We start from the raw sequence: 70,010 nt of genomic DNA on the forward strand, positions 1-70,010 counted from the left end.
CCAGTTTTGAGTGCTATCATCCTCTTGAGAACAAGTGGTATCCTCTGGATCTCCCGTCTTTCCTCGATGGCTCGAGCAAATACTATGGTTTGCCCTTTTGTGACTTCTCATATGTGATTATAGGGAACAAACTATGTGTTTCAAATTCAGCTTCTGCGTTCGCTTTTGATGTTCTGAAGGAAAAATGGGAGCGTTGCGAGTTATTTGCTAGCTTCTATAGTAGTCTTCATCCCATGAAGGGAGATGAAGACTATGAAGATTATGAAATTGGGGACTTAAATGGAGATAAAGATTTTGAAGGGGATCAAGGTATTGGAGGTAAAGATTTAGAAGACGAACATGACAAGGCATTGCGGCCTCTTGGGTTTGAGTTTGACAAACGAGCTTGTCTATTTGATGAAGATATACTGGTAGGTTATGTATTTCTTTACGAAAAATTCATGGCTGCATACCAGATTGTGGATGGTAAAGTTGTGAGAAGGCAGGTGTTGGATAATTTGAAGCTTAATCCCTTTTACCATCATTATCTGCTTAGTTTAGGGAATGGGCATTTTTGTTTCACATATTTCAATGATGATGAGAAAGATGACTTGGATGATGAGGAGAGCTATGTTCCATTCTCACTTGTGCTTTTCAAGCTCCGTTCGGGATGGAGTTGTTCCATTTGCTTGGTTCGAAACTTAACATATCGATGATAATGCATCTGCAAATGGATGGATAGACAGAATGCGTGAATAACATGCTAGAGATCTACCTCCGGCACTATGTAGTGATAAATCAAGCAAATTGGACTAAATTGCTAGATGTTGCCCAATTTCACTTTAACTTGCAAAGAAACGAATGCACCGACAAGAGTGCATTGGAGATCGTGTTAGAATTTCAGCCAACAATTTCGAAGAACATTGTTGGTGGCCATTTGAGTATGAGTCTTCCTGTGTATCGATTTGTCAAGACTGGCAAGAATGAGTGGAAACGGTTAGACTATAATTGAAAAAAGCCTACAGCGAATGAAAAAATAGGTTGATTGATAGCGCATGTTTCACGAATTTAAGGAGAAAAACCAAGTGTTGGCGAATCTCTACCAATATGGACGCATTCATGAGATGCACAAGGGTTTTATGAACCGATATGAGAGACCATTTGCAGTGCTAAAAAAAATGAAAAGTGTAGCTACAAGTTGAAATTGTCCGAAACACTATCTCAATTTCAGTCGATTTTCATGTCAGCCTATCAAATTGTTTTATCAAGAGCTGCACGATCCACTAAAGAATGTGTCAGCGAGAGCACCTGTGGACATGAGGGACGAGTACGACAAAGTTGCTAAGAAAATCATGGTCGATCATACTATTTGACACAAGAATCCTACACCATCAAAATACTTGGTGTGATTTCGTGGACTACAGAAATAGAACATAAATTGGGAGCCAGGCGAAAAATTGTTGCAATTCGAGATGTTCATACAGTCGTGTGATGGTAGTTAAGGCATTGGGGCAATGTCTTGTTCAAATAGGGAAGGATGACACGGATTGCACTCTATTCGCGTGTGACCGTATCCATCCATCCCTAGACTGTTAGTCATGCACAATTGTAAATAATGCGCCAGCAAAAAAGTCAGGATCGTTAAAAGACCAACATCTCAATCACACAAACAAGTAGCAATCCTCCAAGGATGGAGGTTATACCAAATGTTGTTAAATGTATGTCGCAAATCCAAAAGGCAACAAGAATATTCTAGTTTGTTTATGAGTCTTGTGAAATGGTTTATAATTTTATACGTAAGAGCTACTCTGTATAGAAAGTTCTAGAAAGTATTTAGTGTAGAATTTTCAAGAAACTTATATAGCTTTTTCGACTTACAACACTCTTCTTCTTTGCTAACTATGTTTAACTTTCGCACTTTTTTCGCATATCCAGAGGTTAGGCTGAAATAGCAAATCATTCATAAGTTAAGTCTCAAACGATCGCTAGTGTCACACGGCGTGTGACAAGCAGTATAATCTTGAATTTTGAAGTGTTATGAAAAAAATGTAATTGAATCATGGTTACATAATACTAACACTATAATTATGAGACTTATCCAAAAGCAATACTTAGAAAATGATCCAACTTTTTGGTCTTGGTATTTGGTTTGAAAGCAAGGATTTAACGAAATAATTCCCGCAACCCATCCATTTCATTTTTGTGTACATTTTTATCCTAATTTTTTGTATTGTCACAAATATGTGTCAAATTTTCGTATCCCCCAAATTCAATATGTATTTGGAATGCAAATATTGGACCATGTTGAGTATCTTTTTCATGCAACTTATGAAAACAAATTATCATGTCCCTCTATCATCCAAACTATAACATTCGTTAGATTTACCTTGGAATTTACCTGTATGTTAGATTAAGTTTTTCCTAAACCAGACTACTCGAGTCTTTTGTATTACTGTCAAGCTGGTAACATTTTCAAAAACAAGTCAGTAGCACCCATTTGCTGCATTTGCTAAGTTTTATATGTCATCTTTTACTACCATAAACTCTTTTCCTGTAAATTTCTCAAGATTCTTGATGATGCTACTCACTTCCTCTTCACTCTGAAATAAAAGGAACGACACATCCCCGTGATCCTCTTGAAATCTCTAAATTTTACCTTGATACAGATTTCTTTTTTCTTTTGTGCAGTATCATGTATTCAAATAGATCACGTAATCCGGTAACCTTAAAGTAAAAGTTGCGAAAACTACAATAAGATAAAAATTTAACAAAATATTAGAAAAAATCATATATATCCATACCAGAAAAGATCATGTATATCCATACAAAAAATGTTAATTTGTTCTTAATATCAGCCATCCAGAACAAAATACCAAATATAAAATTTAGTTTACTGAATAACCTGTAAATTAACACATAAGAAACTCAATTTAATGGGCATGTGTCCATACACAAATCATCAACCAATACTCAACAAACTAAAAGCATAAAAATTGAACATTCAGTTTGAAACGTTCATTTCGCCTTACTAGTAATTTGTTAGTCAGTTATTAAATCATTCGATTGTAAAGTAATTTTTGAAGAAAATATGCACTAATTCGAGCAAAATGATTTTCGTTCACTTTCTTATGATTATCTGCCTCACTCACTTCTATTCCAACTCTGCTGTTCAATCTCTATTTATCTTTCCTATTTTATAATTTCTTTTCATTTTTTAAAAATTTTTACAGCATGTAGTTCAAGATCTTTTGCATAATATTCTTTTCTACTTTGCTCTTGTTAGTTTTTTCATCACTATCAGTAAATTTTTCTTGGCTATTTTTTTATTTCATTATATATTTTATTAAATAATTAAAGAAATGCACGAGCATATTTGTTGTTATGGACCGTTTGTCTAAGTATGTTATACTCATCCCGACCATGAAAGAATGCATAGAGAAAGTGACGTTCAAACTCTTTATGAACTATGTCGTCAAATACTAGGGTTTACTGGCAACAACTGTTAGTAATCAAGACTTATGATTCACGAACAAGTTTTGGACGGAGTTGTTGCATTTGTTTGGTTCGGGATTTAACATATCGATGACAATGGATCCGTAAGCGGATGGACAGACGGAATGCATGAATAACGTGTTAGAGATCTACCTCTGACACTATGTACCGATAAATCAAACAGATTGAACTAAATTGTTTGATGCTGTTTATTTTTGCTTTAATTTGCAAAGAAACAAAAACACCGGCAAGAGTCTGTTCGAAATCGTATTTGAATTCCAACTGATTATCACAAAGGCCATTATTGGTCGCTATAAGGATACGAGTCCTCCCGTATATCGATTTGCTAAGACTGGCAAGAATAAGTGGAAACAGCTAGGCTATAATTGAAAAAAATCCAACAGCGGATAAAGAAATAAATTGACCGATAGTCCACGTTCTGCAAGTTCAAGAGGAGGGCCAAGTGTTTGTGAACCTCTACTAATACTGACGCATTTGTAAGGTGCACAAGAGTCTTATAAGACGATATGAGGGACCATTCACCATGCTAAAGAAAGTGGAAAGTGTAACTTACAAGGTGTAATTATCCGAAATACTATTCCAACTTCACTCGATCTTTCATGTCAACCTATTCAAACTGTTTTATCAAGATTCGCACGATTGACTAAGGAACATGTTAGCGAGTGCACTTGTGGGTATGAGCAACGAGTACGATGAATTAACTGAGAAAATAATAGTCGATCATACTATCCGACACAAGAATCGTACATATTCAAAGGAATATTTGGTATAATAGCATAGGCTACCGAAATTAGACAAAAGTTGGGAGCCAACCGAAAACTTGTTGCAATTCGAGATGCTCATAGTAGTGTATGATGGTAGTTAAGGCATCAGGACGATGCCTTGTTCAAGTAAGGAAGGATGACACGGATGGACTCTGCCCGCGCATATCCATATCCATCCGTCCTTGACCAATTAATCATGTAATACTGTATATAGTCCGCTAGTAAAAGAATCAAGATCTTTAATAGACCCACACCTCAATCCTGCAAACAAATGGCAAGCCTCCAAAGTAAAAATGTTATACCAAACATTACTAGAAGTATGTTGCAAGTCCAAGAGTCTTGAAGAACATTATAGTTTGTTCAAAAGTCTTGTCAAATGGTTTAGAATTTTATACATAAGAGTTGTCCTGTATAAAAAGTTCTAGAAAGAATTTAGTGTAAAATTTTCTAGAGACTTGTTTAACTTTTTCTACTTACTTAAAAATATGTCATATCCCCTCATTTGTAAACTAACTTTGCAAGTGTGCATAAGTGCAATACAAAAATTTTTTAAATCTCCAACACTTTTTTTTTTGCTCACTATATTTAGCTTTCACACTTTTTCCGCACACCTAGAGGTTAGATTGAATTAGTAAATCATTCAAAAGTTAAGTTTTGAATGATTGCTAGTGTCACGCGGCGTGTTGATTTATAAGAATTTAAATAACTCGTGACAAGCGATATAATCTTGAATTTTGAAGTGTTACGAAAAAATGTAATTGAATCACGATTACATAACACTAGTACAATAATTATGAGACTTACCCAAAAGCAAGATTTAGAAAATGATCAAACTCTTTATTCTTAACATTTGATGTGAAAGCAAGAATATGACGGAATAATTCCAGCAACCCAGCCACATCATTTTTGCATATTTCTTAATCCTAATTTTTTACATTGTTACAAATGTGTGTCAATTTTTTGTCCTCATGTCAAATATATATTTGGGACGTAGATATTGAACCATGTCGAATAATTATGAAAAAGCAAGATTTAGAAAATAGTCCAACTCTTTATTCTTAACATTTGATGTGAAAGCAAGGATATGACATAATAATTTTCGCAACCCAGCCACATCATTTTTGTGTATTTGTTAATCCTAATTTTTTACATTATTACAAATGTGTGCCAATTTTTCGTCCTCATGTCTAATATATATTTAGGACGTAGATATTGAACCATGCAATAAAAAGATTTTTTAAATCTCCAACACTCTTTTTTTTTGCTCACTATGTTTAGCTTTTACTCTTTTTTTGCACACCAAGAGGTTAGATTATTCATAAGTTAAGTTTTAAACAATTGCTAGTGTCGCATGGCGTGTTGATTTATAAGAATTTAAGCAACTCATGACAAGCGGTATAATCTTGAATTTTGAAGTGTTACGAAAAATATAATTGAATCACGGTTACATAACACTAACACAATAATTATGAGAGTTATCCAAAAGCAAGATTTAGAAAATGGTCAAACTCTTTATTCTTAACATTTGATGTGAAAGAAAGGATATGATAGAATAATTCTCGCAACCCAATCACATCATTTTTACGTATTTCTTAATCCTAATTTTTTACATTGTTACAAATGTGTGCCAATTTTTCATCCTCATGTCCAATATATATTTAGGATGTAGATATTGAACCATATAATACAAAGATTTTCTTAACCTCTAACACTCTTTTTCTTTGCTCACTATGTTTAGTTTTCGCACTTTTTTCGCGCACCCAAAGGTTAGGTTAAATTAGTAAATCGTTCATAAGTTACGTCTTGAACGATCGCTAGTGTTGCATGGCGTGTTGGCTTATAGAAATTTAAACAACTCGTGACAAGTGGTATAATCTTGAATTTTGAAATGTTATGAAAAAAATGTAATTGAATCATAGTTACATAACACTAATACAATAATTATGAGACTTACCCAAAAGCATGATTTAGAAAATGGTCCAACTCTTTGTTCTTGACATTTGGTGTGAAAGCAAGGATTTGACAGAATAATTTTCGCAGCCCAGCCACATCATTTTTGCGTACTTCTTGATTCTAATTTTTTCATTGTCACAAACATGTGCCAATTTCTCATGTTCTCCAGGTCTAATATATATTTGAGACGTAGATATTGGACCATGTTAAGTATCCTTTTCATGCAGCTTGTGAAAATCAATTATCATGTCCCCGTAACACATTTTGTGATTAGAAGTCATTTTATAACATCATTAGTATCATCCAAGGTATAACATTCATTAGTTTTACCTCAGAATTTACCTATATGGCAGGTTAAGTCTTTTCCTAGACCAGACTACTTCAGTCTTGTATTGCTGTCAAATTGGTAACGTATTCAACAACAAACCAGTAGCACCCATTTGCCTAGTCTTGTATGACATCTTTTACTAATAAAGATTTTTATCTTTTAAATTTCTCAAAATTCTTGACAATGGTACTTACTTCCTGTTCACTCTGAAACAAAAAGAACGACACATCCCTATGATCTTCTCCAAATCTTTGAATTTTATCCTGATATAGGCTTCCTTTTTCTTTGTGTAGTATCGTGTATTCAGATAGACCACATAATCCGGAAACTTGAAAGTAAAAGTTGTGGACACTGCAGTAAGATAAAAAAATCAACAAAATACCAGATAAGATCATGTATATTTATATAGGAAAAGTTAATTTGTTCTCAATATCAGTCATCATGAATAAAATACCAAATAAAAAACTTGGTTTACTGAATAGCATGCAAATTAACACATAAGCAGCTCAATTTAGTAGATAAGTGTACATACACAAATCATCAACCAAAACTCAACAAAGTAAAAGCATAAAAATTGAGCATTCTGTTTGAAATGTTTATTGTGCCCACTAGTAATTGGTTAGTTAGTTATCAAGTCATTCGATTGTAAAGTAATCTTTGGCGAATATATGCACTAATTCGAGCAAAATGATTTTTGCTCAAAAACTTGCAATTTCTTAACAAATATAGAAAACAATTGAAACAACCAACAAAGTTATCAAAAAGAATGACATCTTGAAAAAAAAAAAATTGGACAAAAAGAACAGCTCCATGTGCACAAAAGAAACAAGCATTCTAGAGACCATTCAATCCTTACTTCTAATTTCGATCCATTGCACCCATGCTCCTTGAATTTACATGAGAAAAAAATCATAAAATTCATGCATGGATAAAGACCTAACACCAAATTCATTGTTTCATCCAATAATAAACAGATATAGTATCAAGCTACCTCTGGCTTGGTTAGGAAAATTCTATACGCTCTATAGTGAGAGTTTTCTTTTCCAAATCAATAAAGTTTCTAGACATTAAGGATAGTTTATTTCGTCTACTAAAAAATTATGATCTCCCTAATATTAATCAAGTTGAATCAGAGCTACAAAATCTCAATCACTGTGTTCCACAAGCAATAGCTCTTATTCTTCTCTTCTGGCTATCAGATAGAAGGGGATAAAGTTCTAAAAATAGACTAATGCCAAAGCTCATAGTTCAACACATAAAAAACAGTACTCAAAAGACCAACACCACATCAAAATCTCAATATCACATCAAAATCTATGCATGAAAACTTTCCTCCACCATTGTCTGGAGAGTTTTTACTTCTCAACTCCAAACAAGAGAAAAAGCAGTGAGGAAATAAAAAAAATATAGCATAAATAAACCACAAAACTGATTAATATAGAAGATGCTATATTGAAGTGGTCGATTTTGCTAAAATATAAACTGTCAGGAGAAATACATCGACAAAAAGGAGTAGAAACAAAACTGATTAATAGAAATCTAGCTTGAAACATTAAATTTTAGTAGATTTATGAAAATGATGAACTTTGCAAGTTTTGGAATGGAGTAGAATATATAATCAACACCTTTTCTCCTGAAACCAACATTTGCTCACTACTACCTTTCTCTCTCCAAAAAAAAAGTGGTAAAGGTAGTAGTTGTTATGCCCCATATCCGGAACGCAATACTGCCACGTCCTAGACAAAGCTAAAGGCATAAAGGCAACAAATTGTCAAAGCAACTATATTCACCTTCATATAAGCTTTTTAAATCCACAATTACAAAATCATTCATAATAGCAACTTTGTCTCTTCCAAAATAAAAGCAAAATCAAATTTTCTACAGTATATACAATATTCAAATCCTATCATAAAGTATCTTATATAAAAGTACAATAGTCATCCTCTAACCAAAAGTCATCTCCATCTCCATTACCACCCCCAAGAGCTATCAAGGTCCACTTCAATGAAGTCATTCTTAACTGCATAATAATAACAATGAGGTGAACAAAACTTCACTCAAAAAGTAGTGCATGTATCTCATTATTGGCCTGAGTATGTTACATACATAGTTTATTTCAAACGTCATTAACTTATACATATAATTTTATAAGAACATGGTCATTACAAACATTTCAATGGCATATCATACATCAGTTGTTAACTTTTATATCATATATCAGTTCAAACCATAAGACAACAATTGATCATGAATATCCAGTTGTTAACTTAACCAGTTAACACGGTTCATAGTGCTAACTACAACACGATTAGCCCGTTTCATATTGCTAACTATAATACGGTTAGCCCGTTTCATATACCAACTACATGTAAGGAACTAGTCCTGCCAAAAGTCACTTATATAAGAACTCAACAAATATAGAATTTCATCTCACAAATGACCATGGCAAGAGTAATAACAAATATGACAAATTATACATGCTCATGCCACTTTAGCAATGAAACAAATAGCAGTCAAAATCATCTTTCAAAGACAAATGATACATGCACCACTTAACTTGATCCAACGGATACACATGCTAGTTCAAATAATCGGAATAATGGCTACCTTCCTCATCTAAACATAATAATAAAATACTCAGTCACAATCTTAAAGATACCAAACTACTCCAAATTATCATAAAAAAGAGTCTAATACTACCTTTAACCACTAATTCCTAACAAAGATTATTTCCTTGTTAAAGTAGAACATAAAGGTTAATTTTAAAGAGTCACTGACCTTCAAAAAGATAGAAACAGGGCAAGATATTTATACATAATTAAAGCTCTCTGAATTTAGTTTCCAACACAATAAACAACACCTAAATCCGAGTTTTCTACAACAAGTTATGGCCAAAACACTGAAGTATGTCTGCACAAAAAATTCAATCCGCCGGAGGAATATAGCCATGAATTTTTAGCACATTTTCAAGGCAAAATCAAGTTCCAAATTCGATAATCATGTTCCATTTCCATCTTAAGTTATCTTACAACCTCTATAGTTGTCAAAATCAACAAATATCAGCTCCCAAAGCTATGTAAATACATAAACAATTTTGAAAATGAAGTGCTAGCTCAACCCTTCATTTTCCTCAACATTTCTCCTTTTATATTAATGATAGCCTTATATCCACATGAAAATAGAGATCAAAACAAACTCTATACACCATTGCCATGGAAGCTAACCAAAGATTTGAACCAAACACAACCCAATCACCACAATCAAAGGAAAACCAAGATCATGTTCAAGGTTTCAAGAAAATACCGGTTAGTTGGCAAAATAGAATTTCCTAACTTCTCACTCCTTACTTGTGCTTGATTTGTCAAGAATCCTCCTTGATTGTAAGGAAAAAAGAGAGATAAGAAAGGGTTTTGTTGGAGAAAGAAGGAAGAAAGGAAATGAAGAAGATGAAGAGATTTTTGGTAAAGTTGAATAGTGAAATCCCACTATCATTTTTATTCTTTCAACTTTCACTTATTCACATATTGGTCACTCAATTTTAGATCTTTTATTTTTCACCACAAAATTGTATTTCTTCACATAAATTTCTCTACAAGACATTTGGGTATCACAGTGGTAGTGTTTACTACTTGTAATGGGTAAAATTTACATTTGATTTTCTTGCAGGCAAAGCAGCTACTTGTTGCCAGGCTGGTACACTAAGCAGTGGAGTGGAGGGCGAGTACAGGGGAGCGTGAGGAAGAGAGCAAAAAGGATGAGCATTAGAGCATGTGATAGTCACTTTGGTTAATTGTAACATATAGTACAAAAGTGAATGGAGTGAGTTCAGGCCATCATTTTTTTATCAGGAACCAACTACTCCTAGAATAATACTTGGATGTAGATTAAAGGCTTGGCATGCATTCTAAAAATCGAGAATGTCTTTAAAAGTTTGCCAGCGGATGCATAGGCACTTGTCTAGATCGGTGGTGGTTTAGTCGCCCCGAATTTTCCTGCCTTGACCCTGTTACCCATACTATACAGTAGGAGTAGGTGTATATTAGAATCTACCATGTCTAACAAAAAAAAATAGAGTGTGCTTCTCTCTATTTTCTCTCGTGAACTTTTGATACTTTAGTTTTTTTTTTCTTTTAACATATCATTCTAATTCAAGCAAATTAATATGACCAATTTGACTTCACCTTTATGATCACGTATCACAATTCCAGGGTATTGTTGGATCTAAAGTAGTCAAAGTTGTGGCGGGAATCTACTGCACTCAGAGAAAATTTAATGATCCTAAAATTTTCCAATTAAGGGTGATATGTCTTTAGTTATCTAGCTTTTGCTTAGTCGAGAGGATGATCTCTCTAGTATAGGCCCTATTATTGATGAGATGCATGCTACTTTGGTTCATTTTTAAAATATATCTATAAATGGGGTTTCTTGGGAATCAAACAAAATTGCATATGTCTTGGCATCTTATGTTAAGTCTTCCAATTCAGTTGAAACCCTATGGACCTCACCTCCTGAGTTTATCAAAGAATTGGTGCTAGACGACTTCCAATAAATCTCTTAATAAAAGTTTCATTTTTCTTATTAAAAAAAAAGACTAATTTGACTAAATTGGTTAAATTGCCAAGTTTACATAAAAATTAGGAGGCTTTAAACTGTAGGACAGTCAAATAGTTTCATTAGAAACAAACCAATACTAATATATTTGCCAAATTTGTAAAATTTCTAAGACATTTTAGTGACAACGTATAATTATCACTAGGGCTATCCATTATTAGATTGACAATTTATTGCTGTTATACTAAAGAAAGTACACAGTTTTACTGACAACATAACCAAGTTGTCAAAGAAAAAGAGACAACAATAGTGATGATATTCACCAAGTCGTCACTAATGTATTCCCCAATAATTCCCAGCCACTCGAATCTTGTTGGCGGGAATGTATTTGTGAGGACAAATCTAAGTTGTCACAAATTAATTAACTCTTGTAAGGCAATTGTGATGACTTTGAAAGTTGTGGTTAAAGACCTCATTCTGTGACCACTTTTCTGTCGTTCCTAAGAAATGTTGCCACTGATGATCAAATTTGTTATAGTGATTAAAGTGACCTAATTTGTGATTAGGGGTGCAACTCAATCACAGTAGCTGGACTCAAGCTCACAAGTAGTTCAGTAAACTACTCGATTCAAACTCGGTCAATACTCATATGTGACTGTAATCCAAGGTGATTCTAGATAGGGTACTTAATAATGGGACAAGGCTAGATGCTTCAATCTTTTTCCATTTTTGTTTTTGACATTGATGTATTCTGATGCAATAGTTGTTGATAATTGGAAGATCTAAATTTAGGAGTTTGTAGTACTTTTAGCTTACGGCAAGAACATTAATGGCAAAACGAGTTCATAATGGTTATCATTAATTAAACTAGGATGCCATACCCAGTTCGAATCATCTCCTTAAAACTATTTTTTTCGATATAATATTCATATTATCATCTTCTTATTAATTTGTATTTTCTTTCTTGAGCTTTTCTAACAGTACATAATGGACATTCAATTAGGCAAACTTGTCGAGAATTTTTTCATACGCCCATTAGCTAAACCCTCTTTTTTCTTCTTTTTTAAGGCAATAAATTTTAAAACTAGTTAATAAAATGATTATCATTAAATAAACTAGTTCACCACATGATTATCATTGACTAAACTAACTTGTGTTAGTAACATGATAAGACTAACTGAACTAGTTGGTAACATGATTATCATTAATTAAACTAGCACGTTATATTTATAAACAGGTAAAACTTCATCTTAAGATGCCTTATGGAGAATTTTTTGAAAGGGAAAAGAAAAAGAACAATGGTAAAAGCAACCAAAAAAGTAATTTGAAACAAAGTCATAATAATACCTTAGGGTCTTGGCTCTACCACAGCCTTCCTCTTCATAATTTTGCGGAGGGAAAGTACAGTTGATTTAGGGAGGAAAACAAATGAAATGGATGGATAAGAGACACTCCAAAAAGCCTAAAATTTTCATCCCAGAAGTGGAAAGAAACAGTCGGATACGAAATAGTGCTTAGTAGAACTTTATCAAGTAGTAAACTGAATAAAAACTTCCCAGACCAAACTACTTTCACTCTTTTTACTCTTAAGATAGCCATCCTATATAATCTTCACCACAATTAGAGAAATATAAGATAACCTCTCTTGGGCCTCTTCAATGGAACAAGAAAACAAGCTTCCTTGATTAAATAAACTAAGAGGACACGCGTAAATTGTAAAAATGTGTTATCCAACTTTCCAACTTCCAAATAAAAGGGCATTGTTTCTTTTCTTTTCTTTTCTTTGTTTGAACTCCCAAACAAAAAATGTACAACCCTTCTCTTCTCTTCTTTTTTCTCCTAACTTACCATTTTTCTTGTTTTCATTTCTCATTAGAACTCCCAAACTAGGCCTAAGTGTTCAAAGATGTTCAGTTGGTCTTAGTAAACTCCATATAAGATCCTTCTAAAAGGAAATTAGATATTGTCTCCTCAAAAATGAAATGTTTTTCTCTCTTGAAAAACAGTGAAATGTTTTGGACTCTGACAATATACAATGTAAATCGTGTTATTGATGCACTAAATGGTCTACAAAATAAATAAAATAAAATTTCACAGACTATTTTGTCTAAAATGCAAATTGAGGTGAGGAATTCAGACTTGACATCAAAAGAGTGATCTAATTTGTGATACACTCAGAAGATCCATGTAACTAGCCCTAATATGTGCCAATACTTAACAAATTTTCACTTTCTAGCACATCTTTTTCAGAAACATTCAATTCCATTCTCGATCCTATTGTCTTTCTTTAGATTGGAGGGATGACAGTTTACTATTACGATACTGAGGTAAACACTAATATTATTAAAAATAGTGCAGTAAAAGAGTGAAACAAAAAGTGGATTATAGGATCTCCACATGAGTGAAAAAATGGGATTTTTTTTTGTCAATTGTTATCATCTACACCTATTTTTATTCTAACCTATTTTAGGGGGTGACCCAACAGGGTTACGGAGAACCGACGGGAACTGAACCACCATCGAATCATACGGTTGTATTACACACCTATATGAATTTAAGAAAAATCACGTTAAGTAGCAACTTTAATGGGAGGATATAGTTGGTTAAAAATGGGATAAGTGGTCATGGGATACTCTATACACACACGTAGTGAAAGCATGGGATATAAATTATAATGGTAGATTGAGAGGACCAGAATATGTGGAGTGGATGAAAGAAAGTGGGATACTGGAACCTGGATTCTGAGCTAAAACCCTGATCTCTGTGTTCATATGTGACGCCCAATGATCAATCCAACGTGATTCAAGATGGGATACTTCCTCAATAATGGGGGAAGGCTAGATGCTTCAATATTTTTCCATTTTTGGTTTTGACATTGATGTATTGTGATGATACAATAGTTGTTGATAATTGGAAGATGTGAATTTAGGAGTTTGTAGTACTTTTAACTCACGGCAAGAACATTAACGGCAAAACTAGTTCCTAATGTTTAATCATTAATTAAACTAAGGATGCCATACCCAGTTTGAATCATCTCTTTTAAAACTAATTTTTTCCGGCTTCTTATTAATTTGTATTTTCTTAGTTGGGATTCAATTAGGCCAATTTGTTGGGCATTTTCTTAGACACCGTCAGGCCCCCCCCCCAACAAAAACAACACATTTTTTTTTCCTTTTTTAAGGTAATAAATGTTAAAACTAGTTAATAAAATGATTATCATTAAAAAAACTAGTTCACAACATGATTATCATTGACTAAACTAGCTTGTGTTAGTAACATGATAAGACTAACTAAACTAGTTGGTAACATGATTATCATTAATTAAACTAGTGTTCAATGCACACCCAATGTGTGTGCAATCAAAAAATACATTGGTCATAAATTTTAAATAAAATTTTTATTGCTGAACTTTAATCTTTTAAATATTTTTCATAAAATAATTTTATATTAGTAGTTATAATATTTAGGAATAGTTGTGTTGAAAACATATACTTAAATAGTTAAAAGTAAAAATAGATGGGTAGTTATCTATAATCAAAGTAAAAAGAGTTTTTATAAGGATAAATTCATAAAATGATAATAAATATTAAACCAATGTTAATAACAAACCTCTTTTCTCAAGTTTTATATATATTATATATATACACTAGCACGTTATATTTGTAAACAAGTAAAACTTCATCTTAAGATGCCTCGTGGAGAATTTTTTCAAAGGGAAAAGATAAAAAAAAGGAAAAAGAACAATGGTAAAAACTACCAAAAAAGTAATTTGAAGCAAAAGTCATAATAATACTCGTTAAACTTGATCTTGACAAAAGTCAAATTTCACCAAACTTGTTTCGTGATTCTTTTACTGTCACCGAAGGCATCGGAGTCTCTGTCTCAACTGTGCTTACACTCGACATGGGGCTGTTGCCGGCTTGGCGGTCCGTGGTATTCAAGAACCGGGGAAGCGGTTTAGGCCTTGCCGCAATAGCTTATGTGGGCGTGGACTATTTCCGCCACCTGTCTCCGCGGTGGCACGAGCGATTGCAGCCAGTTTTGTGGACATTTTTAGCCATTGCAGCTGTTATTCGTGTTCCTTTTTATAAGCACTGGTCATCTGAGCTTCGTTCTGCTCTGCCCTTCATATTTTCTTTGATTTTTATGCTCTCTGCTCTGCTTTTGGAAGCCATCTCTGTTCGGTTTGTCACGGTTGTTCTTGGCAGTGATTGGCACAAGTATGTACTGAACTTCAGAAAGTTTTCTTTTTTGCTGTTTTTGGGGTAAAATTTGCTGGGTTTTTGGTTTTGGTGGTTTGCTTTGAAGTTTGAACTTTTCTGGTTGACTAGTAGTAAAGATTTGTGATGTGGGTTTTGCTTTAACTGTAGTTTTGGTTTTGTAACGGATTAGCTTGCTACATATTACCATAATTAGAAACGAAAAAAATCTGATCTGCATTTATTAGTGTTGGATCTCGTTATTTTAAGCTAAGATCTGTTTGTCTTCAAGTGCAATCTGGCTTGTTTAGTATAGCGGTTAAGTTTATTTTTCCGTTATGTAAAAGATTCCAGTTTGATCTGTTATCTAATTGAGGAAATGCTGGTGGTTTCGAACGGTGGCTCTAGATTTTGCTTTTAGTACTCGTGCATATAGACAAGCAATGCCTGGTTGTTCATATGTATGTTACTTTGTTGATAAAGCTGAAGCTACACTTGTTATTGTTGGCATTTTTTTTCTCCGTCCAAATTTTGATCATTAACCACGAACGAGGTTAATTTTATTCTAATTATGTTTTCTTTATGACAAGCTAGAACTACTTGGGATCTTTTTGCTATCCAGGGGTTTAGCTTGGCAAAAGCATGCAAACAATAAATAAGCTTGTAATAGTTGAAGCATTAACATGAACTAAGCTAAACACAGTATGTAAAAGGGATATGATTAAGAGACCTAGTTTTGGTTATTAATAAATATCTGACTACTTGAAAGGATTGGAGTTAAGTTGAATTCCTTTGTTCTGTTAAATTTCAGTTTGTGTATCATAATACTAAAAGCTTTAGGAAATCTATTTAGGGTTACTAAGGAAAAAATGGCAGCCAAGGGAGCTGAAATCATGAAAAGGAGCTGAAAACAATGTCAATACAGATGATAATACCTTTTGCTGCTATTAGATATTGATCAAATAAGATTCAGTAACCAGAGAGCAATTGATAGAAGCTCCTAAATTTTCTTTCTTCTTGTTTTGGTATCTGATATGCGAAACAACTTAACTTTTATTAATGAGGAGGAATCAGGGGAATTGAGGATGGATTGTCAGTGACCCGTTTTTTCTCGAGTAAGGTTGCTGGACTGCATTTTCTTTCCTGACTTTTAGAATCAGTTTCTGCACGAGTGGTTGTACAACTTGAGGTGCTGCTTGTGTTGTTGGATTGCAATTATTAAATTGTGCTACTTTTCCCACTAATGAGTCTTACTTTCCAAATATAAGAAGGAGGAACAGGAAACTGATTGAGTACAGCTTGCTATATTGAAACTGTTGAAGGAGTTGTATACTTCTAGCATTCCTAGGAAAATATTTGGAATAGATAGGTATTGAATCGTCATGTTCCACAAAAACATTTACTTGCAAAACACAGTTTAATATGCAGCGGCTGTGCAACACCCTGAATTTGATTACTTGCTGTGGCTAGTTTATCCTATATAATTATATTTGTAATGTTGAACAGTTCTGCTCAGGCTCTACCTGATGTTGGCCAGTGGTTTCTGCTTGCATTGAACGAGAAGCTGCCCCAAACAATGGTCAATTTGTTGAGAGCTCGTATAATTGGACTGCACCATTACCTGATGTTGTTTGTCATGCTTGGTTTCTCTGTATTATTCAACTCCATTGAAGCTCCTGGTCTTGGGTTGGGTGCAAGATACATGTTTACCATGGGTGTTGGGCGACTTCTTCGAGCCTTGGCTTTTGTTTCTACAATTTTACCATCACCTCGGCCCTGGTGTGCATCAACTCGCTACCATATACCTGCACACCCTCATCGTTGGGCTCAAAAGTATTATGTTCCATATGCAACTGATTCATATGCTATTCGCCAAGTTATTCATTATGATATTGCCTATGGTATTTGCCACATTTGATGTATCTTATACCTGGCTCATTCTTTAGTTTTTCCTACTTTCATCTGCTCCTCCTGATTTTTCTCCTTCATAACACCTTAAAGCTTTGTCTAATTAATATTTTGTGGAAGGCTTGATCGGTGGGAAGAGGGGCCATGTCAAATTATGTGTTTTAGATGTGAATGTTTGTTTTTTACCTGCTTTTAATTCAGGGTTTAGCATATTGTCCTAAGGGCACCTTTGCTCAATGAACTTCCCAATGAAGGGTTAATCAAATGGCAAATATGGGAACATAATGCCCATTGGTGTGTGCATGTTTCATTATTATTCCCAGTCTGGCATGTTCTGAAGCCACTTATGATGTTGGACCTTTTTTTCCCCGAAAAATTCTTTGATGTTTTACTTTTTTAAGGGAATTAATTGAGAAATGTTGTTCGATCATGTTTTGCAGCTGATCCTGGAGACTATCATGTTGAATTCCATCCTAACTGGGGTTTGATGAGCTTCCTCATTGATTTTCTACGACCTACACCTCCTGATGGTTCTTCTCCATGGTACCATCTACTAAAGAAAGCAGGGGGTGGCTGCAATGACCTCATATACAGTGGCCACATGCTTGTATCTGTACTGACTGCTATGGCATGGACGGTAGGTGTGCATAATGGATTTTATGTTTACCCTTCATTTAGTAGCTTCAGTTACTAGGGACCAGATAAGTTAGTTAATCTGCTATTCATATGCAAGTGCAGGAGGCATATGGTGGCTTAAGCTCCATTTTGATTTGGCTGCTTGTACTGCATAGTGCACAAAGGGAAATTCGCGAGCGCAATCATTACAGTGTTGATTGTGTGTTAGCCATCTACATGGGGATCTTTTTGTGGAAGTTGATAGGCATTTTTTGGCCAACTAAAGATGCATCCAAGAAAAGAAGGCTAATCAAATTGGAAAGAGTTCAGGGTAGACTAACGCAAGCTGCCAAGGACTCTGATATTGATAGAGTGAGAGAAATTCTGAAAGAGGTCGAGTTAAGCAGTCAAGTAAGGCAGAACCCTAAGAGCAGCGCTATGTGGCTGTTTTCTGGTGCAACCATTTTCTGCACGATAACCGTGGTGCTTCTTGCCTTCATGTTGACATCTGACGGGTGATTCCCTACTTAAGTTATATGCTGCCACGAAATTTATGAGTCGATTGCAGTGCTCTTAACTGCATTTTGTTGTATGAAAACACGAGTAGATAGAAACCAAACAAAGATTGTTGTACACTATCAAGATATAGACTGTTAGGTCTGAGGCCACGTTTATAGGCTGGATGTTGTAATATGGACCTTCACCAGTGATGTTCGAATGTATGTGCAAAGTTCCACAGGTAATGTCATTTACTGAACTGAAGTGGCAAACGAGTTCCAGTTTTCATGGCTGTAATGAAACACTGGAAATTTCATTTATATTAAGACCATTTTGATCTTGAATCAAGTCTACCTGCCTTTCAAAGTTTGTTTATATTGTTTTCTTATTTTTTTTTTGGTGCATTTAAGATTTTTTTTTGGCCTATGCCTGAACACGCTAGTGAGCATTGCAGCCATGGCATCGCAAGGGCAGCTTCATTAACTAAAGTAGGAATGTGATCGAGTCAAGCTTTTAAGTATAACCATATTCTAGTTCAAATTGAACTCGATCCCAAATAGGTATGTTAGAGTTTGAATTCGTCGAGTTTACAGTTTTTGAAATCGAGCTTGAGTCTAGCACTCTAGAACTAAAGGAAGAAAATCTAAAGAAAAAGTGCAATAAAAATTGAGGAATTTGATTAGTAAATGGAACTATGGAAAAAGAAAAGAAAATTTAAGGCCTTGTTTGGATTGCGATTTTTCGTCGGAAAATTACGTCGTTTTCCGTGATCACATTTCTCTATTACCTTTTTCCCTCACATACATCAAATCGCTACAGTAATTTTTCCATGAAAAATTATGGAAAATGCAATCCAAACTGCCCTGTTTCTAACTAGATTTATACTCTTGACTGACTTTCAAATGTCCCTAGTGATTTGGACTGATATTTAAATCCTTATTATTATTTTTTTGATGGTCTCAACATAATCATATTTATTGGTTATAGGTAAAACTTCTTTTACCATTTAGCCAATAAAAACATCAAACACTCTATTAACTGAAGTAACTCTAAAATATTCACCACAATAAAAATGGCAAATTTTCTCGACCTACTGAAATCTCCTAATTTCCACTATACTGGACTCTCTTCTCCTCCACCATATACTAGACTCTCTGTGTCTGATGCCCCATTACCTAAATACTAGCACTAGCCGTTCTTTCCTCTTTGACGAAGCGGCGTAGCATTGGGAGAACAATCAGCTTCACTGTTCTTCATAAGCTTTGCTTAAAGGAGAAGGAAAAAAACCAGTAATTTATTTCAAAATTTTAGCCTTTTTTTTTTTTGCTTTTGTTGATTAATTTTCTGTCACACAAATGGTTGCACACATGTTTGATTGAATGCCTGAATGTGTATCAACTGCATACAGATGCTGCTGAAGGGTCAATACATATATGTTGTAGTACCATCCCGGGAGACGAAGCATTTGCTTATAGATTAATGTCAGTTTGATTGCGATGATATGATTCGCTAGATAGTGATAAAATTCATCATGGCACATAATTCTGCTACCACATGTTTGATGTAGGATTGGCAGAGGTGTGGATTGAGGTAGATGGATTCAATGGTGAAAAAGTATCAGCAGAAGTTTAGGAAGGTGAAAGAAGAGATGGGTCGATGGGAAGAGCTTCAATCTCGGTTAATTTCACAGTTCACCAGTGCTTCTGCCATCATCCAGAGATTGCAGGTTTTCCCGCAGCATCCTGTCTAGCCATGTTTGCATGTGTGTCTTTCTTCTTATTGTTTGATTCCTGATGATATTGATGTTGGGTTAGCTTTCTCATTTAGTTACTTCAAGATCCAAAAAACTATGGCGCATTAGAATGTGTTCAGGGCATTCAAGATGCTGTCTTGGCGAAGCAATTGGAGTCACTGCAAACTATTATGCTCTCCATGAATAAGACCTTGTATGGTTTCTTGTTTTACATTTTCTTTCTCCTTAAAAGCTCCTTTTATTGACCTCAATTCATTTTGTAACAAAAGTCGGATAACAAATTTTGGCAAGGGGTCTCTTCCAGTGTTTATGTTTATTTCTGATTCAGCCAAGTTAGGAATAGATATTTTATCTTGTTTCTTAAAGATTGTGTTCAACTGTATGTCGAGACTTCTACTAACCAAACGTTAAAAGGCCATTTGATTGGCCTCCAGATTTCTTTGTTCCCTTAAATTTCATTTCATGGGTGCTGTCGACCTCAAGAACTCATTCTCGACCTCAAGAACTCGTGTTTCAGCAATTGGTTATCCTATGTATGTGTGTGTGTGTGTTTTTGTTTTTTTTTTTCCCTCCTTCAATTGTCCCCTGTATTAGTCTTGATTTGCATGTCACAACACTCCCATATAGGAAGCTGACTTTCTGTTCTTCTTATTTTATCTTTTTGCTTAATCCATCCGCCATTGATGTAGGGAAGATTTTCGTGGTGTTTCTTCATCCCTTGAGAAAGTTGTTCGTGATGGTAGGCAGCTAGTTAAAGGAGGTTCTACTGTTGCAACAGCAAAGCAACTGCAGCAAAGAGTTGGTATCAAACCAAGTCTTGCAGATTGCCTGGAGGGCCTTAGGCTTCTTAGCGAGATGCACCATTCAGAGTATGCGTTAGAGGAACTTTACATAATTCTCATAGCTAACTTTCCTGTATGTTGATGTTAACTCATCAAGATTGGGCTCTGGAAACAGAACTTGTTATTTGTTTCTTTATTTAAAGTTTTCTCAGAAATGCAATCCGAGAGATGTCAAAAGTTGGGTTAATCTGATCATTTGATATGATTTTGTTGCTAATTTATTTTTTATGGTCCCAGGTTTTTCATTCGGTCTTCTTTACTATCTAAGATTCAAAATAAGGTCACCCATGATAGTTTCAAATGAGTGTTAAACTTCACATAATACGAAAATAAATCACTGCCGTTTCTTCTTCACTCTGAATCATTTTGTTTGCACTTTCCTGGGATTATCTGATCTTGTTTACACTAATATTTTCCTTGACTTTTGAAAACATTCGCATTGCAATTTCTCGGAGTTACCTTTAAGATGTGCAGGATATTAGTGACCAGCTTCCTGGAATCCATGTTGTCCTTTTCTCCCTTCATTTTTCACACTCCATTTCCTAGTAACCAGTTGAACATTTTATTTCAGGTACCTTCTTAAGTCATCTGTGATATCGGCACTTGCAAAGGTTTCCTTGACGCCAAGGTATCTCTTGATAGATGTGGGTGCTTCCCCCACCCCAGCCACCTCTGTGTGATTAATTCTTTTGCATAGGCAATCACCCAAGTTAATGTGTATTGTATCTTGTGCAAATTATCTAAACTTGAGAAATAGGCATGACTTGTTTTTGAAAAGTCTGTCAGATTATAATTGGAGGCTAAGGCTGGAGAAGTTGGCCTAGAATATTTAGCATATTTAGGGCTTTCAGATATGTCAATTATTAGAAATAAGTCATGTTCAAGGTCTTTTCAAAAAAAAAAAAAGGGAAAATTTTGCAGTTTATGTTGGTTTAAGGCTTTTTATTAACTTTGAAGGTAATATATGATGGCAGCCTGGAATCATCTTTCACAATTATGATGCATGAGAAGAGTACATTCATTATATAAATATTTGGACTTGATCCTATGATTTAGTTAGTGTTTGATTTTGGTTACCATGATACACTACAAATCTTCTCAAATTGATGTTTTGACAGTAAGTAGAAGGGTGAAGCAGAAAAGTTTAACAGCTCCACCCTTAAAAATACTAAAGTTTAATGCTCCAAATTAGATTAGAAGTTGAGAGTGTCCAGTTTTATTAAATAGTGCAGCTCTTATTTCTTTGTTCATTGCACAGGATGGCTGTGCGTAACATTTTTTGCTGTTCTTTTGGTGTGGTATATTTGTCTTTTTCTTCTCCTTTTCCGCCTTTGCCTCTCTTTCCTTTTGGTGAATTAGTTGTTTACTGTAATTACCTCTGATGCCATCTAATTGAAACATCTTAGTATTCTAATTGTGACTATGCCACGGCTGAATTCTAATTGCAGTGCTAGTGACAATCTAAACGCCCTTCAGCAACTGCTCGTTGACCAACCTAACATCCCTAGAGAGGAGGGTAGGTAGTTAAGAGTTTGATGAACAGAATTAATTGCCATGCTACTATCTGCTTGTGAAAAGCCCTTGCTAAATCCTCCATACGCATCACAATATTGTAGAACTCAACTTTTTTAGAACGTTTCAGAATTTTTAATATCTGTCCTTTACAATGTCAAATACTGTACATCAAAAACTGAATTCTGGCCTTTCGTGCTGCAGTACAAGGGATATTTGATATCATATTTGCTGAAGACATCTCTTGATGTTTTGTCCTCGTATCAATTGAAGTGCATTACAAATCTGTGTTAAGGCAGAAAGAAAGGAGGCACTAGCAATCATTTCACCATCTTTCAGGGATACCGTTTGAGCAAATGCATCCAATAACATGTCATGTCATTCCTCGGTTGGTTATGAAGCAAAAAGCTGTCAAATTCAAGACAGGTTGCTTGTTTGTGGATCATTCCCAAGCACGAGTTCTGTTTCCTGAAGATTATATATCAAAGACTCTAATCTTCAGTGGGTGGATGGTAGTTTGGATGATTTTAAAGTGTAAATGAATCATAGATGGCCTCGAATTGTATGGAGAGCTTGGTTAAGTTGATGTTATCACTATCCTGACGCGACATCATGAAACTATCTGAGACCCAATGTAGAGTTTTAATGTTTTATTGGATGTTATTAAATTCCATTTGGAGGGAGAAACTCAATGCTTGTCAGTGAAATGTCATATTTCGATTGTGGGCTTTATTTTAAATATGAAGTTGTAAGAATGTGTAAAAATTTCCATAATACCACATTTTTTCAGATTGTCATAACAAAGAGTCAGTCATTTTATATATATTTTTTCTTTTTTTGGCGTAACTAAATTGGATAGATAATTTTCACACATGATTCATGAGGCATAATCCTGTGCACCTTTGGAGGCTTGTTTGTGCATCTTTGGAGTCTGGTACAATTTTTATCAAATTTGGTCAATCACACTAAAGAACTCGTGACAGCGTATAGCAAAGTTTAAGGTCTTGTTTAGCAAATTCATTCAGCACTTGAATTTAATGGATTCTAATCTTAATATGTTTAGACGCGTTTAATAATCAAAAATTGAACTTTGAATTAATTAAGTAGCACTCAATTTTTTAAATAAAATTTGCTCCTAAAATTAAGTGATAAACTATTCACTTATCACTGAATATGATATACACTCAAATGTATTAAATTTAATAGTTAACAATTCAAAAACTTAATGAATTCAGGCTTTATATTTCATATTTTATTTTTATTAAACACGCCATAAGCTTAAATAGAGGCTTAGAAGGAATTGATTCAATCGAGTTTATGGCGCTTTCATGAGCCATAGCATGAAGGCGTTGGTCAGGATATTTCCTTCGCGAGTCCCGGAATAGGAGATATGTGCCCTGATATTTCCACCATATCAACGGCTCAAAACCCATCAATCCCACCAACCAAACATCCCAAATGTGCATATTTCAACACCAACTTTTCTGTTTTTTTGTTACTGCAGCTAAAATAAGCTTTCATTCATTCATCTTGGATTTCCAAAGTTCTGGGCACAGTTTTAACTGTTTATCTACTTGGTCCTGAAAAAATGGCTATTTCTTTATCATCAGCAGCAAAAGTTTGCTCTTTGAATCCAGACCCTCCATTTGCTGCGTCTTCAAATTCAGCAGCAAAGCTTTCTAGCTTGTCATCTCTGCAATTCCCTAGAGAACTACGCCGTTTTCATGCTGGAAACCGAGCTGTTCAGTCCAGGCAGCCCTCTCGAACTTTACATGTGGTATAACTTTCCCAACCCTATTGGCATTCGAAGAAATGAATGCGAAGAAATGAATGCTTTACTTTTGGAATGTTCTTCTTTTCTGGGTTTACTGTTCTTGTTATTTGAATTTTTGTTTTTTGCACATTTGGTGCTAGTTTTCTGGTTTTGCTACGGATTTCTGCTTCATCAAGATTGGTGCTATTTATCGTAATTCTATTCAAGACTTAAATTTTAGGATGTTTAGGTAGCTTTAGTGATGAATTACCTGCTGAATCTCCATGGAAACCGTAACTTCACACTTTGGAATTGGTTGGCAAATCTGGAGTTTTGATTGGGGATTTTCTCGTTTCGTTATCTTATGTAATTATCTATGTATTTCTGTCTTCTGAATTATTTTTCTGTTGGAATTTGTTGTAAAGTTTGAGAATTTATTAAAATTTTATTATCGTCGCGATTTAGTTTGGGTTTATGTTTTATGTTTGTATGTATTCGAGAGAGTGCAAAACAGTTTGACTATTGGGACGATTCTGTTAGTCAGAATGCAGCTATACCCACAGATTGTGTTAATGCTGCTATATAGAAAGGATGGGATTGTCTTTGATGTATGGGAATAAAGATATAGCTGTTGTGGAAGTAAAGTACAAAATTGAATGAGTAGCTACAAATAACGAAATTCATGGGGAGAGAGATTAGATGATGTTGTAGTTGTGAAACAGTATGTGTTATGTTTAATCTTGATAACTGGCCTCATTTGGTGGTTAAGTGGACTGATTGGTGGATCGAGATGAGTTGATCGGTTTAGTTCCAGAAGGGAATTTATATGAACTGCTACAGAATAAGAGTATTTAAGATTTTTAGCTTAGGTGATCAGAGTTATTCTCACATATAGCAGTGCTTACTGCATTCACATTAGGGGCAATTAAACTTGCAAACAAGTTGCAGCAAGTGGAGGTGTATGAGTTGTAGTGAACTTCCCGGAAGATGAGTGGTGAAATCATCATAATATGTATTTTAGAGACCAAAAAGAATCAACTTCATGCAGATGGATTGTACCTGCAGAGGAAGCAATTGTAGCCTATGGAATAAGCTAGTCGTGGAGAAACCAAGTGAAAAGGCTACTGTGGTATACTGCTAATGAATCAGTTGCTGGGCATTTTGGCAAATCCACATGGGAGAATAAGGAGGCTCAAATTCATTTATTTATTTAGGGTCAGATTTTCAAGTGGCTGACACATTTTTCTAATGGGAAAGCTTGGAAAACAAAAGTGTGAAGAGACAAACAAGATACGAATGAATGACCATAGTATGAAAATCTGGTCTTGTAGCAATCTCTAAAGCCAGGCGAAAAGCTGAGATTTGGACTCTTGGAGAATGCCTCGGTGCTTAAAAGCTTGTCTCTTTTTGCTTGGGTTTTCCTTATTCACAAAGATTTGGGACTTTAGGCTCATATTTCACTTAGGGCTTGCCACAAACTTTTGTATTGATAGCCATGCCTTGAGGCATGCTCACAGTAAGCATTATTTTTCCAATATGCTTACTGCATGATGAAATAACTAATTATTGGCATTGTCCGGGATGAATCTAGCTTATTGATGATACCTTTACTTTGCCTGATTTAAGTGACAACAGATGTGGGTTGTGGTTTTAATTAGGTTAATAAATACAATAAGATAAAGAACCATCAAAATAGATTGGACAGAGAGGGCGGGGGGTATAGAGAGAACAAGCCCTTTTTTTTTGGGGGGGGGGGGGGGGAGAGGAGGAGGCAGAGATGTTGAGTGCTTAGAGCATTTCATGTTGAGACTTCTGGAACTGCTTACTTCATGTTATGATTGTTGATTTTGGAGCATCTCATAAGTAAAAGAAAGAAAATTGACCTTTCTATTGAAGGCATTTTTTTGGAGAAGCCTTTGAAAGCAAATTGAGTTTTCAGCTATTGGCCTCATAATAAGTTGCTTTACCTGTTATCATGCTTGTACAGAACCTCTCTTTGATGATTTCCTTGTAACTTGCTTTGATGCTGGTGTCAGTTCTTCATTCAGTAGTAATATTCACGGCACAGTTGTAAAAGCTTACCTCCTTTATGTTTTCTGCTGTTCGAGTGTGCTTCTGCTTGACTGCAGGAGGAGTCCTTCCCCTTTTCATGTTATCATCTTATGTTTTGTCAGTCTTCAAGACAGAATATTTTGGTTTCTATTGGTGGTAGCTGAATATATTCGTAATTAGGTGAAGGCAAAGAAGCAAACATTTTCATCCTTTGACGATTTACTGAAAACCGCTGACAAACCAGTGTTGGTTGATTTCTATGCAACCTGGTAAGTTCTTTTGGTGTGTTACCCTTCCATTCTTTTATGTACCTTTTTGTGATTCGCAAAATTTTAACTGGAGATCAGTTCCTATGTGACATCAAAGCATCTAATGCTGAGACTTGCGTGCAGATCGAGAGGTATTTGGCGTTGCATTTGACCAATTTAATCACTTTATCAATCTAGTGATTGGCACTCTAACGGGTCATTACTTCAAAAATGGGAATATTCTTGGAAGCATCTATAAACCAAGGGGATTTTTTTACCTTTTACTGTGATAGTAGTAACTAAATCTGCTTGATGCATAAATTTCTTGAGTCTACCGATACAATGACAAGCTACCCATCAAAACAATTTCATTTGCGCAAAGCTATAGTAGGAATTAAGCCGAGATGTGGATTTGCAGGTGTGGTCCATGCCAATTCATGGTTCCTGTTCTGAATGAGGTTAGTACAAGAATGAAAGATAAGATCCAGGTGGTGAAGATTGATACTGAGAAGTATCCGAGCATCGCAGATAAGTATAGAATTCAGGCACTCCCTACTTTTATCATATTCAAGGATGGAGAACCCCATGATCGTTTTGTAAGTTGACTGCATCTTTTCTGTAGTGTTTCTTACTTCTGTGCTGTTTCTTAATGAGAAAAGGTGCATCCTGACACGGAGTTATAAATGGGTTTTAGTCTAAATATTGGCTTTCTACTAACAAATAATAGTAGTAGACCACATCTCTCGAACGTCAGTGACTTCTTAAGCTGATGCACTGCCTAAGGAACTAAGATCCCCGCCAAGGGCTAAGAGGTTAAGTTCCTAGGTTCCCCTTCCCCTTTGCTTACTCTAATGGAGTGAAAGAATGTTTCTGTTTTTGGTAGAATTGGTAAGAGTACGGTAAGTTACAAAGTTCGTTGGATGTGATGGATCTCAGAATCAGTGTTTGCATATAAAGTTATGTTTTAGATATTTAAGATTTCATGTGGTGAAGAATTTAAAGAGCACTAACTCAGAACTATTTTTGTGTATGAACAATCTCTTTCTAAATTTCCAGGAGGGTGCACTTACAGCAGACCAACTAATACAGCAGATCGAGTCCTCACTGAAAGTCAAGCAGTAGCCATGATGGTGATCTTTCTTTGTTTATATCCCTGCGCTAACTGAGTCCTGACAGTTGCACAAGGCTTTCCTGAACTCTTGCTCCTTTTTTTTTTTTTGGCTTTTCCATTCTTCTTCCCTTATGCCAGATCAAACGGTAGGGTGATGTGGGTACCTGAGATGCTGGATGTTTATAGAGCTTTATTCATTTGAACGAGGACTTCCATTTTGTATCTGGTGATATTCCTCAAGAAGCAAATGGGAATCATCGTTTGCCCTGGGGTGTATTCATCAGTACTCGTAATTTAAACTTGTTCGCTGCTGCAGATAGATAGATTAATTGAGATTGTAATGCATATGTACTGATGAAATTGATCTAGAATCTCAAAAAGTTTTCGCCATGATTCTTAACACCTTGGACTGTAATTTAAGAAGCCCGTTTTATCCAAGTACTGTCTTTTTTACTGAGATTGGAAGCCTTTATGGTTGTCCATACTTTGTACTGGTTGTCAATCACCTCTGCGGGTTTAAAGTTTCCTCCTTTCAGTAGCTCAGGAGAGATTTTGCTTCTTTAAGCAGCTGCCAATAACTGCTTGAAAACCTCATTTCTGTGTAACCATCAATCAAAATGGAATTACATACTATACAAGATTAAACAGTCAAACAAGTTTCTGCTGTGCTCAACTTGACAGCCCAGGCTGGTGAACAAATTCCACAGTCCCCAATAGCTCATAGATCAAAAGAAGCCTCGTTGAAAATCCCCAAACAAATCCCAATTATTAAGTGCTGTTTTGAGTATATATGACTGCTGCCGCTGGGAACAGTTGCTATCTTTCAAGAAACAGAAGGAAGAATGGAGATGAGAGCAGGGGAAGACATAGGCATAGGAGAAGACCTCACACCTCCACTCTCACCCCTGGCCTTCTCTCTCCACGATTCTTTCCTCCACTCCCACTGCTCCGCCTGCTCGTTTCCTCTACCAAATGCGCATTTTACTCCCACTTCCCCCTTAAATTCACCACCCCTACACTACTACTGCTCCCCCCGTTGCTCCGCCCTTGACTCGCCTCCCTTCATGTGTCCCCCTCCTCCTCTCGAAGACTCGTCCCACCTCCGCCTCTCCCTCCGCCTCCTCCATAAACTATTCCACTCTCAGAACGATACGGTAGAAGCAAAACTGGATAGGGTTGGAGGGTTAATGACCAACTATGAGAAATTCTTGAATTTGTCTAAAAATGAGGAGGAAGATGAGGCATTGGAGATGATTAAGGAAGGTGCGAGGGCGATGAAGCTCTTGGCGGGAAAATTGGAGGGAGTGGTTGGGGTGGAGGAGGCGGTGATGTGCTTGGTGCTGACGAATGCGGTGGAGGTGCAGGATAAGGACGGGAGAAATGTGGGGATTACGGTTTACGATTGGAGGTTTTCGTGGATTAATCATAGTTGTTCTCCCAACGCTTGTTTTCGGTTTGTAACGAGGAAGACCATACCTCCTCAACAAGTGGTGGAGGGAGAATCCCAGCTCCCGCGGTTGAGAATTTACCCTGCTGCCATGGACGGTGGAGCTGGTGATGGACTTGCTGGTGATTGCAAGAGTGAGTGAGTTTTTGAATCGTTGTGCATTTTCTTGAGTTGAAATTTTTTTGTTTTGGTTGTTATGATGAACTGGTTGATTGTTATTTGTGTTGAATAATGTGCAGGCAGTGAGGGATGTGGTCCGAGCATCATAGTCCGGAGCATAAAAGGAATTAAGAAGAATGAGAGGATCACAATTACTTATACTGATTTGTTACAACCTAAGGTAAAACAGTTACTAACTACTTAAACCAGTGCGTTATTCCAGTTTTCAACAGGTTAAATTTAGCATAGCTAGAAATTTGGTGCTCCTGCATTCCTAGAATACTAAAATTACCAAACTTCTAACATAACAGAGTTGAAAAGGAATGACACCATCGCGGAAAGTATTAATCTGGTTAACGACGGTTTTGTTTTGATGCACGGCTTTCTTTTTCTTTGTTTGGTGGTGCTGGCTTTTTCATCACAGTGTTTTTTTTTTTTGGGACTGATCGGGCTGGAGTTGAAATCAGATACAGATGTGGTTAAGTTTGGTGGCTAAGAAATATTCGTGCAGGAGTTAAAGGCATAATAGTCTCTTGTATACTGTTTGTTCTGGCTTGATGGTGCTGATTTGAGTTAATAATGACTTTGTTGATGATGACACATTTTTGCCCTCTGAACTGATTATAATATAGGATCCAAATAGTTGCTTTTATCTTTATAATTTATGTTTCACATGGAAGGATATTCAATCCTCATCTTTGATACATGTCAGTACTTTGTTGCAATTCAGTCAAGTTTATTCATACTTGAACAAGGTGGTGTCCTGAAAATATTACATCTATTAGTTATACAATGTTTATTGTCACTTGACTAACTTGCAGTCTTGGGTGGTTGACTTGTGCATTGATCCAGCTTGAGTTATGTACTTGGTTACTCAGCGTTTGCTCTGACATATATTCTTCAGGAAATGCGGCAGGCTGAATTGTTTACAAATTACCGATTCAATTGTTGCTGTAAGCGATGTACTGCAACTCCTGCAACTTATATTGATCGTGCTTTGCAGGTATCTTCCCCTGTACTTGCTTGTCCTTGGTTTTCTATTCTGTTAAACCTACAAGTCCAATTTTAAGTTCCTTTATCCTGTGTGTTTCTCTTCTTTACTGCTCAGTACTCCAGAACTATGACCGTATCTATTAACTGTTCCTCCACATAAATTAGTACTAGCAGTGAAAATCACTGGAGTCATTTCTTGCTGTATGTGTACGTTTTATCACTGTTCCTCTTGAAAAGCACTGGTCACGTACAATTCCATTGTACTTTAACTGACTAGCTGCCTTAACCATCTGACATTAGCATGTTTCCGCTCAAAGTATAGACCAAAAGAAAGGAATTCTGAAATCTTCTATCGTTCAATTGTCATGAATGTGAATTTTCATGAGCAGACAACGTGGCTTTAGCTGCTTATTTGCTTTTGCCTTTTTCTGTAGGAAATTTTTGTTTCTGGTGTTGATGGTCTCAACTTAACTTCCAATGAAGACTCGTACAGATCCAAAGCAACTGCAAAATTCATGGATTCAATTGATGGTGCTATTGATGAGTATTTGACCTCTAACAATCCCGAGTCATGCTGTGAGAAGCTTGAGGATTTGCTTACACATGGGCACCTTGAGGAGCCACTGAAACCCAAGCCAGAAAAGTCACCTCAATGCATAAGGTTACACTTGTTTCATCATCAATCTCTACATGCATACACCACGCTTGCTTCAGCATACAGAGTTCGTGCTAGTGACCTCTTGGCTCTTAATCCTGAAAATCATCAGCATCAAATGGAAGCTTTCACTCTGAGCAGAATAAGTGCAGCCTACTCCTTGTTGTTGGCTATAGTTACTTATCATCTTTTTCTTTCTGAATCTTCAATAATTGCCTGTGTTGCGAATTTCTGGAAAAATGCTGGGGAGTCCCTAGTTTATCTCTTTAGAAGCTCAGCCTGGGGTACATTTTCCAATTTACAGCAATCTGTTTCTGAAAATTCATCCATTCTAAGCCATAAGTGCTATCAGATTGTCCAACTGGATGGCAGTGGAGCCAATTCTTTTATTAATACTGAAGATCAATGTAGAATGTTTGGGGACATAGGTAGGCAGCACATGAATTGTATTGTCAACTTAACAGAAAAAATATGGAGCTTCCTTAGTCGTGAAAGTCGACATCTGCAAGAAGTTAAAGAGCTCATTGATTTTAGATGGCTTCTCACAGTGGAAACTCCCCTTGATCTCGGAACTCGTCTTACTTGCCGGGATAGCAGAACTGTTTCCAGACTTCAAGAAAAGGAGCATACCAACCTAGAGAGAGCATATCTCTTTCAGCTTGGTCTCCACTGCCTGCATTATGCAACATATTTGTCAAACATCTGTTATGGCCTAAATTCCCTGTTGACAGGTGAAGTTTGTCAATCTTCTATACTCTGAAGGTATATATAGTGGCTGGTTAATTCAACCAATTTGCCTGAAAAAATTATCAAACAGCGATGTGAAAAGGTCATCAGATAGATGGTGATCAAAAAGCTCAATTCATCAAGCGTATATACCCTATAGTTGGGGTGTATCTTTTCAGGTTTGAATTCTCATCGGGCAGGCCTTAAGTGGTAGTTTATGCTTGCTGCAGCCAAGCAGGAGCCCAATATTATCGTCCTGTTTCCATTTGTTATTTTTTGGGCCATAGTCCTAGGAATAAGCATTTGATGAGTTAATGTTGGCCTACTGAATTGAATGGGAGTGAACTTAATGTGGGAACTCTTATTGGGCCTCAGGAGATTTGAGAAAGCCTGCCTACCTGACACCTAAGTATAAAGGTCAAATAATCTCAAAGAATCTAATATCTGTTCTCCATTACTTTTATTTGTTTATTTTTTCTTACCTTCATATTATACCCTTTTCAAAAGCCTTTATATTGTCAAATTCAGAATTCGAAATCTAAACCTCATAATTGAAAGAATGCTAAGAGCCTTTTTTGACAAACTTTTATTTATTTATTTTTTTACGTACTCTCATTCTTGTTCATACTCTTTCCTCGCCTTCATACTATACCCTTTTCTCCTCCGTGCCGGGAGACTCAGAATTCGAAATCTAAGCCTCACAATAGAAAGGATATTGAGAGTCTTGATTGACAACTAAACGAACCCTAATGATTTTAGTACCTATTTGAAAGAGTTTGTCAATTTGTTGCTGTGGAGAGCTACAATGACTTTATGAAGGTGAAGTAAGCATTAAGATTTTCTTTTTCCTTTTCTCTTTGGTAGTATGATATTTACTCCACATTATAAGATTTTTTTTTGGGGGGGGGGGCATAGGTGGGTGGTTTGAAGTCTGCATTTTGATGCAACTATTCAAAGAGTCATGAAATCTGTGATTTCATTTTCCAAGTGTGAATATTAGATGGATGGACAAATCAACCTTCTTCTTTCCATTCTTGGGGGCAGAATTTCTTCTCCCACAGATGTTGCCTATCCATATCACGATAATGTACTCTTCTTGAGCGAGTAAATTAATTTGGTCCCCAAATGGAAATTTAGTTGGCACGTCTCACCGACCACGTTTCCTTAACAGCGAAGAAAAGGAAATATACAAATGGAAAATAATCTGAATCTAAACCTCCCCAGATATCAACATTCAAGTGTGTGAACTCCTCACCGGCCAGTTGAAATCTGATCCAGAAAAAAAAAAACCCACAAGGAAAAAGATTAAATGAATTTAGTTACCGAAACCACCTTAGAAAATGAAATTAAAGAAATGCTTAGGCTCAATGTATCTGCCAAATGAAGCAATAATTGTCACTTAAAAATAGGGAGTCAATGCATTGAAACATTCAATCATACATCTCCCAAGTCCCAACCTTGCTTATAAGTGTAAACACAAAGGGAGGCAAACAGCGTCATTTCTACTATGCAATTACAGTTTTGGAAATTAAACCACCTTAGCAAATGAAATTAAAGAAATGCTTAGGCTCAATGTATCTGCCAAAATGAAGCAATAAATGGTCATGTCAGATGATGGATAGTCAATGCACTTGAATCATTCATGCATCCATCTTCCAACTTTGCTTAAAATTGTGAACAAAGGGTGGCAAACTGCATCATATCCATGAGGCCATATCTGTGACTTGGTAGAATTGACCCTTCCAAACAGGTGTTAGAGCACAATTGGTGAGACTTGAGAGAGGAAAGGCTTGAAGGTGCATATGGCTATGAGTTACATCTGTAAAGTAATATCAACCTTAATCGTCCATTTGTATCAATCATGGTTCTTTTAGTCTTTTGTGATACAAAATGGATCAATTGAAAAAAAACCCAAGTTGCATCCTGTATAGTTTGTTTGGGGATGGGGTCTATGTCAATGAATTGGATGAAAGGAGAAGAAACTTCAAACTATGAATTTATAATTAGTGATTGAGCTTAATTCTTCAACCCAACCACACCAAACTTCTTGGTTATTGGAGAACCAAATCATATATATATATATAATAAAATCGTATTCTCATTCTTATCGTTTCATGTTTTCTATTTCCTACGTGGCTTAACGAGATAGCAAGTAGTTTCCTACGTGGCTTGCTTCTTTTTTGTTTGGATTTATATCAATTCTTATTTCCTATATTATATGATTGGTCTGATAAAATATATCAATTCTTAGTCCGATAAAAATTGTTAGTCCGATAAGATATATCAATCATACTAAGATATCATACTAAGATATATCAATTCTTAGTCCGATAAGAATTGTTATCACTACAGGAAGTAGAAAAGTAACTAATTTCAATTAATAAATCATCTTTTCTTCAAAAAAATAGTTATTTGGACGATTGTGGTTTTATTTCCTATAATAATTCTTAATATTATAGGATTCTTATTTTCTACCCAAAGTTATGTACTTTAAGCAATTTAAATCAAGATAAACCTACTTTTAATGTTTTTATCAATATTTCTTTATATCCTTATCAATTCTTATTTCTTATGCCTACACTACATATAGCCTCTAATATATTGATTTCAAGCATCAAATTCATGGTTAGATATTTTCAATGCAAGCGATTGGCACATTAAAGTATCGATTTTGAGTTTTCACTCCTCTTGATTATCAGGTACATTTTCTTTCAATATATATATATTTTTTAAAAGGCATGTTGATTTTCAATAATAAAATATAGGTATATGTTAAAAGTCTTGGCAAGTGATGCAACCGGTAGTGCTTGGTTTGTTATATTTGATCAAGAGGCTGAAAGAATAATAGAATACAAACTTTCTTTTGTTCTTGAAGAATTTAACAAGATAAACTTATATCTAATTTTTAAAATATTTTTAATAATAGTAGACAATCCGACACTTATCTCAGCCATTGAATATTCTAACAAAAAAAAATCTATTATGCATTTCATTTTCAAGAAGGATTTAACAATTAAATCGTGTCATCAATTATAAATAAGATCATGTGGAAACCTTTTGTGTTTCAAATCAAGTTGAACAATTACAATATGGAACAAGGTAGTAATAGATTTACAGTGACTAGATAGTTCCACTATGATTTCGAGAGGAAAACGCATTTCATGCTTTCACAGGTAATGTGCAATAAATTTCTCTTATATTTCACATATTATATCTCACATAATATTTTTGCCTTTAATTTTGATAAATCATTATCAGATTAGTGGAACTGACAACCAATACCAACCTAAAGTATCTTCTTCCTAGATTCCAATTAGTATAACAGATGATTCTAATCAACAACATTTCAATACACTTCATATGAATCATTTATCAGAGGGTTCAACAAAAGTTACAGAGGAAGGGAATCCTCATAAAAAGATTTGCATGAGAAGATAGATTTAATATACTATTTTACTTTCTTAAATTATAATATTTACGTATTTTTATAAACAACCTTGAATGCGATAAATCATTTATTTTTTTATAATTAGTTATCCTGCTTTGCTATCATGCAGTGATAATGGAAAATCAATAAATGCTGATTTGCACGGACAAATCGAGGAGAATGTTCAAATAGAAGAAAAACAAAAACAAGTTTCTGAAGAGTAGAATATTATTTGATACTATTTATTGCACTTTTTTATTTATTTTCAAGTTTTTGAATGTTATTGTATTGTTGAATGTTATTTTTTCCATTTTTAAATTATTATTCACTAAATTAGATGTTCAAATTTATATTATAAGAATACTTTATATTACAATGCGCACATAGTAATATAGTTAAGACAAGTTATAATAGATTATACATTAAATTTGTATTTTATATCGACATTTTTATAAAATTGACTAAATAATTTATTATTTTTCGACAATTTTCGTTTAACGAACGAGTACAAAACTAGTTATTTAATAATCATAAGATGGAAAAGAAAAAAGAATTGCTTAAACAATCTAGAATACTTCTTTTTTTGGTAAATATCTAGAAAATATCTCTTTGGCTGAAGATCACTTGTTGTTATCTTGACCAAGAAATACTGGTAGACCATTTAACTTTCAAAATATTGATTATTGATCACTTAGATAAGTTTCAACTGCTTAATCTTGATCTTAATAGAGTTTTAATTTCCCACTACCCCTTGTCAATCAGCAAAATTTTGTTTGATAAAACAACTTATTACCCTTCAATATATATATATATATATATATCCTCCTTAATGGTCCCAAAAAATTAAACAGCTCTGATACACCACCCCCCCCCAAAAAAAAGATAGAGTTAAAATCCAAATTCACCTAATTCAACGCATTGAAAATTTGTAGAAATGAATTTAAACCTTTTCTTTCTATCAATTTTTTTTTCAAAGCCCGTTAATCACACTCCTAACACTATCCAATAACTAAGATTTCTAGCCGATTACTACTAAACTAGTGGGAATACCCGTGCTATGCACGGTGCTGATATTATTGGAAAAAAAATAAAATGGTGAACAAATAAAGGTGAAAAAATTTTACCAATAAAATTAAAATATAATATATGTTTAACAATAGTTTGAAATATAATAAAATGTATATATCATTCAAGAACCGTTTTTTTTCGGTTGTATGAGAATTTTTTTTATCATTGTATGAGAATTGTTAACAAAAAAATACAATAGTTAATATAGAATAGCATCAATAGAATTTAATACAATTGTGTTGTAATCAAATGAAAAATACGCACCAATTGAATTGTTATTAGCACCCATAGTTAATGAAGTAATCCCTATATAAAAATATTTTGGTACATGTAGTAATTGGTAATCTATAAAATAAAATAAATTGCTGATCTATAAAATTGCTAAATTGTCTATAAATAGCATCAATAGAATGTAATACAATTGTATTGTAATCGAACAATTGTAATACAATTGTATTGTACTGTATCTATAGTTGATTTAGCAAGATAGTGTAGTCAAAAAATGTGTATATAAGATGAGTATGACGATATAAGAAACTGTATATTTACCATGATCACGCAAAATCATTGGTGATGTGGATGCCTGACGATTTTGAGGACAGTTAGATTTTTCATTTATTTGATCTAGAAATAAAATATATATTAAATTAAAAATCAATAGTTTATGTATTTATTTGATGTGTAAATAATGATACATTGTATGAGAACTGTTAACCAAAAAAAATACAATAATTAATATAAAAATAACATCAATAGAATTTAATAGAATTGCATTGTAATCAAATGAAAACAATTACAGAGAAGTGGTTACCTGAACTAAGGAATGCAGTTTTAAATGCTCAAAAGTGCCTTGACGATTGCACATATGTCAGGGGTTTGGTGAGTTCTTTACTCCTCTTGAATCATTTTCTTTTTTCTAATTGTAATATATTACTTGCAGGTGTTAAGTAGGACTTGGCTCTAACCTTTCGTTTAAGTACTTTAAGCAATGAACTATTTATTCCATGAGTTGAATTGTGCTGTTGCTAGATAGATGAATCACGTAGTTGTAATTGTCATTGTTGATAAAGAAAAGAAAAGCTAGAATGCAATTTTGCCAAAAGGATTTCTGACGAAATAAAAAATTAATCAAATTTTAATAATGGGCGTATAGTGCCTTAGTTATTAGTAGTATCTGAATTATTTTTCTCCAATTATAAACTATTTTTAATTACTTTTTTTAATTATCAAAAAATCTTTTTTTTTTATTTCATGCACGATCATTTTTGGAATAAAATTATGAAAATAACTATCGTAACACCTATTTTATGTGATAAATGTGCAATAAAAAATAATTAAAAAAATTTCAGTAATACAAACAAATAAATTTTTATAATATACAATTTATGTTAGAAATAGTAGAACCTTCAATCATGAACCTATACCATCTGCAATTATATAAGCAAGCAATACCTTTTTATTTTTGCTTTACAGTGTAACAATAAGCAAACAACCGTTCATAAAATTTTGTAAAAAATTTTCAGAAATAATGGATGATCAGAAAATCAATGCAATATCATTCATAACAAAAAACAAAGCAAAAGCAAAACATACTTAAAAGGCAGAGAGGACTGACCTGGAAAATTAAGCCGGCCGCGAGAAGGTTGATTTCTGCTGGAGTCTCTGCACATAATATCTTCCACTACTGCTCACAAAAGAAACAAAATCAATACATTTACAAAATCAATAGAGAATCCAAAACAAATAAGAAACTGAGAGAGAGGGTGAGGGAATTAACTCGATAAGTTAATTAAGTCGATCAATAAAAGAAGAATTTGTAGGAGTAATTGTAGGATGAGTTAAGATAGTGGGATAGTGGGAGTGAGATAGTGGGAATATTGATTGGTGATAAGGTGATAGTGAGATAGAGAGAATATTGATTTGTAATAAGGTAGGTTATAACCCACTACTTTTTTATGTATTAAAATAAATACAAAAATATGAGTTAAGATAGTGGGATAGTGGGAGTGAAATAGTGGGAATATTGATTGGTGATAAGGTGATAGTGGGATAGTGGGAATATTGATTGTTGATAAGGTGGGTTAGAACCCACTACTTTTTTATGTATTAAAATAAATACAAAAATCTAGAAAAAAGTATGACAAGTTTAGAATGCATTGAGAGGGTTTCTGCTAAAAATCCCTTCCTGAATACATATAGATATAGATACATATAGATATAGATTTTAACATAGGTATAAAAGAGCGAATGCCATGGCTCAAAAGGGATGGTTGTTTTGCTGACGTGGCCAATTCTTATTGGCTGGAGTGTGTTCGTCCATGTGTGTGTGTGTTTGCTTGTTTTTTTTTTTTTTTTTTTTTTTTTTTGTAATGCAGAAGCTGCAAATTGGGCCGTGCGTTTGTAAGCCTGAGTGTTTTGCTGTATGGAACCCACCAAAAGAGCAATAATTAATAGCTGTCCTTTTTCTTCAAACATTTGGGTCATTTCTCTTCCCACCGTACCTATTTGCAGCCTTTTGGTGACACCGATTGGACTAATAAATTGTGATAAAAATTGGAGTAGTTACTGAGCTCAATGTGACGGGTCATGTCACTCATTTGCCCTGGTTGCCATGTTCATTTATCTTCTTTTTGGGATAGCTGTGCCTTGGTAAACTGTCATTCAATTTTTGTTTCCTTTTCCGAGCCACACGATTTCTCTTTTGGCCGATGAGCTCGAGACCAGGAAAGGTTCCATCTTTCTCTTTCCTCTTTTCATTTCTTCCTCTCTTCTTCCCCTCTTTGCTTTTCTTCCACTGGAACAAGCCAACAACAGTCCAACCGTCGAATGCCCACCTGTTTGAGTTCAATTTTTTTTTCCCAGATATCATGTCTATCTGTTGGATTTATATTACAGCAAGAGAAATGGGACAAAGAAAAACGTAAGCCATGAAAAGAAGAAGTAGAAAGGGGAAAAATGGATCTTCATCAGAACATGTATGCTTTTGTTTTTACATTTTTTTCGTGAAATTTAAGCTGGTTCTGTGAGTCTTTTTTCGTTTAATTTTTTTCCTGATCAGAGGAAGAAGATGAGAAGAAGAATAAGCAGATGAAGAGAAGAGAATGGATCTTCAGCCTAATCGGGTCTGTAAGTTTATTTTTTATTTTAATTTCACCCATCAATTAGCCATCAATTATTTTTTATGAAAAGAAGAATTAGCCATCCGACTCCCTCTCTCTGACCCATGCTCTCTTTCTTCTCGTATTCTTCCTCATCATCGCGAAGAAAGCTGCACTTTTTCTCTCCAATTTCTTTCTGATAGAAAACAAAATTGAAAAGTTGGCTGGAATTTTTTTGCTTCAAATTCTCTTATTGCTTCATTTTTTCCAAACTATGTTTATTAGTTTTTTAGTTCTTTTTCTCCTATTATTTCTGATATCTCGTGCCACTTGCCAGTGTTGTCCCCGCCGATTAGTGCTGCTCTCGTAAGTCCCTCTTCTCCTTCTGATTCTAAGCAGTTCCTTTTTCGCTTCTCTGTTCTTGGTTCATTGTAAATTTTTGAGCAATGTAACTGATTCAGCAGTTTCTACTGAGTTCTTGAACTGCACTCGGAAGAATTTTTAGCCCATCTCGTGGTGATAGCATTTGATGGTTAGAGTTGCAGATTATTCGCCTTTTTCACTTGACACTGGCAAACTTATATTAGGTCAAGAAACTATAGCAAATATTATGCGCAAGTCCCAGAATTCGCCAACATTAGACTAGTGCATGGACGTTTATGAAGTTCAAGTTTTGATCACTGATTCGAATTTTGTTTGTTTCTTTTTAATGAGAGTTATGAAATTGAAATTATTGATGGGATTCTTTGTATTATTGATGGGATTCTATAAGAATGCATTTCTCTTTTTTGGTGAAATGTTGTTTTGTGTTTTCTACTTATTATATGCACTTTTTTTCTGTGGAAAGTTATGGAAAGAAATTAGACAGAAATATAGAAAATTTCAGACATATTTGAACTGAAAATGTTCCCAAAACCTATTTAAATGAAAAAAGACCATCATCAGTAGTCGTTAACGTTATTTTAAATGTATAGGCCTTGAAATTGCAAAGATTGTAGCTTTGTCCTCTCTGTTTTAATTTTGCCAGATTTCTTTTGTCTCTGTTTGGACCAACTAGGACACAGAAAATGTGTTGTTATCCCTATAATCCAAAGAACTGGATTAAATCAGTTAACTTTCTTTTATTTTTGCTATGGTGACACTTCCCCAGGAATTTCTTACAAATTAGCCTTGTAATTGGGAGTTTATGTGTAAGGGCTTGTATTGGAAGTTTCATGTCTATTGCCTGTTACTCTGTGACATTGTAATTGGCTCTGAATTAGCATATAATGAAAATTTTGTTCCAGACTGATCATACTTGTGCTGTTGCATTTACTGCCCTCTTTTGGAAATGTAGCCTCCATTTCATTGCTATTGCACAAGTATCATGATTGCTGTCTTTTCTGACACCTCGTGTCCTTTCCTAAGATATTTGGCCTTTTGGTATTTTTTGTCTCCTATTATTTACCATATTAGTTGTCTAATTTTTTCCCTATTATGATGTTGTGATGTTGCAGGTACATAATCTGGAAATTTCCTCCACCATCTTCATACGGTTTTGTAAGTTTTGTTTATCCCTTTTGAAGGTAGATTCCATAAGGATATTTTCTCAAAAAAGTGCATTCTTTAACATTGTTTCCCATGCTTCTCGAACCTTCTCAGTTTAAGGAAGAAAATAGAAAAAGCAGATCAATGTTCCTGAAATAAAGTACTTGCTTTTCATCTTTTTTCAGTTGTCTAATTCTGTCTGAATATTTATCATGTGGGGTTCTTGAATCTTTTTTTATTTTATCGTTCTTAGTCCCATTTATTGTGGTTTTGTCTACCAGTATAATCTGGTGTTTGTATCAGTGATGCTGGAGTCCTTGATTGGATTTCAAGAAATTGTAGGTTCATGGTGTACTGCCTTGTATACTAGATCATATGGTATATAATCTTGTTTTCAAGTTAAATTGGTCCTAATGACGGGTCAATGTGATTTTCATGCTAAAAAAGTCTTGTGTCGTTGATGGCGCGACTGAATTTTGGGAGTTTAGTAAGCTGTTGTAAGTAGTATTTTGTAGTGATAATGGTATTATTCACTATGGCATTTTAAGAATTGTACCTAACCACGTGGATATTTTCTCCTCCTGGTGGTTTGGTGCTTTTTCTTTTTTAAATACCTGATTGAATTATTTGATGATTTGACTTGTTGCTTATGGTTATACGTTGGTTTGTTTTGACAGCCTTGTGTGTGGAAACTCCCATGGTATTATCAGAAAGTATGGCTTGATGTGGTGCAGACAATGCTTCCGCAGCAACACTAAGGAGATTGGATTAATTAAGGTAATGGATTCGAAGTTTTAAGAAAGGAATGATCATATTATTACCTTCTTAAAAAAAAAAAAAAACTAATAGAGCTACTATGATGTGGTGGTTGTTTTCATTGTCATGTTAATATTCATATTCATGTTAGGATCTGATTTTGCATTTAAATTTTCTTGTATCTGTGGTTCTAGATAAGAGTATATGCCAATTTAAGAATTTTGTAGTTGGTTGTTGGCACTCTATGATACTGAGTTATGGGTCTTGTTTTTCCATTTTTGTGCCGTCTTGAATAAATTACTAAATCATTCTGATTTTTCTTGCATTTGTCATTGCAATATCAGTGAACGAAAAGGCCGTTGCCTCCTTGCTAGCGGATTTTGTTGAGCAAGCTGCCATTAGAGATAAATGGATCCCAAGTTGTTATTTTCTTTGTATTTTGAACAATTTTGGCTGTTCTAAGTTACCATTGAACTTGAATTGGTATGTGAATCAACAAATTCTACCATATGCTGTTCTTTAATAGAGAGTATCACATATTTTCTTGAGGTTGTCCTTGGTGTGACTATTTTGTGAATGCAATTATCGTGAATTTTTTATTTTTATTATAACAAATTGATGAATTGCAGGCAATGTTTTTAATTAGTTGGTTAATTCTCTTGAACTGAAAATTTTGGATCGTATATGTTTTATGTCGATGGCATGACAGATTGGTTCTCGTTCATTGTGACCAAATCTAGATTTGTATTGGAACAGATTGCTTTTTTTTATTTATTTAAATCAGATGAGAGGATCTTTTGCAAGCATTTCTTATCATTTTGCTATTGCAATAATTACTGAAAAATGCAGAGCCAAGGTATATTCATGCAAAAACATGAATATTCTGGAGTATTTTCAAAATGAGACTCATTTTAGCTAATGAATACTTATTAGTGGGTTTACAATTTTGTTAAGTTATTAGAGCTTTATTATGCCAGCAATACACTTATGTGCCTATAATTTGCTAAAGAAAATGACCTTTTGTTTATTTAGCTCAACCTAAGCTTTTGCCTTTCTTGGATTTCTTCTGGAGTTGGAAGCAAAAATGGCCACCTGTGAAGAACAACTGGTGAGAGAAAACGTAAGTTTTGTTGTGTCATTCTGATTTAATTTTTTCCTTTAAATTGCTCTTTTGAGACCTGGTATGCTTTTCTCTTTGATCATTTTCAATGGCCTTTGCTCTTTTCAAACTCATTCAAATTTTCTTTTTAATCATTTTTCGGCGTCTTTCACGCAGGTATTTTGTTGATCTGCTCAAAAAAAGCATTCCCTATGGTAACTAAAAAGATACACTTGTTTAAAATATATTTCTTCATCTTCAAAATGTATTTCTTTTTGCTTCAGTTCTTCTGTTTCTTTTTCCTTCATTGGGTTTCCAACACTTATAGAACTGATGAATTTCTTCTCTAGGAATCAGGAACTTGTCTGCCAAGTTGGTCATTGGCCAAAATTTTGAGTTACAAAAGATCTTGGGATGCTACTCTTTTGAATGCTTTGTGTTCAATTTTTTGTTTTTTAGCACAGAAAATTGTCTCTTGTTAAAACCTTTTGAATATTTGTTTTATGAGCCTTAAGTGGATATTAAACCAAGTATTTTCAGCAATCTTTTTTTGATTAATTGTTTCTGATTCATTGGATCTTATAAATGGTTTTCCTGTTTGTAGGTGGTTAAAGTTTTGCCCAAGACAAGGATTCTCAAATATTAGATTCTAAGCACCTGCTTGAAATAGTAAGTTATTGTTTTAACACCTTAAATGTTCTATTCATTTGCCGAAAAAAGAATTAACTTACTGCATAACTGTAGTTTTGCCTCTTTAATCATAGACTATGATGTTTGGTAGCTTAGAAATTCTTGTTAGAAAATTCAGTTTTAGTTGATTTAAATATGTATTTACAAAACATGATGTTCTCTTAGATTTGTAACATCTCTCACCTAATTTAGCATATCTTGATTGCATTATTGATAAAGATGTGCTGAGAAATGAGCTTCAGTTATATATCCAAATGGTGGTTTTTTCTATTCCTCGTGAGATTTGCTTCGGTTGTACATTTTCTTCTCTCAAGTTAAATTGAAAAGTTATTCTGTTTACTGATTTTATTACATGGACGCTTGTCTTGGGAGATTGGTATTGATCATCATTTAAGCTGTAAGGAATGAATGAAAAAAAAAAAGCATACCTAGCAGAAAACCCTTCACCATTTTTCAAGTTCTTTGGGGCATTGTGATTTCTTTCACTGGCTGGTCCTCACTGAATTATCAAAACGAATCTAATCTTTCTATGTTGGCAAACCGCAATCGTCTCCTCTTTTGAATACCTCTAATTACTCCTCCTCAGAACCCAAACAGACCATGGCTAGGGAAAAATATGAAGTTATGATTCTATAGAGACTCGTCCTAAGGATGGCTTTTGAAAACTTATCACTGGTAGGGTTTCAAAAGGCAATCTTGGAGTTGCTGTAGTTGTAAGGAATTAATATGGATTTTGGACCATCGGATCAGTAAACGATCAGGAATAGCTTCCAATCTTCATAGATCATTATTGCTACAAACTGGAATTGGAAGTTTATGCTATTAATATTTTTAATCTTTTAAACCAATATGATACTGCTATTTACAATGTGCTATGGTTATATTTGATTGTAGGTATCTTATCGTATTTTGGCAGCAAGTCTTGATCAAAGCATGTAAGCAGTGAAGCAAATCAGATGGTAGATTGTTTAGCTAATGTATAGGATGCTAACAACAGGATATCTTTTATTATGATGTTATGCCCTACCATCTTTTAGTTGCAAGATGACTGTTTGGGGATTTTATTCTCATTTTGTATGATTGTATATTATTTTAAAGTTCCTTTTATGAAAAAAAACTTCTAAAACTATGAAAAGCTAAAACTGTAGCTTATTTTTACTATTTAATAAAATTACAAAAACATAACTGCAAAGATATTGATGCATTTTTATGTAACTTTTCATATTTAATATCTAAATTTGAATGATTGGGCATTTATGGGCAATATTGAAAATCACACCGCACATCGTGCGGTGTTATCCTCCTAGTATAGATTACGGACAGAAGATCCGTTGCGTACAAAAAAAGCCTCCTCTCCACAGTCCAACAAACAAACAATCACCACCACTCAGATCAGATATTTTTCATAAGTTGTCCTATTGTCAGTTTTACACCACTAAGATCATCATGGCTGGAGAGAAGCACCACCACCACCTCGTCCACCACCACAAGGAAGAGAAGCCTGTCGAGAGAAGCACCACTAAGACCATCATGGCTGAAGAGAAGCGCCACCACTGCCACCACAAGGAAGAGAAGCACCACCACCACCTCGTCCACCACCACAAGGAAGAGAGAAGCACCACTAAGACCATCATGGTTGAAGAGAGAAGCACCACTAAGACCATCATGGTTGAAGAGAAGCACCACCACCACCTCGTCCACCACCACAAGGAAGAGAAGAAGCAGCACCAGCACCAGCACCACCACGTCCAGCACCAGCACCAGCACCAGAACCAGCACCACCACGTCCAGCACCAGCACCAGCACCGCAGCACCAGCACCAGCGCGTCCACACCAGCACCAGCACACCACGCACACCAGCACCACCACCAGCACAGCACCACACCACCACGTCCAGCACCAGCACCAGCACCAGCACCACCTCGTCCAGCACCAGCACCAGCAGCACCACCACCACCACAAGGAAGAGAAGCACCACCACCACAAGCCATAATAAAAGGCATAATAGTCTCTTGTATACTGTTTGTTCTGGCTTGATGGTGCTGATTTGAGTTAAAAAAGATAATGACTATGTTGATGATGACACATTTTCTGCCTTGGGAACCGATTATAATATAGGATCCGAATAGTTGCTTTTATCTTTATAATTTATGTTTCACATGGAGAGATATTCAAGTCTCATCTTTGATACATGTCACTACTTTGTTGTAATTCAGTCAAGTTTATTCATACTTGAACAAGGCGGTGTCCTAAAAATATTACATCTATTAGTTATACAATGTTTATTGTCGCTTGACTAACTTGCAGTCTTGGGTGGTTAACTTGTGCATTGATCCAGCTTGAGTTAAGTACTTGGTTACTCAGCGTTTGCTCTGACATATATTCTTCAGTAAATGCGGCAGGCTGAATTGTTTACAAATTACCGGTTCAATTGTTGCTGTAAGCGATGTACTGCAACTCCTGCAACTTATATTGATCGGGCTTTGCAGGTATCGTCCCCTGTACTTGCTTGTCCTTGGTTTTCTATTCTGCTAAACCTACAAGTCCAATTTTAAGTTCCTTTATCCTGTGTGTTTCTCTTCTTTGCTGCTCAGTACTCCAGAACTATGACCGTATCTATTAACTGTTCCTCCACATAAATTAGTACTAGCAGTGAAAATCACTGGAGTCATTTCTTGCTGTATGTGTACGTTTTATCACTGTTCCTCTTGAAAAGCACTGGTCACGTACAATTCCATTGTACTTTAACTGACTAGCTGCCTTAACCATCTGACATTAGCATGTTTCCGCTCAAAGTATAGACCAAAAGAAAGGAATTCTGAAATCTTCTATCGTTCAATTGTCATGAATGTGAATTTTCATGAGCAGACAACGTGGCTTTAGCTGCTTATTTGCTTTTGCCTTTTTCTGTAGGAAATTTTTGTTTCTGGTGTTGATGGTCTCAACTTAACTTCCAATGAAGACTCGTACAGATCCAAAGCAACTGCAAAATTCATGGATTCAATTGATGGTGCTATTGATGAGTATTTGACCTCTAACAATCCCGAGTCATGCTGTGAGAAGCTTGAGGATTTGCTTACACATGGGCACCTTGAGGAGCCACTGAAACCCAAGCCAGAAAAGTCACCTCAATGCATAAGGTTACACTTGTTTCATCATCAATCTCTACATGCATACACCACGCTTGCTTCAGCATACAGAGTTCGTGCTAGTGACCTCTTGGCTCTTAATCCTGAAAATCATCAGCATCAAATGGAAGCTTTCACTCTGAGCAGAATAAGTGCAGCCTACTCCTTGTTGTTGGCTATAGTTACTTATCATCTTTTTCTTTCTGAATCTTCAATAATTGCCTGTGTTGCGAATTTCTGGAAAAATGCTGGGGAGTCCCTAGTTTATCTCTTTAGAAGCTCAGCCTGGGGTACATTTTCCAATTTACAGCAATCTGTTTCTGAAAATTCATCCATTCTAAGCCATAAGTGCTATCAGATTGTCCAACTGGATGGCAGTGGAGCCAATTCTTTTATTAATACTGAAGATCAATGTAGAATGTTTGGGGACATAGGTAGGCAGCACATGAATTGTATTGTCAACTTAACAGAAAAAATATGGAGCTTCCTTAGTCGTGAAAGTCGACATCTGCAAGAAGTTAAAGAGCTCATTGATTTTAGATGGCTTCTCACAGTGGAAACTCCCCTTGATCTCGGAACTCGTCTTACTTGCCGGGATAGCAGAACTGTTTCCAGACTTCAAGAAAAGGAGCATACCAACCTAGAGAGAGCATATCTCTTTCAGCTTGGTCTCCACTGCCTGCATTATGCAACATATTTGTCAAACATCTGTTATGGCCTAAATTCCCTGTTGACAGGTGAAGTTTGTCAATCTTCTATACTCTGAAGGTATATATAGTGGCTGGTTAATTCAACCAATTTGCCTGAAAAAATTATCAAACAGCGATGTGAAAAGGTCATCAGATAGATGGTGATCAAAAAGCTCAATTCATCAAGCGTATATACCCTATAGTTGGGGTGTATCTTTTCAGGTTTGAATTCTCATCGGGCAGGCCTTAAGTGGTAGTTTATGCTTGCTGCAGCCAAGCAGGAGCCCAATATTATCGTCCTGTTTCCATTTGTTATTTTTTGGGCCATAGTCCTAGGAATAAGCATTTGATGAGTTAATGTTGGCCTACTGAATTGAATGGGAGTGAACTTAATGTGGGAACTCTTATTGGGCCTCAGGAGATTTGAGAAAGCCTGCCTACCTGACACCTAAGTATAAAGGTCAAATAATCTCAAAGAATCTAATATCTGTTCTCCATTACTTTTATTTGTTTATTTTTTCTTACCTTCATATTATACCCTTTTCAAAAGCCTTTATATTGTCAAATTCAGAATTCGAAATCTAAACCTCATAATTGAAAGAATGCTAAGAGCCTTTTTTGACAAACTTTTATTTATTTATTTTTTTACGTACTCTCATTCTTGTTCATACTCTTTCCTCGCCTTCATACTATACCCTTTTCTCCTCCGTGCCGGGAGACTCAGAATTCGAAATCTAAGCCTCACAATAGAAAGGATATTGAGAGTCTTGATTGACAACTAAACGAACCCTAATGATTTTAGTACCTATTTGAAAGAGTTTGTCAATTTGTTGCTGTGGAGAGCTACAATGACTTTATGAAGGTGAAGTAAGCATTAAGATTTTCTTTTTCCTTTTCTCTTTGGTAGTATGATATTTACTCCACATTATAAGATTTTTTTTTGGGGGGGGGGGCATAGGTGGGTGGTTTGAAGTCTGCATTTTGATGCAACTATTCAAAGAGTCATGAAATCTGTGATTTCATTTTCCAAGTGTGAATATTAGATGGATGGACAAATCAACCTTCTTCTTTCCATTCTTGGGGGCAGAATTTCTTCTCCCACAGATGTTGCCTATCCATATCACGATAATGTACTCTTCTTGAGCGAGTAAATTAATTTGGTCCCCAAATGGAAATTTAGTTGGCACGTCTCACCGACCACGTTTCCTTAACAGCGAAGAAAAGGAAATATACAAATGGAAAATAATCTGAATCTAAACCTCCCCAGATATCAACATTCAAGTGTGTGAACTCCTCACCGGCCAGTTGAAATCTGATCCAGAAAAAAAAACCCACAAGGAAAAAGATTAAATGAATTTAGTTACTGAAACCACCTTAGACAATGAAGTTAAAGAAATGCTTAGGCTCAATGTATCTGCCAAATGAAGCAATAATTGTCACTTAAAAATAGGGAGTCAATGCATTGAAACATTCAATCATACATCTCCCAAGTCCCAACCTTGCTTATAAGTGTAAACACAAAGGGAGGCAAACAACATCATTTCTACTATGCAATTACAGTTTTGGAAATTAAACCACCTTAGCAAATGAAATTAAAGAAATGCTTAGGCTCAATGTATCTGCCAAAATGAAGCAATAAATGCTCATGTCAGATGATGGATAGTCAATGCATTTGAATCATTCATGCATCCATCTTCCAACTTTGCTTAAAATTGTGAACAAAGGGTGGCAAACTGCATCATATCCATGAGGCCATATCTGTGACTTGGTAGAATTGACCCTTCCAAACAGGTGTTAGAGCACAATTGGTGAGACTTGAGAGAGGAAAGGCTTGAAGGTGCATATGGCTATGAGTTACATCTGTAAAGTAATATCAACCTTAATCGTCCATTTGTATCAATCATGGTTCTTTTAGTCTTTTGTGATACAAAATGGATCAATTGAAAAAAAACCCAAGTTGCATCCTGTATAGTTTGTTTGGGGATGGGGTCTATGTCAATGAATTGGATGAAAGGAGAAGAAACTTCAAACTATGAATTTATAATTAGTGATTGAGCTTAATACTTCAACCCAACCATACCAAACTTGTTGGTTATTGGAGAACCAAATTATTTAATAGTCGTAAGGTGGGAAAAAAAAAAAAGAATTGCTTAAACAATCTAGAATACTTCTTTTTTTGGTAAATATTTAGAAAATATCTCTTTGGCTATCTTGACTAAGAAATACTGGTAGACCATTTAACTTTCAAAATGTTGATTATTGATCACTAAGATATGTTTCAACCGCTTAATCATGATTTAATAGAGTTTTAATTTCCCACTATCCCTTGTCAAATCAGAAAAATTGTGTTTGATGACACGACTAATTACCCTTCCATATATATATATATATATATATATATATATATCCTCTTTAATGGTGCCAAAAAAATAAATAGCTCTGATATCCCCCCCAAAAAAAAGACAGAGTTAAAATCCAAATTCACCTAATTCAATGCATTGAAAATTTGTGGAAATGAATTTAAACCTCCTTTTTCTATCAATTTTTTTTTCAACGCCCGTTAATCACGCTCCTAACACTATCCAATAACTAAGATTTCTAGCCGATTACTACTAAATCATCGCCTGTAGGCTATAAATAGCCTCCTCTCCACAATCCAACAAACAGAAAATTACCACCACTCAGATCAGATATTTTTCATAAGTTGTCCTATTATCAGTTTTACACCACTAAGACTATCATGGCTGAAGAGAAGCACCACCACCACCCCTTCCACCACCACAAGGAACAGACGGCTGCCGAAGCCGTTGGCTACTCCGACACCACCTACTCTGGAGGCTACGGTGGAGAGCCAGCACATGATTATGAGAAAGAAAGAAAGCACCACAAGCACCTTGAGCAACTTGGTGAACTCGGTGCTGTCGCTGCTGGCGCCTATGCCTTGGTATATTTCCGATTTTGTGATCCTTGCTTGTATAACTCCGTTTTCATGATAAGCCACGAAGGCATGCTTGTCTATAAGAAGCCACAAATTAAACTCAGTTTTTTTTTGTATTAGTCCATAAAGACTAAACATTTTTGTTATCATTTCGTTTGATCAGACAATCAAAGATTATATACGTCCAATATCAAAAGGGTTGTTCAGTAAATCAGAAAAATCTCTTTCGAAAAATAAAAAAAGATTAAAGAATCTCTAGGAGGGATAAAATCGTATGGTATGGTCCAATTATAGTGTTGTGTTGAATTTTATGCTCTAATTGGACTAAAAATTTTGCAGTCAATTGACTGTATCATAAACTCTTATTACTAACACCAAAAATGAAAAAAAAAAATTTCTAAACTCTTTTAAGTAGGACATGGTTTTTGGCTTTACTAATTTCTTGTTTGCTTTTTTTTTTTTCGAAATTTCCATAATCCAGCATGAGAAGCACAAGTCCAAGAAAGATCCTGAGCATGCCCACAAGCACAAGATAGAAGAAGAGATTGCTGCAGTAGCTGCAGTGGGTGCCGGTGGATTTGCGTTCCATGAGCATCACGAGAAGAAGGATGCCAAGAAAGAAGAGAAAAAGGCTGAGGGAAAGCACCACCACCACCTATTTTAGTTTAACCACTCTGATTTTCATTAATCCTTGGGTGGTCTTTTTAATATTGTTCCCTTGTGTATCTTCCAGTATTGAGCTCGTACTGCCAATAATCATGTTTAATAATCTGTTACTCAAAAAAAAAAAAAAAAGTGTTGTTTTTCATTTGAGTTGTGCGCCTGCTTTTGTTGGCGCTGCTGACTTTATTAGAGTTTGTGTGAAGTGCTGTTGTTATTAATGAAATGTTTGGTTGCAGTATAAAAATTAGATATCAGTTTGGAATATGCTCAAAGGATGATGAGTATTCTTTTGGGCTCTATCTGATGATCCGCATAGAAATTGTTTTTCCCAATAATTTGTGACGTTACTCGAAATGAAATTTGTTATGATGTTGATTGAATAATGAATGTCTATTATACTTAAACATTGAACACTAATAGAACGTTGAGGTATGGCCATTTCTTGCGCCCCTTCCGTCTCCCACGATTAGGATTATCCTAACTGATTGGGAAAGGATCAGGACCTATAAATAGCAATGTCATGAAATTCCTAGCACTCACACTTAATAACAAAAAAAATATCAAAATTACATTCCTTAACCATTACAAACTGACAACCACAATGGCTGATCAGACTCAGCACCACCATCTCTTCGGCCACCATAACGAGGAAGAAAGGAAACACCACAAGCATCTTGAGGAGCTCGATGAGCTTGCAGCTGCTGCCGCTGGTGCCTACGCTTTGGTAAAATTCTAATGTTCTTGATTTTAGCTGGTTTATTTCCCCCATAGATTAATCAATCAAAATAAAAAAAAAAACATGCTTTTTCATTCACGGAAGAGGAAGATTTATGCATCAATTTTGGTACAACTATTGTTAGACGTCTCCCCTAAAAAATCAAGATTGATGATGGGTTAGGCAGTAGTGGACGTTCATTTGTATACTCTACTGTTAGGAGGAGAAGTTGCATTTAATTTTGGAGAATGTCAAAAGCCAGTTTCTTAAAACCCATATGGTAGTGGGTTCAGAATGGACTAGATCTGCAGGTGGCTAAAAGGTGTTACATCAACCGCTATTTCTAAGATATCTAAAGATTGAAAACTAGAAGTGATTCCTGACCAAAACCAAGCCCAAGTACTATACTAAAACTTGTAGACATAATTAATATGGTCTGAGCCAAAATAATTTATGAACTTTGTTAGCTGATCTATGGTGTGAATTTGCATGGAATGATGGTCAGCATGAGAAGCACGAGGCCAAGAAGGATCCGCAGAATGCCCACAGGCACAAGTTAGAAGAAGAGATTGGTGCAGCAGCTGCAGTTGGAGCTGGCGGATTGGCATTCCATGAGCATCATGAGAAAAATAATGCCAAAAAAGAAGAAGAAAAAGCCGAGGGAAAGCACCACCATCTATTTTGAATAATGATAAGGGTTCCTTCAATTTTCTTGCTAGTTCACATCCAGGTTTCTACTTTGACAAGAAATAATTATGTTTGTTTTTTCTCTAAAAAAAAAGGTAATGTCAATTTATCTTGGGGATTTCGTCTTGATTTTAATGGCGCAACTGACCTAGCACATTTGTGGTGGAATTGGTCTCAATCTTACGTGCAATTATTTGTGTAATAATTCTATCATTATGTTGGTATCGTATAATCTATGTAATAATTGATGGATTTTCTTAGCCAAAGATATAACAAAATAGCCGACTGATCACTGGTTAGAGTCATAAAGGGATAAGTGAAAAATCACTGTTGATCATTTTTAAGGTAAAAAAAGAAGAAGTAAATTTAGAGCATTCAATCTTTTCTTGAGGCTTTATATTCATTTAAAGACTCATGGAACAATTAAACTTGTTGCAAAAATAATTTTGTTGGTTTTCCGACATGTAAATCTCAATTGTTAAAATTGTAAACTCTGATTGGTGAGTCTGTATAACATGGAGCCCATTTGGAAGTGTTAGGACCCCAAAACTTATTGTGAGGAGTCCAATATCCTTGGACCCTATTGGATAAGAGAGATTCTTGATTAAGTTCCTTATCTTCATGAAGGTGACGGGTTACCTACATTACTTCTCAATTTAGTTCCTTTGTCTCCGTAGAAAGTGACCAATGTATAACATTTATGATTTAACGGAAAATTGTGGGAAACTAAAGAATGAATGAGTCACAGCTGAAAAATAGCATCCACATTTGTTTTTCATTTAGAGGCATTTCAGATTTTCGATCAGGTTAATCCCTTTAAATTGTGTAGAGCATTACTCCAAGGATACACAGCCAGATAACTTACAGAATTAATCACGGAACCTACTGATAATTACCAGATTATGAAACCACTCAAATTAGCGCGGGGCAAGCATCCATATTTACAAATGTGAAATATTGATGCGAAAAGTTTTGACTGGCATTCTGTAAAGTTTTGATGAATATGGCACTATGAACCCTTATTGAAATATTGCCGAATTCCACATTATAGTAAGACATCTATTAGAAAATTGAAAATCTTGGTCCTTTGTCTGAATTAACGTCATTTTTCTGTTATCATGGCTATAGTCTTAGTCCCTTAACTATAAAAATTTGATCAATGTAGTCCGTTGAATAGAAAATTGGTCCCTAATAAATTTTAAAAAAATTTAGTAGCATCAGTTACACAACCAACACGACACGGTTAGATATTCCAAGCACGATACTTGACTATTCTACCTGTGGCTTTCGTTAATGGAGGATAAAAGGTGAGAAGAAGACTCAGGGTCTCCGCCTGCAAGTGCTGGCCAAATGGTCAAAATGAATACCAACGTAGCTGCCTGCCTAGAATACTTGTTCAATTTGATGTTACATAAATTGGACATTAGTCTTTGACGAAAATAGCTGCTCAGCAATGACAACGGTCTATAGACACATTAACAATCCTCACAGTAAAAATTTTGGCCTCAATTGGTAGGTGGAGGAGCGTACCATGTTTGTCTTTTGATCAACATATAATGTGGCCACAAATCTCACACCAAGATTTTGATCATGTTTGTCCCCGTTAAGGGCCATAATTTTGTGATGCAATTTTTTATTTATTTTTTTTACCTCTGAATCAGTTTTAAAAAAAAATTCAAATCAATATTGGAAGTTCCCTAGTAATTCATCAAATAGCTTCTACGAGCTGAGTTTCAAACTATGTTAGCCGAACCCAAGCATGAGAATTGGTTGTTTTAGTGCAAAATGAAGAGTCTAACACTAAGAACGGCAAGGCAAATTGATTAACGGCTAAATTTCACCATTCATTGTGTCTTGGATATGATTTTTTTTGGTCAAGCATATTTGCAAAAATTGATAACACGAATTAGAGTTCAGACTTCATAATTTTACTGAATCATTTTAAGGATTGAAACTGAGTAAAACTTTACGTCATTTCATTTTGCCCCCTTTCTCCCCCATCTCCAATTAAGGATCTTGGGCTTCTCAAGTTGCAGTTCACTCCATTTCAGGATAAAAGGATAATTTTAATATTTGTTTATACTGTATTCAAATTATTTACGCCATATTTATAATTTTCTTTTACACTCTATTCCAACTCATTTACACCAAGGACAAACTTGTCTTGTGAAAACCCATCCACCTCAAGTAAACGTCAACATGAAAAATCAAAGTGGGAATGGGAAATGTGGGGAACTCCAACCACACAAGAGCAAGATGTCCAATAGGATGATGGGGAATACTAGAAGTTTACTATTACACTGAATTGAAACTATATAATTTCTCAAACCATTTTAGCATTCTCGGCGTAGTTAGGAATATGTAGAACTACTACTAGTTATATATTGATCTCATGCCGTATACTTATCTGATAGTTCTTTGGCCATGGCCAGAACCGACTTCACGACGGGCAAGTTATATGTTCTCTTAAAGCTAGAAGGGCAAATTGATCTATCGGGGTCGTTCTCAATTATCATAGTTTCTCTGTGGATCAATTAGCCCTCTTGCCTTGAAAGAACATATAACTTCTGATCCTGCAACTTCAATCTTGGCAGAAAATTGGTCTGCTGTAGTCTTCTTCAGCTACTGGATTGGAGTCACTTGCAGCTCTCGCCATAAGGCGGGGTTACCGAGGTTAGTATTTCGAACATGGGTTTCGCGGGCAGCGTTCCTCCACACCTAGGAAACCTCTCGTTTCCTGTTTCTCATGTCAAATGTCTTGCTTGTTTCTCTTGACATGAGAAACAAATTAACTGAAACGCTGTGCTGCCAGAAAACATGGTTGATTTGGGTCGATTGAGATAGATTGATTAAATTGGGATACAACAACTTTGTTGAAGAGGTACCAACATGGTTCGGTTTGTTAGATAAGCTTCAATCCCTGCTTTTGTCCAAGAACCAGTTTAGTGGATATATCCCAACAGAAATTGGGAATCTGTACAAGCTTGAGCACCTGAGAATGTTCTCTATAACAATTTGGAAGGTATTTTCATCCATCTACTGGTCATATTTGTGCAATTTGTCGCAATCAAAATCAAATAATAAAGTTTTTTTACAGACTTGAGAAGTATGTAGTCATGCCTACATGCAAAAAAGTGGAACTGAACCAATATAAATATTATCAATTAGGTTAATTACATCTGAAAGCCAAGCAGAAGAAAATAGCTATAGGTTTCTGATTTCAGCCCATGTGCTAATTTTTTCTGGAGAAGTTTACTGTCAATTGTCTAGATGTCATGAAAATTCTTAATCTCAGAAAGTGATATAATCTACAGTTTTGCAGGAGGAATACCAAGAGAGGTTTGTAATTTAACTATGCTCAATAGCCTGGTTTTACCATTTATGCAATAACCACTTGACAGATAGATTAATAACAATACTATTCCTTTTTGTTGATTAACCTTCAAAGATGCTGAATTATCACGTTGGTTAACCCCATGAACATTCATTTGCATCAATCTGTCTTGACTTTTTCAGTTGTCCAGTGACTGGTAGATAGCAGCGCAGTTGTTTGGATGGTAGCACTCTTGCATTTTTTTAAATAACTTTCTCACTTTTTTTTTTTGTGTAAGTAAGAGATTTTGAATTCAGAATCTTTTACATATAATATAATCTTTGTTTTATCACATTAGAATTAGAACTGACATTCTAATTATAACATAATACAAAGATGAAATATCCTACATCGGATGGAGGAAAAGAAAAGGAATCGTATATAACGTCCAATCCATCAAATTACCAATAACTTTGGATTAATCATTTTGATCCTGTAGTTTTAGCTCAAAAAGATATTGGGTCAGTCCAACTGGCATAGGGTTGTTACAAGTGGTATTAGAGCGAATCTACGTGGGATAAGTCTAAACCAGCAGGTTATGGTTCAGATTGCGCAAGGAAGTGCAAGAAACTAAGGACTATATGGAGTTAAGGGTCACGTCGGACGCGGGTCAATTTTAAAACCGTATGAGACACGTCTAGAATCCGCACATGATTAAGTGGATAATTTGAACTGTAACAGGCTTTATGACAATGCAAAGTTCTAAAGAGCTACCTCTAAAATTTGCGGACAAGCTAACGAGTCACCTCTAAAATTCGCGTACGACTAATGAAAATGCAAAGTTCTAAAGAACCACCTCTATAATCTGCGTACAACCTAAAGAACCACCTCTAAATTTTGTGCATGACTAAATGAACAGTTTGAATTGTAATAGGTTTTGTGATAATGCAACGTTTTAAAAGATGGAGAGAGTGAAGTATCCCACATCGGACCCATGAAAAGAAAAGAAATACTATATAATGTCCGATCTATCAAATTACTAATAACTTTACATTAACGATTTTGAGAACCTAACGTCAGCTCAAAAGGCTGTTGGGTCAGTCTAGTGGGCGTGGGACGTTACAAAAGATCTTAATCATTGGATCGCGTTCTCAAAGACTAAGTAAAATGATCCAACATCTGGAATCTGACGACTCGGTATACTGGTTGGGATGTTAGTTAATGATATTCTTGAATTATTGCAGAATATTGGTTGTTGAAAATTTTCATGGGTGCCTAAATGTTTAAGTGATGCTGCCCACTCTTTTGCTAATCTTTTAATAGATTATGTGAGTATATGGGATCCTTGGTGCAACTCATACTACTTCTATATTTATGTCAAGCGTGCTATTTATTTAAATTGTCATGTATTCTTTAATTTTATAATAACTCAAATTGATTTGATTTAACTCAAGTTTCCTTTAACCTCACATAATAAGTGGGACTGGTATTGAATTTGATATCAAATAGTGGTATTGAGAATTCCAACTCTTACGTGGAAGAACTCCCCTCCATTTTTTGCTATTCCACATTTGCTGCGGATCTTCCTGAATGAAATCGGCTTTAAGTTTTTCTAGAAAAAAAAAAAATCATTGGACCGCATGTATTAGTAACTTTTAGTCCCATAGCTTATTCACAAGAATTAATGCTAATGCTATTAATAAGCTAACTAGAAATCAGCTAGTATAATTTGTTTCATAAAATTAGAAGAGGAATTCTGTAAAAATTCAGTTAGGCTGGTAGATTTAGCATAGTTTACTAAAGTATGCAAAACTTTATTTGCTCCCCTGAAAATTCTTTGAATATCAACATAATTTTGTTCTAACAAAACCAATCGCACGTCTGCAATTATAGTTGTTTAGATGGTACACTTGTACTTATTTGGCAGGTTCAATTCCACAAGAAATGCGCAACTTATTCAAAAGGGGTAACGTGAATTGCATGTGCTCTGAAAATATTGAAAAATTGAAAAGCTTAGTCCCTTATCTTAACGACTAAATCTTACATGCACCGATGGAATATACACTATTACTGCTAGATTTCTGACATTTGAGCAAAACTTGAATTTCAAATTTAAATTTTGCGTAGTTGTCATTTATCTAATGCTGACAGTGTATACACTATCAGTGTAAGAAAGATTAATCTTAATTAAGTCGTTGTTTAATTATCACGGGATTCATCATTCATGGCTAACAAATTCAGAGCTTTACTATTAAAAATTTGATCAAATTAGTCCCTTTATTAGAAAACCGGTCCCTTAAATTTGAAGATTTGGTCATTGTGACCATAAAAATTACGTATAAAATTTACATCAATTAATTTGCATTGGACGAATTTCAACTTGTAAGGCAATTGATACACCTACATATATAGAAGACTTCGGTCAAAATGAATACCGTTGTAACTGTTTAGAATAATTGCTCAATCAGATATACTGGGAGATGTTATTGGCTTATTTAAAAATGTCTTTGCAGCTCCATTTCTCTCTTTATGCTTTTAAAGGGAGGATGGAGTGCTAAATGCTTTTTTATGAGTGCTAATATCATATCATTTTCTCGTATTCTTCCGTTGATTAGACGTTATTGGTCTTTGTTGACGATAGTTACTCACCGATCAGTAGGGTCTGCAGTTGAAATAGACACATCTCTACCATGTAGAAGAGATGAAGGTCTTATGAATAGTATGGGCGTCGTCCGCTGACTTGTTCTGCTAGGCTTTTTTTTTTTTTTTATCATATGATATGGGTTATGCCATTTGTGTCTCTATCGTTATGTGTCTTTATTTACCATGCTGGTTTGTTACTTTGTTATTTGTTGTGTGTTCTGTAATACCCCTTTCATGTGCCATTTATTTCAGCTTTGCCATAATCTTTATTTCATCATTAAACTTTAATGGATAATATATTTCTTTATCTTGCTATTTGCACATACATCATTCTCTATTCTTAAATTTCTAACAAAAAATATGTATTTATCTATGGTAGTATTTTTTTTTTCTTTTTTGCATATACACTTTCTCATAATAATACTGCAGATGCCATATTTTCATCTGGAAGTAACCGAACTGGTACATAATTCTTTTCTAAGAAGATTAGTTTTTTGTTTAAATGAATGCTTTTCTATCTCATAATAATTCTAGAAAATTATGAAATTAGTATATCAATTGCACTTATTATTATGATTAAGGAATAACTTCTTTTATCGTGCCCCCCAACCCAAAAAAAATTATTATATACTTAATAAAATAACTTTCTTTAAAAAAATTAACAACTCCTTAAACGCCTATAGATTCCATAACCATTAATGTTTTCCTTCTTTTGACTTTGTTTAGAAAATAATATATTTAAGTACGTAGTAAACACCTTTATATTTCATAATCGATACTGTTATTTTCGCTTTTTGCAGTGCTTCATTTAGCTTATCTTCTTCATCTCCTCTTAAGAAATAATGATGAAACAATATTTCCTCATAACCGTTTTGACTAATACGAGATGAAACAATAATATTTCATCATTCAACAAAATCTTGCTTTTGTTGGAAGTTTTTTCCTTCAAAATTTCATTGATAATTATTACTTGCATTCTATTTCCATTTATTCTTGTGAACTTATTTTTGAGTTTTATTTACATAATACACCACTACAAAATAAATAAATTAGACCTCGACAAATAAATATAAAAGAAAAGCCAAAAGATCATATAAAAATTGCGGGTTCCACCAACTAGTTAATAGTATTTAATACTCCACAAAGTAAACATATTGCCCTCAATTGGTAGGTGAAGGAGCGTATTGTATTTGTCTTCTAATCAACACATTGTGGCCACAAATCTCTCTTTGTTCAAATTTCTTGCCCATATTCGTCTCCGTCAAGGGCAAGAATTTTGTGAATCATTTTTTTTTTAAATTCATTAAATCGGTTTCAAAATTATTCAGATCAACATCAAAAGTTCCCATAAAAAACAGCATCTATGACTTTCATACCATTCTTTTGATTTTTGATGTTAATTACTAGAAGCCAAATATTACAATTAATTTGCTCTTGGATGTGATTGTAATTGTGAAGCATAGTTGCAAAAATCGACAACGCGAATTAGAGTTCAGACTTCATAATCATATATAACTGAATCATTTTAAGGTTTTGAAATCAAGCACAAAACTTTAGGTTAATCATACCCTGCCTCCCTGAACTATGGGTAATCACATTTTGTACCCATCAACTAAACGTTTTACTCACAATATGAAAAGGGGATAATTTCAGAAACTTCCCCTGATGTTTCTAACTGTTTCACTGAGGTTTGCAATATTACATTGAACTTTCCTGACAAAAATTTGGGCTCGATTGCTTACACCACATGGTGTAAAATTACTACTATGCCTAAAGATATTATGTATTATTAGAAGATTAATATCTAATGAATGAATAATTAGGGCTCAAATTAATTAATTCCAATTGATTAATGAACATAAATATGGTCCTTAATAAGAAACTATAATTGCAAATATACAAATGGTGCCAATTGATATACTAATATGGCGCCATTTTTTCATTAGCATCAATAATAAGGACAGCAAATCAGTTTTATAGAATATGAGAAGAAGGCATCTCGTAGAAGAAAGAAAAACTAAGAAGAAAGTCGGAGAACATAAATGCCGAACATGAGAGAAATTTCTATTGAAACTCGTGATGTTGTGATAGTGGCAAAGTAATTTTGTAGTTTTAAAGGAGAAAGGAGAGAGTATAAAGGCGTAATTTGAGATTTTTTCTGCTATAAATTGTAACTATTATAGCAATACAGGTAATCAATCTCTCGTTATCTCAATCTAATATTGGAAAGATGACATGTTAGTTGACTCATAAATTGCAAAGCATGACAAAAGTTATCATCTGTTATATTGATAACAATTATTTCTAATTGTTACTATTAGTTTTGATTATTTTACTAATACAACTTGTACCGCTACAAAAGGGGCATTTGTGAAAATAATTTTTCATCTCTCTCCTCAAAACACTTTTTTAAGCATACTTTTTATGATTTGGACTTATTTTATTACCAAATACTTAATCTCAAGGGAGGTTTGTGCAATTTTATAAATCTTAAGGGAGGCCAGTGAAATAGCTGAAAATCTCAGAAGAGGTTTCTCAAATTATCCCTATGATAAAAACAAAGGACTAAATGTGTGGTTGGGGGGTGTGGGGGTGGGGTTATGGGGTTGGTGGTCCAAGGACGCGAGATGGTGGAGTGTCAAATATGCTCATTGTGAGCACCAAGAAGTTAACTACACTGTCTTTAAACTATAATTTCTCAAATTTCTTGGAACTACACTGTCTCAAATTTTAGTATTCTCGGCATGGTTAGGAATATGGAGAACTACTACAAGTTATACATTGAACTTGTATTGTCTACTTGTCTGGTAGTGTCTTCTTTGGCCATGTCCACAACCAACTTCACCACTGATCAATTAGCCCTTCTTAGCTTGAAACAGCATATAACTTCTGATCCTGGAGGTTCAATCTTGGGAAACAATTGGTCCACTGCAGTCTCCGTCTGCGGGTGGATTGGAGTCACTTGCAGCTCTCGCCATCCGGGCAGAGTTACTCAGGTTAATATTTCGAACATGGGTCTGGCGGGCACCATTCCTCCAGACATAGGAAACCTCTCGTTTCTTGTTTCTCTTGACATGAGAAATAATAACTTTCATGGCGTGCCACCAGAAAGGATGGTTAATTTGCGTCGATTGAGGTACATTGATCTGAGATACAACAACTTTGTTGGAGAGGTACCATCATGGTTCGGTTTGTTGGATAAGCTCCAATCCCTGCTTTTATCCAAGAACCAGTTTAGTGGAGTTATACCAAAACAAATTGGGAATCTGTACAAGCTTGAGCACCTGAGAATGTCCTACAACAACTTGGAAGGTACTGTCAATCCATCTATTCGTTATGCAGTTTGTCACAATCAAGAAATGAATATGTAAAGTTTGATTAAAGACCTGGGGAAGTATCTATCCTATGCACTTCTCGCTGATATTAAAGATTTGGGTAGGCCTCTGTAGATTCTCCTCAGGAGTAACTATGCCTAAGCAAATGAAAATCAAAATAGGTACAAGTGTCTGATTTTAACGCACAGCTTACTTAGCTTCTACATGCATGAAACTTGTTAACCTCAGAAAAGGTGATGTAATTAACGGTTTTGCAGGAGGAATACCAAAAGAGATTTGTAATTTAACTATGCTCCAAAGCCTAGTCTTATGCAGCAACCACCTGACAGGTACATTACTCACAAGACAATTCTTTTCATTTTCGATTTACCCTTCAAAGATGCTGAATTATCACTTACTTTACCTCCATGAACATTCATTTGCATCAATTTCTTTTTTGACCTTTTCAGTTGTCCAGTCTGGTAGATAATAGGCTTAGTAGCGTATATACCGGGATAGTAGAACTGTTGTGTATTACTTACTATAAGTTGATTCTTTTGGTGATGATAATATGATCTGTATTTTATCATATTAGAATTAGTGCTGAACATTCTAATTCTAATGCGATAAAACAAAGACCTTAATCATTGGACCATATTTGTAACTTTTAGTCTCACAGTTTATTCAGAAGAACTGTACCATATAATGAAGCTTTTTTGTGCGAGCTTAATTGTAGTTGTATAGATGGTACTCATTTTGGATTGGCAGGTTCGATTCCACAAGAAATCGGCAACTTGATCAAATTGGAGAATCTTTGCCTTCAATTCAACAGCTTAACTGGTTCGATTCCAATTGGGATGTTTAATATTTCGGCCCTGCAGACTTTCTCACTTGTAAGAAATCATATTATTGGCAATCTTCCATCAAACTTTGGTTATGCTCTACCCAACTTGGAAGAACTTGAAATTGGTGGCAATAACTTGAGTGGAGTTATACCCAAGTCTATCTCAAACTGTTCAAAACTGGCCAGATTATCCCTTGGTCAGAACCAATTCACTGGCAAAGTTCCCAATTCCATTGGAGATTTAAGACTTCTTGAAGTCCTGGATTTATCTGAGAATGATCTGACGAGTGATCAATCTGAATCTCCAGAGTTGAGCCTCATCATTTCTCTCACAAATTGCAAATCATTAGGAAGACTTGCATTGGCAGGTAATCCTCTCAATGGCATGCTCCCCGTCTCCATGGGAAATCTTTCTAATTCTCTTGAAAGGATATATGCACGTAGCTGTAGGATCAGAGGTAGCATTCCAGAGAGCATTGGCAACTTGAGCAACTTGATAGTATTGAGCCTATTTGACAATGCCTTGACTGGTTCCATCCCTAGTACACTCAAAGGTTTGCAAAAGCTTCAAGGTCTATTACTTTACGACAATAACATCGAAGGAACCATTCCTACCAATCTCTGTAATTTACTAAGTTTGAGTACTGTGGATGTAAGCCGTAATCAAATTTCAGGTTCCATCCCAGGATGTATAGGTAATCTCACATCCCTAAGGAATCTCCATCTTGGATTCAACAGATTAGCCTCTAGTGTTCCTAAAAGTTTGTGGAATCTCAAGGATCTCTTGGAACTTAGCCTAACATCAAATATCTTAATTGGATCTCTTCCTCCAGAAATTGGAAAGCTAGAGGTTGTAACGTTGTTAGACTTGTCTGTGAATCGTTTCTCAGACAGCATACCTAGTACAACTGGGGAGCTGGAAAATGTGATTCACCTTTCTTTGGCACGTAATGCCATTCAAGGCTCAATTCCTGAGTCATTTAGTAACTTGTTAAGCCTTGAATTTTTGGACCTGTCGCATAACAACCTTTCTGGTTCAATTCCCAAGTCATTGGAGGCTCTTAAATTTCTCAAATACTTCAATGTTTCTTTTAATGATTTAAGAGGTGAGATTCCATCTGATGGTCCTTTCCAAAACTTCAATCCTGAATCCTTCATATCCAATGCAGCATTGTGTGGAGCATCTCGTTTTCATGTCAAATCATGCGAAACTGTTGCTGAGCATAGATTGAAGCACAAGAGGAATATACGGATCATTTTTGTTGTGTTAGGAACTGCAACTGTACTAAGTGCCATGGCCTTTGGATTTCTTTTCTTCAGATACCGAAAGAAAGATATTGTCTCGAGTCGAAGAAATTTCTCGTCATTGATGTCCAAACCAAGATTTTCATACAATGAACTTTTTCAAGCAACTGATGGTTGGAATAATAGAAATTTACTTGGCTTGGGGAGCTTTGGATCTGTTTACAAAGGTACTTTTCGTGATGGGATAGTTCTGGCTATCAAAGTATTTCATTTGGAACTGGAAATGGCATTTGAGAGCTTCGATGCAGAATGTGAGATGTTGAGCAATTTTCGCCATCGCAATCTAACTAAAGTTATAACTTGTTGCTCTAATGCTGATTTTAAGGCCATAGTGCTTGAATACATGCCTAATGGTAGCCTTGAGAATTGGTTGTATTCCCAGAATCATTTCTTAGATGCTACGCAGAGATTGACTATCATGATTGATGTTGCATATGCACTGCAATATCTTCACCATGGTCATTCAACACCAATGGTCCATTGTGATCTGAAGCCTAGTAATATCTTGCTTAGTCAAGATATGGTTGCACATCTTTGTGATTTTGGTATCTCTAAATTGTTGAGCCAAGAAAGCAGCTTTACATACACCCAAACACTGGCTACATGCGGATATGTTGCACCAGGTAAACTCTATACAGGACATGCATGAACACAACCATGTCATAACTCTACGCAGTTTGTTATAGTAACCTTCATCACTGATCTTTTTCCATGCTTATTGCTGTAGAGTATGGATCTGAAGGACTGGTTTCGACGAGATGTGATGTTTACAGTTATGGAATTGTACTGATGGAAGTATTCACCAGAAAAAAACCCAATGATGAGAAGTTTGGTGAAAATTTGAGCTTGAAGAGTTGGATACTTGATTCTTTGCCAAATGCCATAGTTCAGGTTATAGATGCCAACTTGATTAGGCCTGATAAAAGGAGCTTTAGCCAGGAGCTAAATTGCATATCAGCTATAATGGAAGTGGCAATGAAATGCTCAAGAGATTCGCCAAGAGACAGAAGTACAATGGGAGATGTTCTCGAGGAATTGAAAAAGATCAAACTTCTTCTTTCAGCATTGGACAGAGAAGATTGAGTCTCATCTGATCAATGGCAAGTGAGGACATACTGTGGTCATTAGCTGAAGTCAGAGTTACTTACAAAGGAGTTTTATAGTCGTTGATGACTGCAGATGAAGTTTGTCATGCTGCCACAGAATGAGGATCTTGGTTCTTGATAGAAATCAATAGACAGAGGGAAATTTTTGGGCGTAATGATTTTTTTACACTCGCAACTTTGGATTTATGCTACATATGCATGATCTGAATTTCAAATTTGGATGCATATTATGTGACATGATCTAAACCAACTAGTTTAAATATATATATATATACTAACAGTGTATAGAAAAGTTATTCATAAGTTAAATCCTTGGGTAGATCATTGCCTTGCCTAACGCGGATCGAAGCACAACAATGGAAAATGATCCATCCTAAAGTTGAATTCCTGCCAAATCAAAAGTAAGAATCCAGCTCAGCTCGGCCAAATTTGAACAATTCATGTCAATTTTTTTTAATATTTTTATTTTCATAATGCAAGCTAGATTTGTGCCTGCTCAACTCAGTCTAATTTGGACACGAATTATTCAATAACATCCAAATGCAACAACAAAGTTTGTAACACATTCTTTTTAGGTTTCTTTCATTTATTTTTTGTTAGGAAATGTTATTTGCACTTTCATATTTTTATCAGATAATTTTTATTTATTAGACTATATGATAAAAATAAACGATGGGAGTGTAATTAACAGAAAATGAAGTGCAAATAATATTTTTCTTTTTTTCCCTTTTTCATTCTTCGTATCCATGTAAAACTTTTTTAAGGGCAGACTAAATTCATGGTCTTCCGTCTTAAATTCGCACGTAGTACAACTTTAATACAAATGGTACAAATTATCAATGCACATAGTACGAGTTATTAATGCATTAAGGGTATGAATTTAGACGGTTGGGAGTGTGAATTTAGGCCTTGTTTGTATTGCTTGTTCCGTCGAAAAATATTGTCGTTTTCCGTGATCACATTTCTCTATCACCTTTTTCCCTCACATATATCAAATCGCTATAGTAATTTTTCCATGAAAAATGACGGAAAATGCAATCCAAACACAACCTTAGCCTGTTTCTTGTGAATATCAACAATTTATAATTGCTCATAATATGGAACAATCTAAACAATTTTCTTAGGTGACATACAGCTTAAACATTGAACAATCCCAGTTACAGGCCTCGCACTTTTGCCCATTATTTTGTCAAGAGCCGTATCGAGAGATTTGCTTGAAAGTTGAAAAAGCACCTAAGAACCAAATCTGGCCAAATTACACATTTAAGATTTCAGTCATACACATTTTATTCAAACACAAATCTAAGTGCAACTTGTGTATTTCTTTTCTTTTCTTCTTTCATTGCACAAAAGCTTATTAACTATGCAGAACGTTGTGGAATGGCCATTTCTCCAGCCCTTTCCATCTCCCATGATGAAGATATATACTCGTTTTTAGGAGTTACATTAAATTTTGGAGAATGTGCAAAATCTAATTCCTGTTAAACCCATTCAAAAGTCTTGCTTTTAATTAGAGCAAATGTGTGATTTGCTTAAATGGGCTATATCTGCAAGTGGCTAAAATTTGTTGGATCATCCGCTATTTCTAAGACATCAATTGCTCGAAAACTAGTAGCAAATATTGATCAAACTATGCCCAAGCACTATATATACTTAAAACTTGTAGACATGATGGTCTAAAGAAAAAGAACTTCTGGATTTTGTTAGCTGATCTATGGTGTGAATGAGAAGCACGAGGCCAAGAAGGATCCACAGCATGCCCTCAGGCACAAGTTAGAAGAAGGGATTTGGGGCAGCAGCTTCAGTTGGAGCTGGTGGTTTAGGATTCCATGAGCATCATGAGAAGAAAAATGCCAAGAAAGAACTTGATGTGAAAGACATTGATAAAGACCTCAGGTACTATTTTGTACAAGTTTTTGAGTTTGAACTTCCTTATACTATTTCATTGACTCCAAAAAAATTCTTATAGTTACACCTATATATATATATATATAGTGCATAAATTACTGAGCAAATTTCCAAGATAAGCATAGGCAAAGATAAAAATCACTAAAGACTATTATAATGTGATTTCCAAGTGTTGAGAGCTACTGCATCTACTGCTCTATCGTGCTGATCATTGACCAGCAGTATGTGATTGTAATCATGAATAATCTTCTCCTCACTAGGTAATTGTTATGTCTCAAACATAACCATGTACTCTAGAATACTTCGTATAGAATAAAGTCAAGTCTCCACAATCCCGTGCGCAGGATTTCTAATGAATTTGAAGGATAAAGTTTGCCCCTGTGATTGTGCAAATGTTAGACGTGAATGCATGAAAAATTTGACACCTGTGGACACAGGCATGTCTTAATTTGAACCTTTGAACCCAGTTGCTTTATGGTAAATGATCAAGTCGTTCAAGCAAATCTAAAATCACTGTCCTGTGACAAAAATGTTGTCTGGAATCGGACTATGATGTAAGGGTCTGGAAATATTACAAAAGTTGGAGCTAGAAAGGGTCTAATTCCATTGTGCAAGAAATTAGTCAAGGACCCCAACTGCCTTATTCACATTGTCTATGAGGGTAAAACATTCTAAGTTGATTCGGATGAAAAATGGATAGAAAATATCAACCACGATATGAGGCTAATGAGTGCATGATGTGTAACATATTGTAGAAAGATTGCATTACAATGACCTAACAAACTACACCATCAAGAAAGCCAAAATGAACGAGACCTGCCCGTCCAATCTCAGAACCAAGAAATGAAGAGGTTCCTGCCCTTCCAATCCCTGTTTTCTTTATTGCCAGAAGAACGTGGCACCATGATGGCGGTCCACAAAGAACAAATGTACATAGCTGAAAAACACAGCCCAGTTAACGACTTCACAAGCTATAAACTAGCTTGTTGTTATCATGGGACAAGCATTGATTATTAAAGCAACACGTATTTTATGCCAAGATATCAGCAACCACAAATCTTCATGACATTAAAGCCGCTATGCCCTACCCAAGGCACCAACTGTCCATAATTGTTGCGGTTGATTTCGAATCCAATATCCTTGCGTGGCTTTTTTTTATAAGAATTAATATTATATACATCAACAGCGTATAGATTTTTTTACGTTGAAAGGTATAGATACATGATATATAAATAAAAAGTGAATTTAAATTTTGAATAGTGATGATATAACATATCTAAACTTTGTGTAAAAAAATTTTTACGCTATAAAAATTATTCCCTTTTCTTAATTGCTTACTTGATTGGTATTGGCAATGTTTTGAAAATCGGATCGGATCGCGAACTGGTCGGAGCTTCGATTCGGTTCATACTTTCGGTTAACTAGACTTAAAAATCAGATTGAACCGTTGAACCGGTAGTTTTTTTTTTTTTGTCTATTAAATTGAAAAAAAATTAAAAAAAAATAGGTTTTCTTTAACATTAAAGACTAATTATTAAATGTCATATCCACTCACTTTCTTTTCATTTTTTGCCTCTTATCAAGTTTGTATCTATATGTTCTATTTTCCTAACTTTCTCCAAACTCCAATCTTCTTTTTTTTTTAAGTTGCAGTCTTTAAATATAAAAAATGTGAATTAAAATTTAAACTCACAATATCTAATTCCCATAGACGTGAATTTTGTATAATTTTAGAATATTGTGGTATTTTTGGGTTGAATATAAGATTATTTTTTTGGTAAATTCAATCAAAATTGAGATAAAATTTATTTGTTTCAACTTATAATTTTAAAAATTTATTTGTGAAAATCCAAGTACTTTGAAAATATTAAACTTTTCATCATATAAAGTCTTAAATTAGTCCAATGCATTCTTATTTTGTGCATATATATTTACATAAATTATTTTTAAAAAAATTTATTGAACCATGGTTAAACCAGTCCGACCGGTTGAATCTCGACCTGAACACTCCATCAGTTCAATCAACGGTCCGAGTTTCAAAACATTACTATGTGGGGATGTTTACTTCAACAATTATTCATATGATTAATTTTTAGGATTTCATTTTGATCTACAACTCATTATCTATTCACTAGTCACATGTTTGGTTGTACCGTTGTAACTACTAACCAACAACTATGGTGCTCGAGATCTTGTGATTTGTGAACATATCAACAACTTTAGTTTTTAATTTTTTTGTAACTAATGTAAAATTTACGGCCCTTATTATACTGCCTATAAAATTCTAAAATATATTTCCAGTGAAAGAAGAATCTTTCAGCAAGTAGGATAACATTAAGAGAACTAGAATGGTTCTGGCTGTGCAAGGCACAGCCAATGCCCAATCTATTGTGTAACAAATATTGAAAAATTCCTTGTCACTATTTATTTTTAAACTTGGGCACAATTGTATCTAATTCTTATTCTAAATTAGAAATAAATTACCCATTTGAAAAGGTTCAAAATTCTCATCAGACTAAATAATCATTCCTCTCAATGCAATAGCACAACCAATTCCCAACTTATTGTGTAGAAAATATAATTCAGAGCAACTAAATTGTAAGTAGTGAGAATTCTTATGTAGATGTATATAATGTAATAAGGTGTTTACCATAACTCACGCCCACCTATTAAAATTGAAGAAATGTTGATCCTAACAATATTAGCTATGAACATTATTTTTTATTTTTATTAATTGAAATACCAACCTAAATACTGTTATTATTTGCTGTTCTTTTTTCTTTTTAAGTTTAAAAATTTTTTAAAAGCATTTTTAGGCTAGAGGATTAAAGTTTTAGTTGAAAAGAAATCCGATATTAGAGATTCTTGTAGAAAATTTTATTAAGTTCAGTGATTTTGTGGTATAATTGAAAAACTTTTGTGGATTGCTTGCGTCATTGGTCATCAGATTGTAAACATAGCATGCCAAATACATTCACTTGCAAGATGTGGAAAATATTAAGTGCGTAATCATACTTAAAAATGGGGCTAAATTTGTATTAAAAGTTTAGAAGAACACATTCAGCTACACTGAAACTAATAAAATAGGAAAAAAATGAATTTTGACAATCAAAACCAAGACTAAATAGTCCAAGAAAGGGGGAGCAATGAAAAAGAAAGGAGGATTATTTGACCCAACATGCAAAAAATAACCCTTAATAGTTACCTACTGTTTTGAGAAGATGTTATATCTGGTAAGGCAAAATTGTCATGAAATGGTAAAAGACATACAAGCTCCTTAACAGTAGTTAACTGCTTAGTCCAGAAATTAAATTTTGGAGGGCATTGTTGGCAAAAGAAAGCTGCTACAGTACACTCCAGCTCCTTCTTTTCGTTTGTTGAGAGGAAAAAGAAATAGACGGTAAAGAAATAGGAATGAAGCAGAAAAATGGTAGGCTAAAAGTCAAAAGAAGCGGAAAGTGATACCGTAGAGGAAGAAGGGAAAGACACGGAAGAACAGGAGGAGAGGTGCAGGTGAAAAACCAAAATTCAGC

General features: G+C 34.9%; 7 protein-coding genes and 2 long non-coding RNA genes across 14 annotated transcripts; all 9 read left to right on the plus strand.

Annotated features, from left to right (window-relative positions):
* Positions 1-14,939: 14,939 nt before the first annotated feature.
* Positions 14,940-18,652, plus strand: LOC113749794. The gene is made up of 4 exons (XM_027293646.1): positions 14,940-15,308; positions 16,794-17,188; positions 17,636-17,832; positions 17,934-18,652. The coding sequence occupies exons 1-4, from the start codon at positions 14,992-14,994 to the stop codon at positions 18,327-18,329; spliced, it is 1,305 nt and encodes a 434-aa protein (XP_027149447.1). The 5' UTR covers positions 14,940-14,991; the 3' UTR covers positions 18,330-18,652.
* Positions 18,653-19,437: 785 nt separating this feature from the next.
* LOC113749638 (uncharacterized protein At5g43822) lies at positions 19,438-23,154 on the plus strand. Of its 2 annotated transcripts, XM_027293450.1 has the most exons (8): positions 19,438-19,597; positions 19,717-19,789; positions 19,876-20,034; positions 20,136-20,254; positions 20,751-20,930; positions 21,475-21,531; positions 22,352-22,419; positions 22,620-23,154. In XM_027293450.1, the coding sequence occupies exons 3-8, from the start codon at positions 19,903-19,905 to the stop codon at positions 22,661-22,663; spliced, it is 600 nt and encodes a 199-aa protein (XP_027149251.1). In that variant the 5' UTR covers positions 19,438-19,597; positions 19,717-19,789; positions 19,876-19,902; the 3' UTR covers positions 22,664-23,154. The 2 variants fall into 2 exon arrangements, with proteins under 2 accessions (XP_027149251.1, XP_027149253.1); XM_027293452.1 differs by lacking the exon at positions 19,717-19,789.
* Positions 23,155-23,895: 741 nt separating this feature from the next.
* On the plus strand, positions 23,896-28,038 carry LOC113749478 (thioredoxin Y2, chloroplastic). 2 transcript variants are annotated; one of them, XM_027293232.1, is made up of 5 exons: positions 23,896-24,192; positions 26,401-26,489; positions 26,887-27,064; positions 27,525-27,598; positions 27,714-28,038. In XM_027293232.1, the coding sequence occupies exons 1-4, from the start codon at positions 24,004-24,006 to the stop codon at positions 27,588-27,590; spliced, it is 522 nt and encodes a 173-aa protein (XP_027149033.1). In that variant the 5' UTR covers positions 23,896-24,003; the 3' UTR covers positions 27,591-27,598; positions 27,714-28,038. The 2 variants fall into 2 exon arrangements, with proteins under 2 accessions (XP_027149033.1, XP_027149032.1); XM_027293231.1 differs by having other exon boundaries at positions 27,718-28,038.
* A 308-nt stretch (positions 28,039-28,346) lies between these two features.
* LOC113748701 (protein SET DOMAIN GROUP 41) lies at positions 28,347-31,639 on the plus strand. The gene is made up of 4 exons (XM_027292235.1): positions 28,347-29,160; positions 29,266-29,366; positions 30,090-30,188; positions 30,613-31,639. Exons 1-4 carry the CDS (start codon positions 28,422-28,424, stop codon positions 31,591-31,593), a joined length of 1,920 nt encoding a protein of 639 aa, XP_027148036.1. The 5' UTR covers positions 28,347-28,421; the 3' UTR covers positions 31,594-31,639.
* A 7,110-nt stretch (positions 31,640-38,749) lies between these two features.
* On the plus strand, positions 38,750-40,680 carry LOC113750909. Its single transcript, XR_003464683.1, has 4 exons — positions 38,750-39,029; positions 39,113-39,176; positions 39,490-39,518; positions 40,649-40,680. It is a non-coding gene; the product is annotated as an uncharacterized LOC113750909 (long non-coding RNA).
* Positions 40,681-41,320: 640 nt separating this feature from the next.
* On the plus strand, positions 41,321-44,295 carry LOC113750174. Of its 2 annotated transcripts, XR_003464639.1 has the most exons (5): positions 41,321-41,456; positions 42,468-42,555; positions 42,712-42,749; positions 43,139-43,203; positions 44,119-44,295. It is a non-coding gene; the product is annotated as an uncharacterized LOC113750174 (long non-coding RNA). The 2 variants fall into 2 exon arrangements; XR_003464640.1 differs by lacking the exon at positions 42,712-42,749.
* An 843-nt stretch (positions 44,296-45,138) lies between these two features.
* Positions 45,139-47,164, plus strand: LOC113750167 (protein SET DOMAIN GROUP 41-like). Its single transcript, XM_027294120.1, has 2 exons — positions 45,139-45,713; positions 46,138-47,164. The coding sequence occupies exons 1-2, from the start codon at positions 45,618-45,620 to the stop codon at positions 47,116-47,118; spliced, it is 1,077 nt and encodes a 358-aa protein (XP_027149921.1). The 5' UTR covers positions 45,139-45,617; the 3' UTR covers positions 47,119-47,164.
* Positions 47,165-51,002: 3,838 nt separating this feature from the next.
* LOC113750168 (abscisic stress-ripening protein 3-like) lies at positions 51,003-52,173 on the plus strand. The gene is made up of 2 exons (XM_027294121.1): positions 51,003-51,366; positions 51,863-52,173. Exons 1-2 carry the CDS (start codon positions 51,163-51,165, stop codon positions 52,040-52,042), a joined length of 384 nt encoding a protein of 127 aa, XP_027149922.1. The 5' UTR covers positions 51,003-51,162; the 3' UTR covers positions 52,043-52,173.
* An 8,485-nt stretch (positions 52,174-60,658) lies between these two features.
* Positions 60,659-64,806, plus strand: LOC113750019 (probable LRR receptor-like serine/threonine-protein kinase At3g47570). 3 transcript variants are annotated; one of them, XM_027293925.1, is made up of 5 exons: positions 60,659-61,312; positions 61,593-61,664; positions 62,083-63,728; positions 63,771-64,086; positions 64,191-64,806. In XM_027293925.1, the coding sequence occupies exons 1-5, from the start codon at positions 60,745-60,747 to the stop codon at positions 64,544-64,546; spliced, it is 2,958 nt and encodes a 985-aa protein (XP_027149726.1). In that variant the 5' UTR covers positions 60,659-60,744; the 3' UTR covers positions 64,547-64,806. The 3 variants fall into 3 exon arrangements, with proteins under 3 accessions (XP_027149726.1, XP_027149725.1, XP_027149727.1); XM_027293924.1 differs by having other exon boundaries at positions 60,660-61,312; positions 62,083-64,086; XM_027293926.1 differs by lacking the exon at positions 60,659-61,312 and adding an exon at positions 61,385-61,496 and having other exon boundaries at positions 62,083-64,086.
* The last annotated feature ends 5,204 nt before the right edge of the window (positions 64,807-70,010 follow it).

Source organism: Coffea eugenioides, chromosome 10, assembly GCF_003713205.1.
Source record: "Coffea eugenioides isolate CCC68of chromosome 10, Ceug_1.0, whole genome shotgun sequence".
Classification (NCBI taxonomy): domain Eukaryota; kingdom Viridiplantae; phylum Streptophyta; class Magnoliopsida; order Gentianales; family Rubiaceae; genus Coffea; species Coffea eugenioides.

Coding starts and splice junctions, on each gene's coding strand:
- LOC113749794 (XM_027293646.1), top strand. CDS start 14,992: ATGGGGCTGTTGCCGGCTTGGCGGTCCGTGGTATTCAAGAACCGGGGA. Junction 17,189..17,635: donor TCATTATGATATTGCCTATG/GTATTTGCCACA, acceptor CATGTTTTGCAG/CTGATCCTGGAGACTATCAT. Junction 17,833..17,933: donor TGACTGCTATGGCATGGACG/GTAGGTGTGCAT, acceptor ATGCAAGTGCAG/GAGGCATATGGTGGCTTAAG.
- LOC113749638 (XM_027293450.1), top strand. CDS start 19,903: ATGGATTCAATGGTGAAAAAGTATCAGCAGAAGTTTAGGAAGGTGAAA. Junction 20,035..20,135: donor CCATCATCCAGAGATTGCAG/GTTTTCCCGCAG, acceptor TTTCTCATTTAG/TTACTTCAAGATCCAAAAAA. Junction 21,532..22,351: donor AAGGTTTCCTTGACGCCAAG/GTATCTCTTGAT, acceptor TTCTAATTGCAG/TGCTAGTGACAATCTAAACG.
- LOC113749478 (XM_027293232.1), top strand. CDS start 24,004: ATGGCTATTTCTTTATCATCAGCAGCAAAAGTTTGCTCTTTGAATCCA. Junction 24,193..26,400: donor CCTCTCGAACTTTACATGTG/GTATAACTTTCC, acceptor ATTCGTAATTAG/GTGAAGGCAAAGAAGCAAAC. Junction 26,490..26,886: donor GTTGATTTCTATGCAACCTG/GTAAGTTCTTTT, acceptor GTGGATTTGCAG/GTGTGGTCCATGCCAATTCA.
- LOC113748701 (XM_027292235.1), top strand. CDS start 28,422: ATGGAGATGAGAGCAGGGGAAGACATAGGCATAGGAGAAGACCTCACA. Junction 29,161..29,265: donor ACTTGCTGGTGATTGCAAGA/GTGAGTGAGTTT, acceptor AATAATGTGCAG/GCAGTGAGGGATGTGGTCCG. Junction 29,367..30,089: donor CTGATTTGTTACAACCTAAG/GTAAAACAGTTA, acceptor TATATTCTTCAG/GAAATGCGGCAGGCTGAATT.
- LOC113750167 (XM_027294120.1), top strand. CDS start 45,618: ATGCGGCAGGCTGAATTGTTTACAAATTACCGGTTCAATTGTTGCTGT. Junction 45,714..46,137: donor ATATTGATCGGGCTTTGCAG/GTATCGTCCCCT, acceptor CTTTTTCTGTAG/GAAATTTTTGTTTCTGGTGT.
- LOC113750168 (XM_027294121.1), top strand. CDS start 51,163: ATGAAATTCCTAGCACTCACACTTAATAACAAAAAAAATATCAAAATT. Junction 51,367..51,862: donor CCGCTGGTGCCTACGCTTTG/GTAAAATTCTAA, acceptor AATGATGGTCAG/CATGAGAAGCACGAGGCCAA.
- LOC113750019 (XM_027293924.1), top strand. CDS start 60,745: ATGGTTAGGAATATGGAGAACTACTACAAGTTATACATTGAACTTGTA. Junction 61,665..62,082: donor ATGCAGCAACCACCTGACAG/GTACATTACTCA, acceptor TTGGATTGGCAG/GTTCGATTCCACAAGAAATC. Junction 64,087..64,190: donor ATGCGGATATGTTGCACCAG/GTAAACTCTATA, acceptor TTATTGCTGTAG/AGTATGGATCTGAAGGACTG.